Below are 71076 nucleotides of genomic sequence, written 5' to 3' on the forward strand. Positions count from 1 at the left end.
TCTCTCTCTCTCTCCTAATTTTGCGATTTTTAATAAATTCTAACCAATAAGAAAGAGTTTATTTAGATGAATGTATTAGAAAGTGTGTTGCTAGCACTCTCTACATATCAAATATAAACACTACAATTTTAAATATTTTCACAGTTCTGTAGACAAATGCATAATTTGTAAAATCAAAGCATATTGCATATGAATTTTGGAAAAATAAAGAGACTATGACAGCAAATCACGTTTCAGAGTACATGTTTGTAAAACAAAACAACACTGAATTGTATGGATATATTAAGTTCAATTTTTCTCTACTTCAACTAATTGATTGTTGCCATCCAACCCCCTCTCTGAATCTTTAAAAGCAAAGCACTGTATTGTAGCCACAAGAGTTTTGCCTATAATGAATTTTCAAAAGCAAAAGATCTAATATGTGGCATCACAACTGATGTTTGTCCTCCAAATATCCAGTTTTTAAATTTAAATATCTACTATATTCAGAACCAAGGAGTAAAAGTAACTTCATGTCCCCATTAACCTTGTATTTGACAACCAGCTCAAAAAGTCATTTCTGACGTTGTGTTTGTGCCATGTCTTACAATTTTTTGGATCTGATGTGTCCGTGTCGTGTTATGTTGCTGGTCTGTGCTTTCATAGGTAATATTGAAATAAAAAGGGCATAATATTGAAATAAAAAGAAGCCTTGAAAATATTACCTCATTGATAATCAAAGCCTTCCCATCTCTAACAATGTATTGCACGTCTCGGCGATAGAATTCTTTAGCTTTTAAAGCATTCATCACAAATCTGCAGTAACACAACTCTTTACACATGTAACTGATTGGACAGGAACAATCCAACTATAACAAGTTAGCCAGAAACTTCCCATAAAGCAGCCAATATTCAATAAGTGTAACCATAATGATTATGATAAACTAGTACTTTACCTTGTGCAAATAAACATGATAAATGTTTATTTGATATAACTAAATTTTATAACAAATAAATATTTATGAATATATACATTATATTATAATTAAATTTTTAATAAATAAATATTTTTGAACAAATAAATTATATTTCAGATTTATGTTAAACAAATTATATTGTGGTACAAGGTTGCTTTTAACTACTGATAATTTATTAAAATGAAATTTAATTTAAAAATAAAGGTTAAAATGATAGATTGAAAAATATAATAGATTAAGAAAAATTCATAAAACCAATATTCATTAACACACCAATATTCATAAAACCAATATCCAGGATTCGAATCTTGACCTTGGGTATGGAGTAGATTATAATGGGGGAATACTCATCTTTTATGAGTTCACGGTTCTCAACAAAGATTAATCAATGCTTCCAACGGTGAATATTTTGTACTAATACCATGTTATCCAAAAAAAATCCTTAAAAATACTTTCGTTTAAAAAACACCATAAAAACACTCTTGTTGAATAATACCCTTAAAAATGTTTTCGTTCAAGAAAATTATTCTAATTTATATATAAAAGACTGGTATAAATCTGTAGCAAAGTATGCACCCAAACAAATCATAATTACAAAATATAAGTTGTAAAATAGAGAAAAATGTAAAGCACTTGATCTTTTTACATGGGTGTCATTTACGGATATGTTGAGGGATCAGGTGGCCTTACTGTATTAATGTCTGATGTTTCTTGTTTTGTTTTCATTTTCTATTCTCTTTTTGAAAAGAAGATTTCTTATCCTCCTTTCCCTTTGTAATATTATTATCTTTGACTTAATAAATTTATTCTTTTATCATTGAAAAGGAAAAGGAAAAATGTAAACTGTACTTTACTGTTTAGCGGGCCATTGCAATATTAAGGTTATACCATTCATCAAAAAGAGAGAGCACCATTAAAAAAATTAATAAAGATTTGCTGATTTTAATGTCGGCCTACTTTTCACCAAGCAACCATTGGTATTACAAAACAAGTAAACACCAACCAAAGTGAAATGCCCAGGGATAAGAATATTCAGCCTATTTAAATCAACAAATTATCAAAGTATAAGAATAATCACCTGGCCCAGGGATCATTTTCATCCCAAAGATCATTAGTTTCAAGAGCCATTTCAGCAAGAGCAATTCCTTCCTCAGTCAACTCCACAGAATTATCTTTAAGCTCTGCTTTGTAATGCTGATAATAAAATAAAATCAGTGTATCAAACTGTGTTCTTTAATTATCTGCACAAACTAAAGTTCTTGGAATGGATAAAGGGAGAAAAACAGAGTAAATTACATAATAAAGTCAAGAGAATGACACTCACAATGCCCTGTATAAGAAGTTCAGCTACTTTTGCAGCAACAGGGAATCGTGCAGCATCTTTACTAGCCTGTGATAAAGAAGGAGAAGCGTGAATCATATATCATTGAACTTGATCAGTTGAAATGATTTTTTTTTAAATACTGCCAACCTGGATATGGAAAAAGAGAAAGAGGATGAGGATGAGGATGAAGATGATGAGGACCTAAAGAAGCAACTAAAAAAATGAATGTTAAGCTTACCTCACCACTGATTAACAAAGGATTTCTTCCTTCGTCTATCAGGACAGAATCCACTTCATCAACTATTGCAAAATGAAAGGGTTTTGGCCTGCTTTCATGTAAAATAGTCACAAGGAAACCAAACATATTCCAAACCAAAAGAAAAACCACTTAGTTCTATCCAAGTAATACACGCTACCATCTCATTACAAGCTGTTCTCTAGTTCCAGCAAGATTATCCCGCAAGTAATCAAAGCCAAGCTCCTAAGGTAAGAAAGGGACAAATCACAAAAAGGAACAAAAGAAAATAATTAAAGTAAATAAAAAATAAAAAAAGTATACAACTAGAAAGAAACAATACAAGAAACTGAAAAATGTAATTACCGAATTATTGGTATATGTTATATCGCATCTGTAGTTGAATCTCCGTTCTTCGGAATTCATTCCTCTCTGCATATAAACATCAGATAATAAAGCTCACAGATTAATAAAGAACATCAATATCAGCCCCACCCTATTTGTACATAATATCATTAAAATCCGTGCTCTAATCTATCCGACCACCAACCGCTTGGCAGATGAAAACAGATTTTACTAACAGCAGATGAAAATAACCTGAATAAGACCAACGGAGAGACCTAAAAAACGATGAACACGCCCCATCCATTCAGCATCACGTTGAGCCAAATAATCATTGACAGTTACCACTGCAATGAAATCAAGGATCAGTCTCGTATAGCCAAGTGCTGCCACCTGAAGAAATTCCCTAAACTATCCAAACTTTCATTGTGTTGGCAACAAGACATACCATGAACACCCTCAGAGGTCAGCGCATTAAGATAAGCCGCTAGCGTAGAAACCAAGGTTTTACCCTCCCCCGTTTTCATCTCAGCAATGGAACCATCATGCAGCACCGCTCCACCAATAATCTAACACCACCAATTTTTCATCAGCGACAAGTCAGTGACCTAGCAAGGGAGTCTAAACTAAACACGCAAAAAACAGAATACGATACATATACACATGCAAGACAATGATAGAATGAGAGACCTGAACATCGAAATGGCGCATTCCGAGTTTCCTCCATGCAGCTTCACGAACAACAGCGAAAGCCTCTGAAACATTAATTACATCACAAACACAGTTTAGAGACCAATCGAGCAATGACGCAAAAGCGTAAAAGAGTAACGAACCAGCTTGGATATCGGCAAGCGTAGCCCCTCGCTCGAGGCGGCGGCGAAACTCGGGGGTTTTGGCGGCCAGGTGTTCATCGGAGAGCGCCTGAATCTGCGGCTCGAAGGCGTTGACGGAGCTGACAAGACGGTAGTAGTCGCGAACAACCCAGTAGTTCAAGCTCGTGAAGTCGGTGAAACGCTTTTGAACGCCACCGAGATTTTCCTACAAGGAAGAAAGTGAGGTAGCGTGTAATTAGGACATTTCGTCGAACAGGTTAGGGGCGCAGGGCGCAAACGCACCTTAACGGAGGCGGAGGTAACGAAGCGCGGCGTGCAACGACGTCGTGGCAAGCGAGGCCAGGGAGGAACGGAAGGACGCGGGCGAATGAAGAAGGCGTTGTTGGTTTTGGCGTCGGTGGAAGTGATTCTCTGAAGAGCGAAGAAAGGTTGATATGAAAGCGCGGCCATAAGAGAAACGGTGTGTTGAACTAATGCTTCCAACTTCAAGGAGTTAGCTTAGCGCATATGCTTCCAATACCATCATTTTGAGTGGAGTTGATTACTGCCCGAGACTCTTCCCAGCGTAGGAGAAACTCATTATAAGATGAAATTACCAAAATTTTCGTATTAAGATTTTCTTTGGTTAAAAAGTAAGATGACAAAATCTATTGTGACTACCAAATCAAGTGGTTCATGGGTTATCACCAAAATATGTAATGAGTGTGGTAAATTATCTGAGTTATTAAAATAATATATTAACTAAAAATTATATTGAAATTTGAAAATTAACTTTTATCCTTATGGTAATTAAAAAGCCTTGTTTCCGAGTGATGTTGACGGCGCATTGAACGGAGCTGCAACTGTAGGAGGGGCTCAATTGCATGGGAATGTTGAAACCGTGGATGAGGAAGATCGTAGAAGTCGAGATTGTTACGTGAATTCCACCAGCCATTTTGTTGCACGTGAACATACTGTTGCAGTCACTGGTTAGACATGTACTGTTGAAGGTGCATCCTCTTTCAGTGTCATACGCCACGTTGAGGCTCCATGATTCGTTAGGGTTCAGTCTTGTGGCACTTTTGGGCATGAGGGCCACCCACACCGTGTAGTTGCATCTGTTCGTGATATTCAAGTTTGCCGCCTAGGCTGTAGTGATGATCACCATGGACACCGGCCACGCTCCACAATCATATCATATCGTCGGCTTTTTGACCCCACTAAATTAAAAAAAAATCAAAAATACATAAAAATAAATTTTAAAAAAACTATTTACTGAAATAGGTGATTTTGGACACATAGAAGTACACGTGGCATGAAAAACGCATGGGGGTGGGCATTTTTTATAAAAAACCTTCCCCCAGGCGCCTTTAGTTGCTGATGTGGCAGCTGCTACACTTTGAGAAGAAGGAGCAGGAGCAGGGGGCAGGCGTTTTTTAGAAAGAGTCTTCCCCCTAAGCGCCTTCTATTTATAGCAAGTTTGAAAAGAAAGAGCATGGGAAGTAGGCGCCATTTGTTGCAATGCGCCTCCCCCCGGTCCCCGGAACTAAATTTTAAACAATTTAAAAGTATGTAATAATTAAATAAAAAAAATTATTAATATTTTAAAAAATTAAGTTAATTTTTAATTTAATAAATAAAAATGTAATAAGTTATAATGTTAATAAATAAAAATTTTAATAAGTTATATTTATAATAAATTAGAAACGTAATAAATAATAATTATAATAAGTTATATTTATATGTGTGTGTTTAAAAATATTAATAATATATACAATTAAAATATCTTTATAATTACTAAATTTAATAAATTAGTATGTATTAAATATATTAATTATATTTACAATGGAATAACTTTTATCTATTTTTGTATTTTTATTCTTATTTTTTTAACAACAATTCATAATCATTTATATTTAATAATATTAAACTTATTATGATTAATAATTTAATTAACAAATTTTCTATCTTATTAATTTTAAAAATTATTAAACTTAATTTAAACTTATATATTTTTCTCTTCTAATATTTAAGTTATACATACAAATAATATTTATTCAAATTAGTTAATAAAAATATATTTAATTCGTAAATATTATTAATATTTTTAAACATATTTATTTATAATACATACTAACTTATTAAATATATAAATTTTTAATTAATAATTAATTAAATTTCTAGGAGGGAGGCGCATTGCAATAGATGGCGCCTATCCCCATGCTCTTTCTTTTCAAACTTGCCATAAATAGAAGGCGCCCAAGGGGAGGCTCTTTTTAAAAAACGTCTGCCCCTGCTCCTTCTTCTCAAAGTGTAGCGGCTGCCACATCAACAACTAAAGGCATATGGGGGGAAGCTTTTTATAAAAGACGCCCACCCCCCATGCGTTTTCCATGCCACGTGTACTCCTACGTGTCCAAGATCACCTATTTCAGTAAATAGTTTTTTTTTTTAATTTATTTCATGTATTTTTAATTTTTTTTAATTTAGTGGGGTCAAAAAGCCCATATTATCATCCGACACAAGTGAACGGTAATTATTTTCATTTTTAATTTTTATTTATATTATTTAAAATTATTAAGCAATGTATTGAATTAAGATTTTAAAAAAAATAGTTAAAAAAAGTCCTAAGGATTTTAAAAGGTTTTACAAATTTTTTATGATTTTTAAGATTTTGCAAGACTTTAAATCGAGATTTTAATAGATTCTGCAAGATTTTTAAGTTAAAATTTTAATAGATTATACGGAACTTTGTGGACTTTACAACATTTTGTAGATTTTTGACATATAATAAGAGTTCGAGATTTTTTTCACACATTCAAATTTAAAAAAAGTCAAAGACAAAAATAATTAAAAAAATAATAATGTATGAATAAATAATAATAATAATTTTTCGTAATATCATGTCCTCTTAAATAGCATTTACTCACATATTCATATCTATACTAGTCTTTCAAGCATTAGCATTTTCTCGCTCTTTCTTCTAGATTTGAATAATAAGTTCAAAATTATTATTTTCATTAATCGATAATGTGAAAAATGAAGATTCGTTCACCGGTTCGATTGAAAATTCATTAGAACAGCATTTCTTTACCAAGCAAGTTACGTAATGTTGCACATGCTAATACAAGTTATACTTGTGTTTTAAATAAAAATGGAGATGTTGACTTAAAAATTGTGAACCTTGATTTAAAAATACCAAATATTCTCTCGATCACATTCCTTAAAGACGCATGACGAAGATTGAACAACTCTTTCTCATTTTTAGGATCATTACCCTAATCTGCAAAATCTTGTAAATCATATCTTACACCTTGAAATGCAACTAAAAATTGGCGTCCATTAAGAAATCCACAATCCACCAAGAAATATTTACCTAATTACATATGCAATATATATAATATTAGTATAATAATAATAATTATTATTATTATTATTGTTGTTGTTGTTGTTGTTATTATCATTATTTAAAGGATAAGCATTTACCTTGAGTCACTTTAAGTTCATTCCTCCTTGTTATAGCATCATTTAGTAGTTTATAATCATGAGCCAAACTCTCCCACCCATTAAGAACGTACATGAACTCCAAATTAAAATTATAAGTAGCTAATACATTTTGTGATATCTTTCCATGACTATGATGATAACTGCTTACATCTCGCCCCTCACCATTGTTGGAATATGTGTCTCGTTAATAGCTCTAATATAATCCTAAAATTTAGCATATATAATACTTCATCATATGAAAAATATAAATATAGTAGTGCCAAATTTAATTCTAATTTTTATTATAAGATAATTAGTACATACCTTGAAGAAAGGGAAGAACCGTGTGTTTTCTCTAATTTTAGCTGGCATAGTTGATCTTGGTTTAGCTATCAAAGTAGGTGTTATCGTGCATCCTTTAGAGGTGTTTTTTCTTTAAGAATTGTACATAACTTTTGAAACACATCTATATACATCCTATAACATTATTGAAATATTACAAGATCATTGCTTAATGCTTAATGTATATAGTCATTTCCCATGTTAGAAATTCGTTGTCGATTTAATGGACACTCATTTTGTTCATTACGTATCATAACTGGAAACTGAATCAACACATGCATTAATGCATGAATTGCCATTACACACGCGTACATGGCTTCATAAAATTCTTCGTCACTCATTTCTTCTTCATCTATGTCACTACCTTCCTACATGATCGAACGTGACATTGTTGTTAATGAAAAAGGGCATAAATTTGGGAGCAAAACAAACTCTCTATATTCTCATTCATGTTGCAAATGAAATTACACTTATTTGTAGCTGACAAAAAACAACGTTTACATATTTTAAATGTCTCTCATAATTCACACCATTAATATTATTAAAACAAAATAAAACTCCTAATTTAAGTTTCATAACAAATCTCCCCCTTAAACTTAAATGCTTTTCCCATCTCTCATTCCAATCAGTTTTTTTGCAATTTTCAAGCAGTGTAGTCGGCAGTGGCTTGGTAAATATATCTGCTGCTTGAACTCGGCTTCCGACATGCTCCAACTCGACTTTTCCTTGTCCGATCTACTCCCGGATGAAATGAAATCGGACGTCAATGTGCTTGCTCCTTCCATGATTGACCGGGTTCTTTGCCAACTCGATTGCCGACTTGTTATCAACTCGGATCACAATCGCTTCATCTCGGATCACTCCCATATGCCTCAGTAAATTTGAAAGCCACACTGCATGACATACACTCCAAGATGCCGCCACGTACTCGGCCTCGCAAGTTGACAGAGTTACAATAGGCTGCTTCTTTGACAGCCAAGTAAAAGCCGTATTCCCGAGTAGAAATACATAACCCGAGGTACTCTTCCGATCATCAACATCTCCACACCAATCACTGTCCGAGTAACCCACTAATCGGTAGTCGTCCGATTTTGAATAGAAATGACCAAGTGATAGGCTTCCTCGAACATATCTCAGAATTCTCTTCAAGGCCTTCCAATGTGTGTAGCTCGGATCCTCCATAAATCTGCTCGTTATCCCAACACTCAACATTAAGTCGGGTCTCGTGCTTGTAAGGTACCTCAGACTTTCGACTAAGCTCCGATATCTCCCAGAATCAGCTCGATCTCCTCCATCAAACTTTGAAAGTTTTGTGCCTGGTTCCATTGGAGTAGAAACCGGATTGCAATCCTCCATTTTAAACTTCTTTAGGATTTCAAGTGCATACCTTTCTTGGGATATAAAAATCCCTTCATCCGATTGCTTCACTTCTAGGCCAAGAAAATATTTCATCAAGCCTAAGTCAGTCATCTCGAACTCCTTCTTCATTATCTCCTTGAACTCCTTAATCAGTTTAGCATTACTTCCAGTGAATATGAGGTCGTCGACATAGAGAGCAACTACCATCATATCTTTTCCTGAGTTCTTTATGTATAAGGCATGCTCGTACGGACATTGCTCATACCCGTTCTTCTTGAAATACCCATCAATCCTTTCATTCCAAGCATGAGGAGCTTGCTTCAACCCGTAGAGGGCTTTTCTCAATCTCAGCACCTTCTTTTCTTCTCCTCTCTTCATGTACCCGAGTGGTTGCTCAACATACACCTCCTCCTTCAGCACTCCATTTAGAAAGGCTGACTTCACATCCATCTGTAGAATTTTCCATTGTCTCTGAGCAGCTAACGAGATCAGTAGTCGGATTGACTCCATTCTCGTGACAGGAGCAAAAACCTCATCATAGTCTACTCCTTCCTTTTATTTATAGCCCTTCACAACAAGCCGAGCTTTATATTGCTCAACTTCTCCCTCAGCATTCATCTTCTTTTTGTACACCAATTTTACTCCAATGGGCCGAGCTCCTTCAGGAAGGTTGGTCAATTCCCAAGTTTTATTACGCTCAATCGCTTCAAACTCCTCATCCATAGCTATTCTCCACTTCTCATCTTGGACAGCTTTCTCAAAACTCAAGTCTTCAGAGTCAGCAAGAAGACATACAACATGGACTTCACTTGTAGTGTCGTAAATTTCCCTCAGGCTTCTCATCCTTGGCTGTTGTAGCTCGGATTCTTCATCTGAGAGCTCGGTCGTAGTTATCGTTGAAGGTACACCAATGTCCGAGCTATCCGAGCTAGTTTCTACTTCGGCCGAGTTACTCCAACACCATTGCTTTGTTTCCTCCACGTGAACATCTCGGCTCACCACCACCTTTTTGTTATCAGGATCAAATAACTTGTATGCTTTGGATTTTTCAGCATATCCAATAAATATATACTTCTTGCTTCGATCTTCTAACTTTGTCCTCTGCTGTCTTGGTACTTGCCCATAGGCCAAGCTACCGAACACCCTAAGATGAGAAACACTTGGCTTCATGCCACTCCAAATCTCCTGAGGCGTCTTCTCTCCTAGCTTTGCATGTGGGCATCTATTTTGCACATAGACTGCACACTGCACTGCCTCTGCCCAAAACTTCTTCGGCATATTCTTCCCTTTCAACATAGATCGAACCATATCAAGAATAGTTCGGTTCTTCCGTTCCGCTACACCATTTTGCTGCGGAGAATATGGGGCAGTCAAGAAACGCTTAATCCCATGTTCCTCGCAGTATTTGTTGAACTCAAAGGAAGTGAACTCGCCACCTCGGTCAGATCGGACTACTTTGACAAATTTACTTGTCTCTTTTTCCACCATCACTTTGAATTTCTTGAAGGTTTCAAACACTTCTAGCTTCTCCTTCAAAAAATAAACCCACGTCTTTCTTGAGAAATCATCAATGAAAGAGAGGAAATACTTCTTACCACTGAATGATTCTGGAGTTATTGGGCCACACAGGTCGGTATGGATCAGTCCGAGTTGCTCCTTTGCTCGGTACTCAGAACTCCTTGGGAAAGAAGTCCTCGCGTGCTTCCCGATCACACATTCTTCACAGAACTTCTTTTCAAACTCCATTTTAGGCAGTCCAATCACCATCTCCTTTTTCACCAGCTCGGTCAAACCCCTAAAGTGAAGATGACCGAACCTCCGATGCCACTTCATGGCCTCATCCTCCAAATCAAGTTGCATGCATTCATCTCGAACTATTTTCAGTTCAAGTTTGTACATGCGATTTTTCTTCATTTCTACTTGGGCAACTAGTCTCCCGAGTTTATCCTTCAGTTGTAGTTCTCGGTCTTTCATCAGAACCGAGTACCCTTTCTCCATTAACTGTCCCATGCTCAATATGTTGCTTTTGAGATCGGGTACGTAGTATACATCTCTGATCTCTCCGATTTTCCCATTTCTCTGTTGATATCGGATCGTTCCTCGGCCTTTAACAGTTACTTTTGAAGCATCTCCGAAAGAAACAGATCCGACCTCCTCCTTTGAAAGCATTTTGAACAAGTGCTCGTCACCACACATGTGATTGCTTGCGCCGGTGTCCAAGTACCAAACAGAGTTATCAGTACAACTCGGTTTGATCTCGGTTTCTGGAATAGTTGTCACCAGCAACAATCCTTCATCTTCTTCCTCGGCAAGGAAGTTGGTTGGTTCCTCCTTTTTCTTCTCGGACCTACAATCTTTGGAAATATGACCCAGATTTCCACAATTGTGCATTTTATCGAGTAACACTCCTTGGCCACATGTCCATACTTCCCACAGTTATAACATTCAATAATGTTATTTGTGTTTGATCGGCCACCCCAGGTCTGACCTCGGCCTCCCCGCGCTTGACCTCGGCCACCCTGAGTTTGACCTCGGCCACGCCAGTTCTGTTGGCCGACATACTCATTACCTCGTCCTCCTCTTCCTCGACCACCTAGGCCTCTACCTCTTCCTCGTCCTCTATTATTCTGAGCATAGAGCACCTTCTCCTCCTTTATTGTCGCCTTTGCCTGGAGAGCTTGTTCAAGGGACTCCCCCTTCTCCTTCTTATTCTTTTTCCTCTGCTCATACGCCTCCAGGGACCCAGTAAGCTCTTTGACAGTGAGCGTTGACAGATCCTTGGACTCTTCAATTGCACACACTATATTCTCAAAGTCATCTGTCAATGACCTTAAGATCTTCTCCACAACTCGGCTTGAGGGAAGATTCTCTCCATTCCTGTTTAGTTTGTTCGCCACAGTCTCCACCCGAGTAATGAACTCGGATACACCTTCTGACTCCTTCATCCTCATGTTTTCCAGTTCGCCCCTAAGGGTTTGAAGCCGAACTTGCTTCACGCGTTCATCTCCCTTTTTTGCTTTCTCGAGTATGTCCCATGCTTCTTTTGAAGATTTAGCATTAGCTATCTTCTCAAAGCCCGACTCGTCAACAGCTCGGTACAGCAAATACAGTGTTGCCTTGTCCTTTGCCCGAGCAACCTTCAATGCATTCAGTTGGGCATTTGTATACCCCTCAGTGGTCACCGGTTCCTCGTACCCATTCTCAACCACATCCCAGTTGTCTTGGGAGCCGAGAAGGGCCTTCATCTGCAGCTTCCAGTTATCGTAATTGACATCTTTAGTCAATTTGGGTAATGGAATGCCATTAGTTAAACATGCCATCTCTCTTGAGTGTATACGCTCCACTCACACACCTCACAAGAATTTTTTTTCTCTTCTCTCGGGCTGGGTACACCAGGTCGGCTCAGGTCGGCTCAGGTCGGATCAGGTCGGCTTACTCTCACCTCACGCACACAAGCTCTGATGCCAATTTGTTAATGAAAAAGGGCATAAATTTGGGAGCAAAACAAACTCTCTATATTCTCATTCATGTTGCAAATGAAATTACACTTATTTGTAGCTGACAAAAAACAACGTTTACATATTTTAAATGCCTCTCATAATTCACACCATTAATATTATTAAAACAAAATAAAACTCCTAATTTAAGTTTCATAACAATTGTACCTATATAAAATAATATAACTAAAAATAATAATTAATAAAAAAACATGTTAAAATATTTCAATTAAGTACAACCAAAATAACACCAAAACAATATAGTTTCACCATTCCAAAATGTGTTTATACACAACCAAAATATAAAGCAAACACTTCAATCAACAAAAAGTCTTTCTTTGCATTAGTATCAAGCAAATCAGTTGTCATGTAGCGAGTTCGATAATCCAAATTTGGGATCTTTTTTTATAACACTCCAAATATTTCCCTTTACCTCTTTGTATCTTTCTCTTTTCTCCATCAAGTTACACATTTTATCAAAATTGACGGCTATAGTCTCAATGTCAACAGATAGATTTTCTAGAACTTTGGCTTGACTATTGTTCCCAACTGAGTTATAACTCTCTCGATACTCAGACCTACTCTACTTACAATTAATTGATTTTTCAATGGGAACCCCTAAGCCTAATGGGGGTTGAGGTGGTGAAATGCTTGGGCGAGGCGATGGAGATTGGTAAGGTGGTTCATAGTGATCTGGAGCTATGAATATATCATTGTTAAGATCATATGAAAAAATTTTCATCCCAAAATCAACATTTTTTTTACCAAAAGTTATAGCATCAATATCATGAGGGTCTATTGACATGGAAGTGTGCCCACTAGAAACTCCACCCCCAATAACAATCTTCAAATCCTCATAATCAACCATACTTTTTTCCTCGCACCTACTCTAATCATGGTGGTGCAGATTCGCACTAGCCTTTACCCCTAGCTTCATGGAGTGTTCCAAGTCGAGGTCATCTAACAGATACGAGTCAAGATCTAAAAGCATATTTTTCACATGTACTCGCATCATGTGTAATGTCACAAGGTCATCACTTTGATCATGGTGGTGTAGATTTGCATCGACATTTACTAGTAGCTTCACATGATGCTCCGAGTTGAGGTCGACGACAAGGAGGAGTGTTGTGTGGTCGTCAGTGCCAATGCCTCAGTCATTGTTAGAGCTAGGGTTAATTGTCATTGATAGAGTCAACATCAGTGGGAAGAAGTGTTAGGGGTTTGGGGCCAAAGGTTCAGGATTCGAGTAGTCCACCATAGGAATATTGCCTTCATGTAGTATCGCGGCATGGAAAACCCATTACCATTATTCACGTCTGATTGTGTCAGCATCTTTGTGAACAATGTCAACTTCTTCGAACCCTCCAAGGTGTCTTCGTTGTTGTCGTCGTCAAGCTTTGAGCTCCAGAATGGTGTGCAGTATCACAACACAAAAGAACCACCATTATTCGAGATCAACTATGTTAGCATCTTTGTGAACAACGCTAACTTCTTCGAACCCTTTGAGGTGCCTTCACCCCTGTTGTCGTTGTCACCGTTAAGCTCTAAGCTTTGGAGCAAAACCAACTTGAGGTGCGAGAAGACCTTGCCAATGTTGAGATTTGTCAGAACCTCATTATCGTCACACAACACAACAGATTGAATAGAATAAGCGACCAATTAATTTTGGGAAGGGATAATCAAACAATTTTTTTTGGATAAAATGGTCATTTACCATCGGAAAATAAATTTAATACATTAATAAAATTGTTATTAACAAATAAATTTGAACCACTCAATTTAATTATTCATATGTTTAATGGTATCTTTTACTTCTCCACCAGTGAACCACATGAAATTACACTTTATTTTATTGGTCCATTCATAAATCATATGATGTATGGGTGTACAATAGACTTCATCATCACGACGAGTCATCAACGGATACTTTAAGTGGGTCATGATAAGTCAATGAAGAAAGTCGAATTTTAAAAGGAACTTACTAATATTTTCAAATAGTTTAAATGAAAAAAATAAAATAAAAACTCATGTGTAGTTTTCCATCCATGAACTATTTGTAGAAGTTCTCCACCATAGCGAGCACCATATGAAAAAAAAAATGAATTTTTCAAGGTACACTTATGCGGAACAAATAAAAGCCTATTTGAAAACATGTAAATTCTAAGGGGAAGTACCTAATTAAGTGGTACATCCATGAATTATTAGTTTTAGCCATTTGATATATTAATAAAAAAATCAACGTGCAAGATTGAAGAAAGGCAATCTATATAACCAGTAAAATATTTTTTTTTCTCAACTCATCCCTATCAAACCACCACACACACAATGTCGTCATCATGGTCGCATGCACAACGTCACCGTGGCCACACAAGCAGCATCGTCATCATGGCCACATGCACAACATTGTCACCGTGGTCGTATGTGCAGTGTCATCGTGGCTATACGTGTAGCATTACCATGGCCACACAAGCAACATCGTCATCATGGCCGCACGCGTAATATCACCGTGGCTGCACGCGAGCATAATCGTGGTCACACGCGTAACATCATCATGGCCGCACACGTAGTGTCATTATGGTCGCATGCGTAGCGTCAATGGCCAACCGCACGCACAATGTTGTCATTGTAGCCGACCACACACATAACATCGTTGTGACTCTTCAAATATTTTTATGATTTTTTTTTATATATTTTTTCAGTTAAAAACCTCTTATTTCCAGTTATTTTAGTGTCTCATCCATAAAACACCTATTTTAATACTTCATACTAGAAGCATTCTTGAAAACATCTTAAGCGAACCTCATATAAACATTTATACATAAGTTGCACATTTATACATAAGTTGCTTCTACGATTAAATCTTTTTTGGGTTAAACTATTTTTTATATAAACTAATAATTGATTTAACAACCTATCATGTAAAGGTTATTGAAATGAGCTATCATAAACTATTTTACAAACTCTCTTATTAAACACTAGCAAGAGTATTCATAGTATATAAATAAGTTTTTCAAAATTAACTTAACTCTAAATCCTACCATTAAATATAAGTTGTTAATCAATCGTTTATTTCTTCTTTTTTTTTTTCTCTATGAATATGATTTATACAATATTTTAAAAATAAAAAATAATAATTAATAATTAATCTACACTTGTGAGACATAATTTTTACTAGTCAAATATTATCATTAATTTGTTTGACATAATATTTCAATTTCAATGCTTATTATACGTATTTGGAAGGAAAGAGGGTAGTGTAAATCTTGAAGGCGTGAACCTGTACCAGCCAAGAATGAAAATAGTATATCCTCCCAAAATAGTCTAAAACTCTAAAAAAAAAAATAAACTAAAAGTATCTCTTTAGATATAGGATAAATTTGGCACCACAAGACATATTCACATATATAATCTAACTATGATTGGGTTTATATAGACTTTATAAATACATATACGAAAAAATAGAAGAAAAACAAAAGTAAAATAAATTTCTTTGATAGATTAAAAATAGTTTATGCATAAATTAAAATCTTTTTAAAGAAACATTTCTGAAAAGCGCTTAAAAAATTTATCCAAACAGTCAAAGAAAAAAACGTACATTACACGAGGTAGTAAACTACCGGATATATTACAAACCAACACAACCATTTGTAATAGAGCAAAAACTGAATAAGTGGATCTGACGGGAAAAATTTGCACTAAAACTCGACATGTGTCCTGAACCTGAACAAATTTACTATGTTATGTTATTATATAAAGTATACATGGCAATAGTTTCAGGTAATAATCCAACCCCAAGAATCAAGCCCTAAAAATAATTAGTTTTGAATATGTACATAATTTTAAGTATCACTTGGATCATATTATCTACATCTGGGTGGAAAATGTGAATTAACGAGCACTCCAAAACCGAGTATCACAAGGATAATGCATAATTTGAGAAAAATCAAACTATTTGGCTGAAACTTGAGCGATCAAACCATGAGTTGAACAGATTCACCTTATAAACTCTTACTATTTACAGATAAACCTGGAGGAATCAATTCAATAATAGCTGTTGAGTGTTAAGGATTTCACGAGCATAATAAAAAGACAGAAAAGCAATGATAACAAAGTCATGCTAAAAACTTCAAATTCTAAACTATCTTACTTTCTATCGTCTCTCTGTCAAGGTATGTGTTATGTGTATTTAGAATTTGCTTGTGCACCTAAAGAATCTAGCAGCATATTTCAATAGAAGTTATGCATTTTCATTTGTGGTGGAATGGAACAATTTCTGTTGAATCCCCGAACATCCCAACACACTTTCAGAGATTTTTCTTCAAGTAGACATTTGCACTTGTGTTTTGGAATGGTGGAATGAAAATAAAAGCAAAAAATTAAATTTAAATTGAAGAGAAATTAAAATGAAAGAAAGGTTCAAATTTCTAAAAGTCAATTTTTTTCTCCTCAACCAAACAAAAAAATCATTATTATCTGTATTTTTTTTCTTTTTCTATTTTCTTATTCTTTTCCAAACGTACCATTAAAGAGGAAGCAGAAATTTATCATTTGATATATTTTCATCAATTTCTCTTTCAAGTAACATAAATGGAGGATTTCTTATACCAAATCAAAATTCAACCATTATATTAGTAGTTAGTGTCTTGCAATCAATAGATGTTTGTCACACACTGACTTTCCTTCTAGAACACAATAATAAGTTAGGTTGTCAAATAGGTCAGATGTGACAAAAACAATATTTCCTGGTCAATTATCCATATTGAATGAATCCAATTGGTCTGATTGAAAAAGCATTCTCTTCAGTTGAGTGGGGAGAAAAGAACAATCTCCGAATGGCTCTACGTTGATGTATCTTCCCTTTCCACTTATGGAGACACAAAAACAAGTGCAAGGGGGAAATGTTTTGTAAATGAACAAAATTTACATTAAGCATGTGAGTTGTGACTCCTTTTATATCAATATTCAATTTAACCATCGCTTAAACTATCACTTTAATGTTGAGAACAAAAATACATGTTGAACCCTGAATTTAAAGAGTAAAATGATTAGATGAAGTGAATACCTTGATAGACTTGTCAGCATATCCAACGTACAGTTTTCCTTGGTTGCATAATATGGCTGTTACAACAGAACTGCAAGGAATGGATCCATATGCTTTGACGTCCAGTTCAAACTCATCTCCAGATAATTCCTACAATTCAATAACCTTTTTAATGAATTTCTATGCTACAATCAACAATATTAAAAATATATATATCATAAGTTGAACAAATTGCCATGTATTTCCCAAAACAGAGGACAAGATTTTGCATTGTTACCTGTATATTAACATTTTTGTCCCGACCTCCTGTATATAGGCATTTTCCATGCATACTCATAGCAAAGATGGCCCCATTGTGCAATGTTTTGGAATTCATGAACACATCGTTTCTCCAGACCTAAACAAGTAAATGATAAAAAGGTTGTTACACAATAATGGCAGAAGTTGATTATGTGGATCGAGTCCATATTTCAAGTGGGCTACAAAATTCATTATTAATCTTCAAAAGGGGACAAATTCTAGAAAAGTAAGAAACCTTAATGCATCCATTCTCATATGCCGCAACAAGCAAATGCCTATCTACAGTAATAGCCAGGATAGGCTTCATCTCTGCAGGCGTATCTTCCCCCAGAACTGTCAATGGACTGTGGTCATTAAGACTCCACAACCGAATTGTACCATCCCAACTACCACTGTAAAGAACCTCATCACATACAGCAAGTGTGGAAACTACAGATCTATGTCCAGTCATTGTGCATATCAAAGTTTCATCCTGGGAAAAGGTATAGAAACCCAAAGAGTGCATTGCCCAATGAAGCTTTTATTTAGGCAGCAAATAAGTAAACAAAGAAAATGACAAAGTCACCTTATATGACCATGCTTTTATTGTTCTATCTCCACTTCCAGTGTAGAGAGAATGATTTCTGGAAACTGCCAAGGAATGGATACCACTAAAACGCCAATCCTTCTTCTCATACCATTTTCTCAAGGGATCTTGCCTAAGAGGGGCAGCCATTCCCCAGATAAACATGCCCCCTCCACTGTCACCACTTATGCACAATGGTTCTTCTTCATCTACATAAACTAGAGCCATGACTTTATTCTCATGACCTCTAAATGTGTGTAAATGAGAAAAGTCCTACATAAAATTTACACGGATGAAACTCATCAATAGATAGCTGAGAGCCTGGGAAAGAGCTTGTACAATCACAACCACACTAACCAATAGTAAAAGACCATAGCCCTTCCAACTTTGTCATTATCATAAGTCATGCTTTGATGTTGCATAATAATCTAGCATTCTAGATGGTATTTTCCATTAATCCATGTAAAACAAAGAATGCAATATTTCTACATAGCACAAGATAGAATTAGTAAATGAGCATCTGAAGGAAATATGTCTGATGTAATTTGTCTTAGAAATTAGAATTCTAATTTGGGAAAATCAACAGCAATTCAACAACTTTAGAGCATATATACTTAATTAGACTTCTTTAAAGTAAGTCTTAGTTTTTAAAGGAAAAAGGGAAGCCAGCAAATCACAAATGGAATTAAAATATGAAAATATCCCAACTATATTTCTCTATCTTTTTTTTTTTATTTGGTTATTGTCATTAAATATTTATCAGAAGGTATTCACTTACTGCTGAAAAAATACCTGAAGAAATATTTATTGGAAAATATCAAATAATTTTTTCTAATTCTGCTGCATTACTGAAACAATAATGATGGCATATTCATGCCAAGGTTATGAATGAGATTATGCAATTTGGAATGCAGGGCTAGAATATTGTCATGTTCTTATGCTTTAAAAGTGTTACCTGCAATGACCATACATGAACAGTTTTATCAAATGAGGAGCTAAGTAGGTACCCTCCTGCAAAACTAAACAACTACTTGTTAGAATGAAATATAATTCTGCATTGCATAATCACCATATCTCCCAACAGATCAGAACTGCACAAGCGAAACTGTTACACATGTATGGATAAAGCAGCTTAAATGCAGATACTGAATAAGATCCTAGCTTATAAAGTTTCATTAAACCATGCAGTTTCAAACTATTTTAATTCAATGCACAGAAGGCGTGAAAAACAGTGACCAAATCAATTCAAAAGAATCAAATTGACCTGGCATTCAGACACATGACAAGTGTCAATTACTGGATAACTTATTATTTGTTTGAAGGCATTAAGCACACTTTGAATAGCAAAATGGAAATATAATTAACTATATACCCCAAAATTACAGTCCTAGGTATCTTTTCACTTAAACGTTCAATAACTGGTATCATGAAATAGGATTGGTAGAAAAAGCAATGTTTGAATATAAAAATAGAATTCACACCCCCAACAGCCAATCCACTGATACAATCAAGATGGCCTCGCAGATCTTTGAGTTCAGTCATTCCCTTAGATAAGCCAGCAGCAAAGTCTTCATCAGATTTGTCTTTGACATCTTGAACAAAATTTGGTTGGCTGCCAATTTCTTTCTCCTTCAACTCATGTTCACTCAGTTCATTAGACCTTTCCTTAGGCAACAAACACAACTCCCCTAAAACCAAGCAGTGACCTGAGCTGTTCCCACTTATCGTGACCTCCAAGTTGCCCAAAATATCAAATTGAGGTTTCACTAACATTTCCTGAATGCACTTCCTCACATCCACCACATCTGGACGGTTTCCTGGATTGACGTCCAGACATTTGCAAAGAGTCTGCCTCAGTGACAGATACTCAGAGCCTAGTTTGTCTTCCAAAACAGAACTAACTTTCTCCACCCAGCACATGTAACTAGCTGAGATATCACTGCCATTCTCTCCATTCATTTCCAAGGTATTCCGAGGCAGTGCATTTCCAATAAGAAGCCGCAGCAGTACACAAGCCAATGACCATACATCCGAGCCATACCCAATTGGAACTCTTGAATGCCCACTATCCAAAGTAGCAACCCTCTTGTGCAACAACTCATACAAAACCTCCGGACTTACGAAAAACTCATTCTCCAAGCAATCCTCCCACACTGCTTCTTCTTCATGTATGCGGGAAACAGCATTCACAAACTTCTTTCTCATCACCAAAGCCTCATTCAAATCAACACAAATGCCACCAAGCTCATCAAAAGAGAAACAAGAAAGCCCCAAACAGCCAGCAACCAAACCTTCCAAGTGCAAAGCAAGCAAAGCTTCACATAGACCCTTCCCAATCATTAAAAAACTGAAAACCCCACCAGCATCCAACTTCAAACCACCCTCATTCCCACCAACAAACCCATTTCCCAATTCCCCAAACTTGTCCAAAAGATTACCACATTGCCTCTCACACACCATATACAGAGGCCCCTCCACCCCCTCACTCCACAACCCATAAACCCTACACATCCTCCCCTGCCTCACGGAAGCTTCGAGAATCAACGCCAACTCCTCCCTCGCCACCTCGTTCATCCCCTCCAAACACTTAATCACCCGCGCAACGTAACTAAACCTAAACTTGGAATGATCCCCTGGAGGGAAACAAACAATAGGAACAAGACTCACGCTGCGGTTAACTCCAAAGCAAACCCTACCCTTGGGCGAAGAACCGAACAGACCAAAACCCTTATCATCGACTGAAACGGCGTCGTGCGGGAGAATCCAATCCTTCCATGCAGCATAGAACTCAGGGGACCAGAACGGAGCGTGATCGTAACAAGCGTTGATCGTGGACCGTTGATTCGGTTTCTGAGAAGAAGGGGAGTGTTGGAGGCAGAGCCGGAGGAGGTCGATGTTTTTGGGAAGAGATGAAGGACCTTGTTGTGAAGGGTACTTCACGAGTTGTGTGCACGCGGGGCACCGAATAGTGTTCGGGTACCGCTGTGGAAACTCCGCAAGGCAAGCTTCGCAAACGGAGTGTCCACACGGTAGAACACGAGGAACTGCGTCGCGATCGTCGAAGGATTGAAGGCACACTGGGCACTCCGGCAACTCCATCGCCGGCGGTGATAAGCAGAGTAAGTAACTCCGAACGCAAAACGCAAAACCTGAAACAAACTGTTTCTGAAACGGTGTCGTTTCTCACACGGCTTCTATTAGACGCATTTGCCCTCGGGTTTATTTTAAAATTCCGGAATTACCCTCAGGTAATTGTTTTGTCTCGTGCGTTTATTAGAAGTAAAACGTCGATCGCGTGCTGCTGGAGATCTGAACTGAAACCGCTGCTTCCGATCTGAGGTATGCTCCTTCTTTATCTCTCTATCTCTCTCTTCATTTCTCTAATTCTTTGTTTGTTTTCTGAGATAATGCGAGTGAGAGGGAATTAAATTAATTGGGTCGTGAAACTTGAACTGCGTGCTGCTTCTGTTCTGCTTGTTTGAACGGTGAATTGTTTGGATTTGATGAAACACGGTTTACGTAGCTTGGAGTTAGGGTTTTTGGTCAGTTATTTTACAGTTGAGATTGGTGTGCCTTGAATACATTATTGGATCGGTTGAGCTTTAGTTCTTTGTTGACTTTTGGTCTTCGCGGAATTTGTAGCTTTTGCTGCTTGTGAGCGAAACCTTGCGTTCATGGTTTTGTGTTAGCGGGGTTAATTAGTAGCATCCATTTTATTATTAATATATTTTCTGAATGGGGTGGCTTCTTTGTTCCCTGCTTTTCGTGAAGAGAAGCTTGCTGTATAGTACAGAAAAGATTTTAGCCTTGAAAAAAGGTGAATATCATGTCACCATTTAGTCCGTTTTCAACTTAAGTCGATTTTTTTTTTAATAAAAGAATGTTTCAGTGGATTATACTTGTATCCGCTAGAGAACATGTGGCTTCTTGGGTTCGTGATAAGTGTATGTTGTAATTTTGGTTGTGTTATATATACATTTGTGCTGTGTCTGTTTGCAACTCTGTGACTGGTGGTAGTATTTTATTTTTTTTCCTGCTATTCTAACTATTGTTTGTGTTTTCATCGTTGCTGAACTTGCAATGAGAAGGCCATGGCGGGGTCTGGGAGTTCCATGCTGTATTCCTTCCTTCTCTTCACTGTCATTCTCTCACTTCAAGTAGTGTACCGAGGGAAACTAGCATCAACAGAATTATACACTATACTTGGAGGCTTCGTCAGCTCTCTCCTATTTCTTGTGCTCCTAACTGTGAGTTGTGAATCCATTTCTTGACTTCTTTTTCTTCAATCACAACCACATACATGAGCATTTTCTCAGTTTTGAAGTTTTATATACTGATAATATTGTGTTATTTTCTGAGTAATATGATCATATGCTAGAAGGAAGGAAAAAATATTTATTATGACCTCCGACACCGAAGAATGTCTATCATTTATTCCTTTTTCATTACAGCCCTTTTCATACTAGTGTTTGGGTATTTTGACATATATTATAAATTATAATTTATAATTTATAAGAATATTTGTACAAAGGTTTGTCTCTAGATGGCATCAAATCGTGCACTGCATGATTTTTCTTAATTCTTATGGGGGGTGCCAGTTTTTAAAATGAAGACAGGAGATTTTTGGAAGACTGAAAAGAACCCTGTTTTTTTATCACTTAGTAATTTGTTGGTTGACATTCGATGAATAGATATAGCATGTTTGGCTGTAAATCCGCCTTGACTTTCCACATCCCCTTTAAAACTAATATATGTAGCTTCCGTGATTTGGGACAAACTGATGTGGGTTTTCATTTCCTCAGAGTTTCCAAACATGCGGATATATTGGTTCCCCAGTCACTTATTGATATAATTCTTCTATTCTGAGAAAAGCAAAGAATCTTTTGTTCATACTATTGCTAGGTGGACTATGGTGGCCTTTTAACAAGATATATGTGGATTCTTATTTCTTTTAGATATACATGTGTGTGTGTAGTCTTCTTTTAAATATCTTCTATTCATAATTCTTCCAAGAATTCCATCAAATCTTTCTAGGTAATTTAAGGTATTTACATGTCTTTGCAGTTCATTGGAAATTTTCAGGAAACAATTGGTGCAAGAACTGGTTGGGGTGCTGGTAAGTGCATGTTGATTTTGAATGTTGATGATGACAAATTATATCATTTTATATTACGAGAATTTAAAACAAGTATAACAGAATGAGTATTGTTTGTAACTTCCTGATTTTGTGGCATTGAACTTTGAAACATACTGCTTAAGGTTAAGGGCTAAGGCACTTATTTGTTAGGAAGTTAGTATCACAAGGTTCCACCAGGTTTTTTATGCTCGTCTACCAGCCTTGGGCCTGTATTTTTAGGCAGTTAAGATTCTTAAGAATATGCTTTCCAGTGTCTAATTGTCATAACAAGTTTACTCTCTGATGGTAAAACAAAGTCCAGGCTTGTTATTTTGTGGAGAGCTTTCTGCATGATAGTTTTACATAAGAAGGCTATATTATTCTGCAATATAATAGAACGCAAACAATATTATGCAGAGCATTGTTTTTATTTCTCCATGTCTGTTTAGAGAGGCAAAATGTGAGGTATTAATTTTTCATAAAGAAGAAAAAAAGAAGAGAGTTTTGTCAAAAGAGGAGTACCATATTATAAATTATGATATATCCTTTCTCTAAACCTCTGCAATATATATATCTTATTAGTCACATATTTTAGTATAATATAGTAAGTTTGACTGTTTACAAAAGATTATTTGCATGAGAACATACATAACAGAATAAACTGTATGATTAACTGATGCTGAACCCCCACCCCCTTATTATTTAATTTTGTATCTCCCTTGTAGTATTAATTTTGTAATCCCCTTCATGTTATTATCTCTATCAATGTATCTATATTTGGTATGTTAATGGAAAATTGTTTTTTTCATTCATATTATGGCTTTATCAATCGGTAATAACAATTCCAGTTGCACATGGTGATGAAGAGCTGCAAATTTTTGTTGTCTAGGAACCTAGGTCACTCACTATTTATAAAGAGTTGTGACACTGGAAGAACATCTAGTATTGTGTTTTATGTTAATGAAAATTGAATGTAATATTTTATTTTGCAGTCATAGTTGCAGAAGCAGTTGCTCTTATTGCTGCAAGCACCGTCCATCGAGTTTGCATCACTACATGGTATGCTCCTTTAATCCTCTCTTTTCCTTATGAATGAATAAGAAGTAATTCATGAGAAGTTTAATATCTGAAGTATATATTAGAGAAGAGCGGGAGAGGGGATGAGAAGAAAAAACACACCTCAAAAGGCAATCACACCGGTTGAATGGTTCAAACTGATAATAATTAAGTGGGATATTCCTGTCAAGCCTCCTTGAAAACCTAGCTAAGTTCATAAGTGAACATTTCAAAAAGGGTTAAATTTCTTCAAATCATTTGAGCCCTAGTAAAATGTTACATTCATGTGGGCTTCAAGTGAGAACTATTGGTTATTGTGATAAATAAAAACTATAAATCGAAGTTATATAACCATATATGGATGGTTAAAATTAAAAGTTAGTTTGAAGTCGTAAGTGTATTTATCTTTTAATCTTAACTATTCAAATATGATTTAATAATTCTCACTTGATAAGCCTCTTTTATATATGTTTTGTGTCTCCGTCCTATATTTTTCATGCTAGCCGAGTCGGAGAGTTTATGTTTGTGCCATGTCGATATTGGAGTTTGCTTCATAGGTTTTAGCAGCTTAATATGCTTGCAACTTGCAGAAAATCAGAATGATGTTTCCATTTCGGAGGGTACAGTTATTTTAATGAAATAAAAAAGATCCTTATGAAGAATATTAAGCAAAGATGACCTAGTGTAGTATTGACGTTATCGTGATCTGGCTTACAAAGATGAAATCATAATATCATATCCCGGCATAGGGACACGGTGGCTAGCTGTGGATCCTTCAATATTTAAAAACCATAAAAATGTATCAATTTCATATTTTCGTATGAACTTGTTATTGGTGTTCTAATATTTGTTGCATAAATGCAGTTTCCTGTTCTCAGCTGGATTGCTGTACGAGGTTAACAAGATCTCTGGGTCGGCGCTATCAACAAGTGACTCAAGGACTAAAAAGCAAAGCGGAAGAGCTTAAGTCTATGTATGCTTACTATAAAGCCATCTTTAGAAAATTTTCCCAGGAGCATTAGTTTTATAACCCTATTATAATAACTTATAAGTGTTTTGAGTTTGACTTGACTTTTCATTGTACAATTAAAAATATGATTTGAAAGATGGGCGTCTGACTAAAAGCGGATCAGTCATTTTTTACTTAAATATCTTTTTATTTTAAAATATCATACTTTTGGTCCTTATCACTATCAGTGACTCAAAAGCTCACAAAATAGGGACCAAAAGTAGACTATTTCTACGTTAAGAGATCAAAAGTGTGATATTTTTAAATAAAAAGATTAAAAAATCACTTTAAATTTTGAAAATCCAAAAGCAAATTTGATTCAAATTTAAAGGACTAAAAATATTTAAGCCATCAATATTTTTGTTACCACAAGTAGTCTCATATATTTCATCGAGTAGCGCAATGTCAAGATGACTTACTGGATCTAAACATCTAATGGATCCGACATATACATATCAGGGAGAAAAGAGCTTCATCTCTATATATTTATTTTAAAAGATAGAGATGATAGAAATTAATAGTTGTTTATAATCAGAGTGTGGAAGTGGTTTCGGATAATTACAGAAGTAAAATTGTTTTGTTTAGGATAGCTATAGAAGTAAAACAGTCCAAACAATTGTGTACATTAAAAAAAAATTATTATATGTATAGATATTGAAATTCAAAGCATAAATTATTAAGGTCTCATAAAAAAAAGTAAAAAAAAAAAGGTTAAGTAGTTCTCTCTGAATTGTTCAGAAATTTTTAAATAGCTTCCTAAACTAATTTATTTTAATTGAGATCATGTAAAATTTTTACGGTTTCAAGTTTTTAATTACTGTTTTAAAGGATCTAATTAAAAGAATTAAGTTAAGAAACATTTTCTAAATAATTTAGGGATTTACTTTGGAATTAAGCCATTGACACTATTGTGCCACGTCAGTACCGGTGATTAATTGCAGGAAGGATCTCGGAACTCTTAACTGCCATTTGTAATATACATAAACATGGCTACATTAACCATCTGAGATTACCTTCGGCCAGACCGGTCCCTTCGTTCGTGTAATATTTTTTTAGCATGACCACTCACGAGCAAAAAAGAACAACCCACCTCGTTTGACGTGGCATAACCTGGGATTACATGCAACTGCTGTGATATGCACCCCCTAAGATTAGTGTTTATATGAGACATTTCAGGGATTAAAGGAATTTAAAACGTAAGAAAATTGTATTTTAAATCCGTCCATAAATTTCTTGTTTGGATATTTAATATTTATTATTAGAATTGGAAGTTTCAATACAAAAGTTTGCAAAACATAACAAGAATTTTTTTTTCATCCGGAGCATAATGTAAAATTAAATGAATAATTGGAATTGAATGAAATAAACTATAAACTAAAAAAATCTACATAAAATTAATCATAACAATCATTTCTTCTATAATCCAAAGTACAAAATCCAATATCAAATACTATGAAATTGGAATTGTGGTTTTTACACGGATTCAATCCTACTAGAATACTTAATCCCAAGCATGTAGTTCAGCGATAGGGGTTGATTCACGCTTAAGTAAGGTCAGATGTTCGAATTCTACCTTGTGTATGCAGTCACGTTAAATCTTGAGACCAGCTATCCCACCTTTTGAAGTGCCTCCAACGTAGCGAGGAGATTAGTCACTGCTATTGATGGTGAATACTCCAAGAACGAACCAAAAAAAAAATCCTACCAGAATACCTCTTAACAAGAACAAAAATCAAGTTTTGGCCCCAAAATGTGTAGAAGAAACTACATAAGCACAATAGTCAATAGGTTGACAGAATTTAAACTCAATAATATCCACAAAATAGCAATTATAAGGATCATTTGCACTCCCGAAGTTCTTACAGTAAGATTTGTCTATGACTATTTCTAATGAGTAAGTGAATAATAACCTTGTGGACCTCTTGTTTACCAACCTCTCCTATGTCCCTATCATGTGTACCCAAGACACAAATTGGCCTCATGATTTGTCACGGCTTTTAAGATAGCACAGGCCTGTTTTTCAAAATGCGTAATGACTAAGGTTTAAGCCAGTAGCTGATGCACGTTGCATAGTGGTTAACTACAGCAAGTCATACGGAAGTAGCCATTAGGAGTTCCCTTCCTGTAAAAGTAAGGAAAAAGAATGAGTAACAAAAATCAAAAAGTAACTCCAGCAAAAGTAAACAAGTTATTTTGGTTCAATCCACATTTCAATGATTCTGACGATCCCTACTTTTATCTTAACTGTTAACCAGGGAGGGACTTTCCCACATCTCATAACAAAGCCCCTTCTCAAGATCCCAAGTGTCTATGAGTATTTTCTTTTCAGTCAACCTTTATCTTAATTATGGCTTAAAATCTCACTCAATATACTATAATCAATTTAATAGTTCAAACAATAGCGTCTAGTTTGATTCTGATTTTGCAGCAAATTAATAAATTATTATCATGTACAACATTATTAAATTATGTATAACATAAGCTAGAGACATTAAAAAATACAAACTCTTCAAATGGCATTTCAACAGCTGAAAATTTGGGCAAAAGAAATAACATAATGGAAATCTAAGCATATAATTCTAAGACTTCAATCAATAAAGTAAGTTAAAGGGAATTTTACCATGGGGAAGCATAACAAGTGACATCACCAATATTTTCAGAGGTTGATAAGCAGGTCCTGGTTAACAGACACAGACAGTGCTGGTAGATCTTTCTACGCTCCAAGATAATCAGGATATTTTCCATACCCCAAGGACAAAATCCAAAACAATTCCTTTTACCCCACTCACTTCAATAGAACTTCATTAATCATGACACATCAAATCTTAACTCACTGAAATTCGAGGATGAATACACCCTTATTTACTCATTTTAGTGATATTCCCACTTTAGAAGAATTTTTTCCTGCAACATGTGCAAGAGATATATACATTAGGCATAATCTTAAATATAGTGGATAATGGTCTCATGATCCCAACTGCAATAACCAGCAATATAGTGCTCGATAGTTGGTGCATTTTATTGTTAGGATGGATATTACAGTAGCAGCCTATCTGCTTATGGCACTTCAAAGGGTTATAATATATAACAAAAAAAAAAACTTGCAAGCTTTAAAAAAGAGGAAAATGTTAAAATAAATAAACACTTAAAAATGCAACAGAAGTCAGGGTGAAAAGGAATGGAGTTTACCACTTAAATGCTCTGATTTTTGTATTACATAATATGCAGATCCCAAATATGTATAACTGTGGCTGCAAAACTGAAACTGTTTTGACAGCGAAATCAGTTTCCAAATCTACATATACCATGTTGGATGTTTATAGTTGCCAAATGTATTCCATGCTTTTTAATCATATAAAGGCTCCTTCACAAGAAGATTCATTTTCTCATGAAGAAATTTGAGCACATCCTCTCTCCCTTCCTTTAAAAGCAGCTGTCTTAACCTCCCAAATGTAACACGTGATGGTCGAATTCCCTTCTCCATCATCTCTTCCAGCACAACACAAGCCTTTGCGGCATCGCCCTTTTCACACAACCCCTTGATAAGGGCAGAAAACGTGTGCATGCTTGGGACAAATTGTTTCTTCTTCATATACTTCCATATTTTCAGAGCCATCTCAAGTTCATTCTTCTCACAAAACATTTTTATCATCATTGTGTAAGTGTCAGCATCCGGTTCACATATCTTGATCATCCGGCAGAAGACCCTGAAAGCTCTATCAGTCTGTCCCTGGCCAATCATACTGCTTATGATAACATTGCAGGTCCTCGAATTAGGAGCAACACCATTGCCTTCCATCTCCTGCAAGACCCTATGCACATTTTTAAATTTATTCACCTTACAAAAGGCACCAATCAAGGCATTATACACCACAACATCAGCCTTGATTCCCTGCTTTGCCATCTCCAGGAACGTATCAATAGCATCTTCAATCCGGTGCTCCACTCCATAGGTATGAACCAGGACACTATAAATGAAAGACGTTGGCCGGCAATTGCTGGCATCCATTTCCTTCACAACCTCAACAGCCTCATCAACCCTTCCAGCTTTGCAAAGAACATCAACCATTATACCATAAGTAACAACATCAGGATCACACCCCGCACTAACCATCTCTCTAAAAACCTCTCTTGCCCGGGGAAGATTGGGAGCCTTCCCCCACCCCTCAAGCAAAATGCTGTAGGTCTTGGGGTCCGGCACAAACCGGCCCTTCATGCCATCAAAAATCTCCTGAGCCTTCCTCACATTGTTGGACTTGCACAAGGCACTTAGCAAGCCATTAAATGCAGCTAGATTTGGAACCACACCATACTTATCCATAACATTAAAGGTGTAAACAGCCTCATCAACCTTGTTAGCCCTAGCATATTTTCGCATCATGATGCAAAAAGTTTCAACATTTAGCATACCCTTTTTCCTCATGACATTAACAAGGTCCCACATAATCTGGTACTGCCTAATCCTGGCCAAAGACTCAATCATCAAGTGGTATGCTCTTATGCTGTGTGAGTATCCTTTCTGATTCTCTGCCCATTCGAAAAACCTAAATGCTGACATGCCAGCATTCTCGAACCTCTTGAGAACGTTTTCCACAATTTCAGGGGACACTCTAACTCCGGTTTGGTCAAGAGCAGTGTCAAGTGCCAGAGTGGGACACGTCATCATGACCTTGCACACTCTTTCGCTTACTTCTCCAACCTCCTGAACCGACTCACTTGTGATGTGCATTTTCGCAAACAACACCCATTTGTATAAATGTTTATTTCTATGGGAACAAAGCTTAATCATTGCCGGGACAAAGAAAGATTCGCAAATTATTCACCTGGAGCAAGCTCGAAAATTGTGAGTCTGCAAACCCTACCGTGATGAGGGCGATGGCACAAGACTGAAAAAATTGGTATTTTTATAGTATTTCTGCGAATTGAGGTTCGGAACGCGGTGGTTTGATGGTGGCCGTGTAGGGTGACGCCGTGGTTGGGTTCAGAATCGCTCGAATTGGGGTTTTAGGTTCTGTTTGTCTCATTAAAAAAAATATATATCATTTTTAAAAATGTATTTTTGAAATAAAGGATAAGTTTGTGGAAAAAAAAAATCAACATAAAACAACAATAGCAAGGAGCAATATAACAACATAATTGATAACAAATATCTCACAACACAACTTATAATTATCATCGATACTAAACATACAACTTGTTACACAACACAACTTATCAACTTCAACTCAATCAAGATGCTTAACATAAACAACAATAAACATTAAATATGTAATTATGCAAATCAACAATAGAGATTTTTTACATTAGAAGTGAGTAGTTTAAGTGATTATACCTTATCGAACCAAAATGCCTAACATATCACAACCAAGTCAAATATAGACAGTATTAGGCTTCACAAAGTGCTAGGTACACAACTTACATTGATTTCTCCGATTTCACTACTTAAACTAAAAAGTCTAATATTCTTATCATGATAAAAACAACTTGGATATGAGTCTATCACGACATGAACTTGCAACATCAAGCACCTTATGATATTAGTCCACCAACTATCTTCTAAGTACTACATTTTTCAATATAACGTTAAAAATTTAATGAAAAAATTATTTTTACAACTTTCATTAAAACACTAAGTCAATAATGGTCTTGACCATATTTCAAAACCATGCAAAGGATGCACATCTCAAATTTACAATTCTATTTTGGAGTATTTTAATTGCAATAAATTTGAGCCCATTTTAAGAAATTAAGTTTAAATAGATGTTTGAGAATTTTTTTTGGGTTGACTTTAGCCACGAAAAATTAGGGAAAGAAATGATTAAATATTTTTATTTTAAAATTAAAGGATTAAAATTATGGATCGATCAAAATAAAGGAATTAAAGGTGTAATTTAATCTTTTACTTTTTATCCTTTATTTTATTTTGATCATTCTCTTCCTAATAATTTCTCTCATTTATTTTATTTGTCACGATAAATTGGTTGTCATCTATAAATTTTGTAGATTTTATATTTTATTACTTAACGAGAACTGTATACTTATGGTTAGGGATGACAAATAAATCTGTATTAGTATGTAATACCTAAACTCGTTCCGATTTTGATGGAGAATATCTAGTTTGATCAGGTACGAAGTAAAGGTAAAACCCAAAATATTAAATCGGGGACGGATAAGTATACCCGTCCCATCCTCAGTTTAATACCTGTCCCAGATTTGATTTTTTTAAAGAATTTTAATATTTAATTATGTATGATTGTTTATTATGATGTAAAACATTTGTGGTTGTCTAATTATTAAGAATTTTCTTGATCAAAATATAAGATAGACAAATAACTCAATTATAATTATAATATAATAGAAAGATAAGCTAAAAATAATTAATTTTTTATGGGTACGAATATAGGTATACCTAATATTCGACAAAAACGAGGATGAAACAAAAATTATATACCCGACGGGTACAAGAATAAAGACGGGGACATGGATGGGTTTAAACCATAGGAATGAGGACGAATATCATGAAACATGAACTCGACTCACCCCGTTACCATGCCTACCTACGATTATCCTCCATCAGTTACATTATTATCCATTACATTTAAGTTATTTAGAAAATTCATATTAATGTTTTTGTGAAATATGAGTGCAATCCTTGGCTAATTAACTAACTTATGTTGATTATTGTAGTTTTTCCCGCTAAACTATAGTCCCATTGTTAGATTTACATCCAAAGGATAGTCAACAAGTTCCACTAGTTTAGTCTTAAGAGTTGAAGATGAAGATAGTAAAAGATCCATTTGTTTAATTTTTTTAAAATATGTGTTTTAATAAAATAAATAGATTTTCATTTTTTTTTTCTTGTCTAAAGTATTTTTTTATTTAAAAAAAAGACAACTTTTTCTATATTTTTATTTTAAATAAATTAATTCCATTGCTGAGCAGCCTAAACTATTTGCGGTTATGACATGTTAATAATTAATAATATCACACAAAGTCATATATATATATACCTGTACTTCAACTAATCATACAGTCTTCCACGTCACTAAAGTAAAAAATAAGTAAAATTAAGAAATAAAATTATATATATATATATATATATATATATATATATATATATATATACCTGTACTTCAACTAATCCTACATTCTTCCACGTCACTAAAGTAAAAATAAGTAAAATTAAGAAATAAAATAAATTGAAGTAGCGAATAAAGAAATAGGCAAGAAATATAATATATATAAAAATTAAAAAAGAGAAAAATAGATAAATGATAAGTACAAAATTAAATAAAATTTTAATTGTTTATTTTTAAAAATAAAATAAAAGTAAAATAAAAAGTAGAATAGAAGTAAAATAAAATAATATTATGACCGATCACTTCTACCTAACATCTTAAAATATGAAGTAATGACAGCAAACCTACCCTAGTTGAAACCACTATTTTAAAAAATATTTATATCAAATATATGATCATTGAAAAAGGACACACAAATAAATAATTAAAAAATCTCATAGAATGAAATTCTTAGAATCGCTTTAGCGATAGAGAGTTAAAATAATATATACAAAATTTTATTAAATATTATTATTATAATTCTGATACTAAAAAATAAATAAAATCCCAAAAGAGTTAATTAAAATGGGAGACATAATTCATTCTATTTTCCCTTTTTTTTTAATAAAGTATGTTATGAACATCGCATAATAAAATAAAACATAAAAGCACGGCATTATTATTTATCTTAACACATTTGTCATTGGAGAAGCTAGGACACCTTCATCAAAATTATTTCTATCGATTCATAACAAATACTATTTATTTCTAGTTATATTTAACACTTTGTACGAATATTAAATAAGGAATAAATATATTCAATATTTTTTTTTTGTAAAAACTGCATGTAATAAATTAGAATTTTTTTAAAAAATTCAATATTATTTCTATGTAAAATAAGTAAGAAAATCAATAAAAATTATTGTAGAAAGTTTTAATTAGATGTATATTTTACTCGCGTAATTGCAAGTTAAACGTGTTGTATATTTGACTCGTGTAATTGCAAGTTAAACGTGTTGTAATACTGACAATTTTAGTTTCAATAATTTTCTCTTTATTATTGAAATCTCTATATAAACTAAATTACATGAATTGGATAAAAAAAACTATAGGAATTTTATATTTCCATTTAATAGTAATATCTATATTATTTCCTATTTTAAATTTTGATACTATATAGGCTATAACTTATACATGAAGGAAAATTAAAAGACAAAATAACCGGTTATTTTATTTATTTATTTTAATTCTTATAGTTTTATTATATACAAAACTCAATTACTTTTATATTCTTTTTATCTTTTAATTAATACTCATATCTTTTAACAAATTAAATTGCACATTTTTAAAGAGTTTAAAATTAATTTATTTTATTAAATTAAGATAGGACACTTAAATTAGGAGTATTTTAATCTAAAAACAATTATTATATAACACAATATGAGTTGAATCTTATATAAATGAATAAATAATTGTTATGAGTAAAGTTTTATATATAGGAACAAAGGTAGTACTTTATTTTACATTTTAATCTTTATAATTTAAAATAAATAATTTTAATCTCTATACTTATCTTTTTCAATAAATTTTAGTTCATATAGTTTAATAGATTTTTTTGTCCTTATACTTTTAGTTTTTTTAATCCTTTTATTCTCTATCATTATTTTTTTTTTGTAACTTTGTCTATTTTGTGTCAATGTGACAAAGGTCTTTAATTTGTGAAGGTAAAAAATGGACCATGCGCATTGTAAGTGAAGATATAAAAGAGACACAAAACGTCGAAAGATCTAATTTAAAATAACTTCAATAATGTTTCAGTCTTGAAAACATTTTAAGGATAATTTAGCTGCTTTACCAAAGTCAAAACATTCAAAAATTTATTTTGTCTATCTTTGTCTTAGGGTTAGAGTTTTATACTTGATCGTTATAGCTTTACGAGTCTCAAGAATTTTGGAATTTTAGAGGATCTTTACCTATTATTGGATGTCCTATTTTGATGTGTGATCATAGTTATTAAAGATAAGGTTTTATGCTAGATTTTGATGTTGGGATTTTTCTATTTGATTTTGAAAATATGGCTTATTAGATTATGTAAACTTGATCAGATCCATCTCAATGTAACCCTAACAAAAAATATCTACTTGCTACTTGACATGACCCTCTCGAAAAATATCCAAGTGGGTACACCAAGATTTACATAATCTAAGAAGTTGAATTTCCAAGACCAGTTGAAATACTCTTGACATCAAATATTTGACATAAAATATTATCTTTAATAGTTACAATCACATATCAAAATATGATACTCAATAATGAGTAAAGATCCTATAAAATTCCAAAATTATCGGAACTCATAAAACCATAACGATAAAGTATAAAATCCTAACCCTACGACAAAGATAGGCAAAATATAGTTTTTAAATGCTCTACCTTTGGTTAAGCAACTAAATTATCCTTAGAATGTTTTCTAGACTACAATATTTTGAGCTCACCTTCCAATGTTAATGTTTTGATTGTAAGTTCCCCGATATCATTATAACCAGCATGTTCGAGGTATTATTAACTTTTGCGCTTGTTGGACCATCATAATTTTCATGACATTAGTACAAAACAGGCACAAAGTGTTAAAAGATTTAATTTAGAGTAACTATAACAAAATAAATTTGACATCAAACAATAAAAATGGTGTCTTAACCATGCGCGTTGCAAGTGAGAGTACAAAAGAGACATGTAACGTTAAAAAATATAATTTAGAGTAACTCCAACAAAATAAATTTGACATCGAACACAAAAAATAATTAATACCTCTCTCACATATACACAAAATAAATATTGCAAAAAAAAATATTAAAGATAGGAAAGAAAAAAATTAAAAAACTATAAGTATAAGGAAAAAAATCTATTTTAAATTATCAGAACTAAAAAGAGTTGAAAAAGAAAATATAGAAACTAAAAAGTCTATTTTTAAAATATAAAAACTAAAAAGTAAAGCAGGTGAATCTATATATATTAAAAAATATTTAGTTAAAATACTTTAGTTTTTATAATTTTATTTATTTTAATTTTTAATTTTCTATATTTTAAAATAGTTTTTATAATCCTTATACTTATTTTTTTTTCTAGTCCCTTAAAATATATCTTTTATTTCTATATTTATAATTTTTTAATCCTTGTTATTATTATTATTTTTAACAATGTCTTTTTCATGTTGAGGTAAGAGGTATCAAATTTGTTTTGTTATAATTATTCTAAATTAGATTTTTTTGATGTTTTTTTAATATAGTTATTTGTGATGTTCATTATTAAAATACTATTTTTTTACACTAATGAAATTAAGGACCTCATATCTTAAAATTAAAGACCTCATATCTTAAAATCCTAAACTAATCAAACACAAAACAAATAATATTAAAAAAATTTAAAAATAAAAACTAAAAGATTTAAAAACTATAAGTATAAAAGTTAAGAAAAAGAAATCTTAAAACTATATAGATTAAAAATAATTAAAAAAAGTAAATATAGAAATTTAAAAAATATTTTAAACTATAAAAATTAAAAAATAAAATAAGAAAAATTAAAAAATAGAAATTTTTTTTAACGAAAATATTTTATGCTAATAATAACTATTATCAAACTGTCTGGTTCACTTACTCCCAAGCATATACATTTGTCGATAAGATCTTATTTTAACTCAATTAAAGCTTTAGTATTTAAATTTTATGTAAAAAAATTAAGAAAAATAATCTCGTTATGCTGTAAATATATTTGACAGAGAAAAATATTAATATCAACATATTTTATAATCTACTTTTTTTATTTATTTTTAATTTGAACATATTTTCTAATCTTCTGGCTTCTCAAATCCGTTATATTCCTATAAAAAAAATGTTTCGAATAAAAATATTAAATTAACTACATAAAAAAAAAGAAATTACATAAAGTGGATCCATGATTGGCAACAATTAAAAGAACATGAAAAAAAGAAAAAAGAAAAAGAAGAAGCGCGTGGAATTGTGCTGGCTGGGTCGTCACTGTTGTCTGTTGAAGTCTCTCTTTGTTTCTCACACACGCAGAAATACAAGGAGCCAACCGACATCCTCAACCTTACATCTCATTCCCCTACGTTTCTTCCCTCTCTTTCTCTTCCTCTCTTCATTTTCTTCTCACAACCTTTCCCCCTTTTTTTCTTCCTTCAGAGAGAAAAATAAAAAAACAAAAGCAACCATAGCGATTAACCACTCCCCTTTCCCCTCTTCTTAGCTCACCCCAAGTTCAACCCCATTACCGCATTCAACAATGGACGAGTTCGGCGTTTTGACCGAAAGGTTCGGTCTCAAACCGCAAGGAAAATCCGCTCCAATGGCCAGGGCCTCACCCAAACGACCCACCCCAAACGTCGCCGTTTCCCAAACACGCCCCAATTCCTACGGATCCGCATCTCACCACGATTCCACCTTCGATTTCGATTACGGAGTCTTCAGCACCACCGGCACCGGCAACCAAACGCAGCGTTTCGACGACATCTTCGCCGGAACCGCCAAATCCAACGGCAATTCCTTCGACTACGATTCCATATTCTCCGGATCGAGTAAACCGGTTTCCACGCCATCATCTTACGTGGATGACATATTCGGCGGAATGCATGAGAAGAGTGTCGGCGTTGATGATCTTCTCGGTAAGGTTGGTGGGTTGAATACAAACGCCAAAACTCCAAACGTGAAAGCGCCTGGTTTTGATGATTTGATCCCTGGTTTTGGTGTTTCGAATAACGGGTAACGATACTTTCATTACTTTGGTCTCAATTCCTTCTAAATTTATTATTGCATTAAGTAATTAATACCTCGCTTGCAATGTTACTGTCTTTTTATGTGTCGATTGTTATATTCCATTTGTAGTGTTGCGATGAATAAGCCTGGTGTTACTCCAAACAAACCTGCTGCGGGGTCTAGCAGTGATCCCTTTTTAATATTTGAAACCGCTTCAAGCTCAGCGTCTTCAGAATCATTCCTGGACGCGTTGGAACAGATAACTAAGTCGAGTAGTTCTACAGTAGGGACAAAAGGTAGCACCCCATCACTGAAGTCTCCACCCAGGCCAGCGAGTAAAGGTTATTTCTAAATGCTTGAGCTTCAACACATTGATAGCAATATGCAATAGCCTCGTTTTTCTTATATGCAATTGGTTGAATGAGGTGGTTTTTGCTTTTTGCTGCAGTTACAGTTAGTAAGCCGAATGTATCATCAATAGATGAGCTTGAGGACTTTGCCATGGGTGGTGCGCGGACTAATGCTAGTGGTAGAAAGGCCAATGTTAATGCTGCTGAGACTAAACAAAACTCCGCGGCTAAGGTAAACAATGGTAGAAGAGTTCCAGCTGCGAAAATGAATCAATCGAATGATGTGGATGATCTTGAATCATTTTTCGGCATGGGCTTTCGATCAAGCAGTGTGCCGAAATCGAGGACTTCACCTATGGTAAATGTGGTTAATGGAATGAGCTCAAAGGATTTTGTGATGCTGCGTGACTATATTATTCAGTTCTTTTTTTGGCTGATGTGTTACTTAGGATCATATGTTCGATAACCAAATGAGCAACAAAGGGAAACCTGAGGTGTCACCAAAAGTACCATTTGGATCCCCAGCCAGCACGAAGAAATCTCCGGTGATGACATCTCTTGATGACTTGTCACTGATTTTTGGTGGTAAGTTTTTGTTAAATTTATTGGTTTCTATTATACTGAAGTGATTTTGTGGTCAATGTATAATTTGTCTTTTTGGTTGCAAAAGGTTCCCCGTCAGCTGAATTCCAGGAGATTGAAGGGGAAACTGAAGAAAGACGAAGAGCAAGATTAGGACGTCATCAGAGAACACAAGAGCGAGCGGTGTGTATTACTATCTTGTTTCTATTTCTGTTATTTAGGAAAGGATAGCTCTTCGATGCAAATTATAGGTCATATTTTTATAGCTTCTTAATATTTTTTTTTTGTGATATTGTAGTTTGTGAAATGGTTCCGTTGTCAGTATCTTTAGCTCGATGATCACTATAGTGACCCATTATATGAGATGTCTGCATATACTTATTTAAAAGCACATATCAAATCTTCCTAGTTCATTCTTGACATTAATTTTACAGGTTTTATTGAAATAAATTCTCATCGGATGGTTTTTTTACTTTTATGACTCATATTTTCAGTTAAAAGCAGTGGCTGATATGAATCAGCGTGACCTTCAAACTAAGATGGAGCAAGAAGAGAGGCAGGTAAGCATTTAAAATATATTTTTTAGATCATGATTTATTTCCCAGTATAATTGTTGTATAATCATCAGTAAGTCTTATGGTTTTATTTTATAAGTTTGTCAAATTTTCTTTGCATGACTTTTTATTTTAATTTTGCAGAAAATTGCTGATACTGTGGATGCTCAGATAAGGCGTTGGTCTGCTGGGAAGGAAGGCAATATGCGGGCATTGTTGTCAACATTACAATACGTATGCTCATTTATGATAATTACTATTAAATAATAATACTTCATTTCACTTTAGTGCTTTTCAGTGTTCCTCTTTGGCCCTGTAATCTGATTAGCATTCATAACAACTCTCTTTTAAGAGCTTGGTTATATTTAATAAAAACCAAGTGTGGCTTTGGGTGGCAAAACAGGTTTGGCTCTTTGAGCCAATCCGTTTAACACACTTTTTTAGGCAGGTCAGGACAATATTATTGACCCGCCAACCTGTTTTGGCCTGCCAAAATAGAGCTTTTTGCAGGGAGGGGCTGACCTGTCTATCCAATCGTTTATTCATTTATTTATTTAGGTAAAAAAAAAAGAAATTAGTGTAAGATTTCGAATTTCCTTCTATTTATTGTGTTTTGAACCCAATATTTGAAGGTAGGAGATAATTTTCTTTAATGGTTTTTTATAATTGTAGTTTCTTTTTTTTTTTAATTGTTTGGCGGGCCTGCCTTCCAATTCACCCCTCTTAACAGGGCCGATTACATTTTTTAGTCCATATTTTGAAAGTGGGTCAGCCCTCAGCCCACTTTTGGCAGGCTAGTGTCAGGGCTGGTCAAAACAGGTTGGGTTGGCTTATTTTGCCATCCCTAAGCTGGGAAACTTTAATACTCTTCTTTTCTTATCTTTTAAGAATGAATCTATTTGGCCATACTTGTTTGAACCTCCTCATAGTGTTCAAGGCTAATGAGTGGTTATGATTAAAGCTCACAAGATTGATTCCCTTTTGTATTATCCTCTTGACTCTAGCTATCTTTCTAGTGTCTTATAATCAAATCAACATGATGTGCAGCACATAGAGTCCAAAACAAATGTTGTCTCTTGGTTTTCAACAACTTATCTACAACCAAATTTCATCAACTTAAATGAGTAGCAACTTATAAGTAATGATTCAGAATCAAAATTGTTAAAATAAAACTACTTGGGAATAATATATTACTTCCTTTGTTAGTAACCATTTGCAGAACCTTGTGTTCTCCAACCTCATCAACTAGACTACCCAGCAGCTCAAATAACTTCTCCCCAGTCTTCACATAATCAGATGCATCAACACCCTTTACAAACATAGAATCATTAGACAATTCAAGGTTCTATTTTTCTTATTTGTTCACAAATCAGACATAATTAAACATTCAGAATATTCTCTTTCTATATCATGATTTTTAATAGTCCCTTTCTGTACTCCAGCTGCTTTATAAGGAGAAAAACTCTACACTTATGATAGCTAGGAACCTTTAGATGTGAGCCATAATTTCCAGTAGCATCATGCACTTGAAGTTTTTTGAGTGAACGACATTAAAAACAGTTTCATTCCTTCAAAAAGGAATCTCTCTGTCCTGAATTGTTCTTTTTCCTGCCTCCTTGTCACAAGCATCATTTCTGCTAGTTTAGCTCTTAGTCTTTTCTAATTTGGTAGTAGCTTTTATATTTTTGAACAATAATAAATCCATGGCTAGAGATTTTTGGCCTTTGGTAGTGGCAACAAGGTCACGTGATGTTGCAAGTCTTTTCTCACTTCAAATACGCTTCAACCTCTTCCTCCTCATCATTTTCTTTAGGCTCGATCAAATATGTCTCTTTTTTGGCTTTCTTCTTCAAGTAGGCTTCTTTGAGTGATATTTTCATTTCAGAAGGAGTCTTCTTAGGACCAACTATGTCTCACCTCATTCTCATTTTATGTCTCTTAGCTCAGGTAATAAATACCACCAATGGTGATTTTGCCACAAAAGTCACAAGTAAAAAACTAAAGACCTCTCTATTGTTGACCTTGTTATTGATGTCTTTTAAACTATTCCATTGCCAAGCTATATATCAAAGTTATTTTTGATGGGCTTTACCATTGCACCAAAACGAAAGTGATGCAAAGGCAGAGGCCATGCTAACTGGTGTTTAATGTGGCTGAGTGGATGAAGCCATTGCTGTTACAGCCTTTTTAGACTGAACAGAGAAGAAAGAAATAGAACAAGGTCAAAATGGTAGTGAGTAGGCCAGAACTGTGATAAAATCACTGGAAATTGGCCTGGAAAGAGATGGGTCTTCATTTGAGATGAAGACCACAGCAAGAAACTAGCAAAATCAGAGATAGGATGCCTGAATTGGGCAAAAAAGAGATTGGTCTTAATTAGAGATGAGGACTGCCACTAAAAACCAGCTAGATCAGAGACGGGACACAGAAAAGTGGTGGTAAACATCTGTGTGATGTAGTGCACCTCAGGAAAGGATGCTGGGGGAGTGGTTCTTTGCATGGCAGAGGCTAGGGTTCCACAATGGGGGCACACAAATGTGAGGGGAAAGGAGTCATGTTAAATGACCTTTCAGATTTTCTATTTTGTCCACTCCTCCCAAAAAAAGCTTTAAATGGCGTCTTTCAGGGGCCAAAGGGGGTTTATGCCCAACAACTAAGACAGCAGTTGCGAACTGCATGATATTTGCATGAAAGTGGCTGTGAATTGTGTCGCACCTGATGCAACAGCAAGGGGTGACAAGATGGGATTTCTGGGGAGCGGTGTCAGCGTATGACATGCTGTAATGGCACTATAGTGCCACTATTGTGCGCAATTGACTATTATGGGAAACACAAAGAAAATTGTATACCATATATAGATGAAATCATTTAGTTTTTTTTTTCTTCTTTCTTTTAAATCATTGCATAAAGCAACTCTTGTCGTATTAAATGTTTTGTTTATTTCTGTATGTGTTTAAATTGTTTGTAATTTTGTGTCAACCAACATGGGAACATGGTGGTCCAAATGGAATGACTGAAAGCTATGAAAAGTCCATACAGTCAAAATTTTGCCTATAAAGTAGCAGTTGGCATGCAGATATAACAGAACTGAACAAACTAATTTTGTTCATTTCTCCTTGATGGAACAAAATTGTACTTCTTGTGTAACTTCATGTTCAATTCTTTTGTATTTTTAAAATTAACCAACAAAAAACAGAACCTGTGTTCTGTCTCGTTGTAACCTACACTTCCTAAGTTTCTTTTGGTAAGAAGGACAGAAACTTAGGCTATTTGAAACTAAACACACAAGATATATAAAAACAAAACTTACATACAGTTCTATAGGTGTTATTTGTGTTGTTCTCCTATCAAAATTATCTTGGTGAAACTTCAATTCTGATTGGACAATAGCACAAACAACAACACCCTATTCACTGCGGTATTCAAGATCTATTTTAACAGGAAGATGATGGACTTTTCTTGTGTCTCTTTCGTTTTCTTTCAGTGTTAAAACAATATAATATAAAGTTAATAAATTAAACTTCTACTATTTTTCCCATCTTTCAACATTTTTTTGATTGCATGACTTTGTCTTACCATTGAGTTTATATGTAGGTTCTTTGGCCAGAATGTGGTTGGACGCCAGTGTCTCTGACGGATATGATTACTTCCACTGCAGTTAAAAAAGTGTACAGAAAAGCAAATTTATGTATTCACCCAGATAAAGTTCAACAGAAAGGTGCTTCTCTTGAACAGAAATACACAGCAGAGAAGGTTTTCGACATTCTTAAGGTACCTTGTTAAATAGTTATGAAGAAATAATATTCTTTACCTACAAGGCTATACCCTTTTATATCCATTCTCCTAATTGTGGATTGTGTCACAGCTATATTTTAATTTAGAAATACTTTTGAGATCTTCTCTATTGAATAAACTCTTTATTTAATAGAGAAGTTTTCAAAAATGTTTCTAACTCGTATCAAACAGACTCATATGTTCGTTTTTACTGCTCTAGAGAATTCAAGGCTTGATAATAGATATTTGTTTTGGTAAATTCTCATCCCTAACAAGAAATCCTGAAAACCAGACTTTTTTAAGAATTTAATTAGAATGTATTGATATTGTTATGTAATCATAGATGTTCATTTATTTACTTTTATAATAATTACTTTGAAGTCATATTTATGGTGATTTCTAATTGGCTGATAATATAAATAATAACCGTGTTACTTTATTCTTGTGATCTCAAAAACAGGAAGCTTGGAATAAGTTCAATGCGGAAGAGCTTTCTTAGATCCCTCTGCTTATGTCTTTGCAAAGTCAATGGATCTATTAGCACTTGCACGGTTTCGGTATCGGCCTGTTCGCTTGGCTAGCTGGTGCCTGATACATTTGTTTTTGTGCCGTTGAAGATAACTGCATAAATATTAGGTGGCATCATTTGGCTGCAGATTCTTTTCCCCAACGACGTTGAACGCTCTAATGTGAGTTATAACATATCTTTGTAAGTAATAATGTTGATTGATTCAGGTCAATGTACAAATTTTAAATGCTCATGCTTCCCTAAAATTCAGTCAAACCGCCCAAATTGCGATGACTAAGGTTTCATTAGATACCCTTGCAATTGCACGCATAATGTATTTTGTGGGAATGAGTGATAATTCAATTATATACTTGTAATTGTAACAGGCTTTTGTACGAATAGAGATGTTTCGATTGATTTTTTCATATGAATCAAGGATATTGTTTGATTTTGATTTCTTCCATATTTATATTTCATTTTCTGGCAACTGGCAAGTTGTCAAACAAGTGATTGAGGTTATTCTTTTTATGACCAAGTTGAAACTCATTCTCACGAGAATATCGATTAATGCCATTTGAGAATGGTCAAGTCTGTTATGTCTGGTGAGTAAAATTTTACTCTTTCAATTTATTTTAGAAATCAGATATCTTAATTGATTAAAATATTGTGATGTCATATGCAAGAGATACAAAACCATTTCTAACAATATTTTATATTTAATTTTGAGGTGCGGAAAATGTTTTGTACGTGTGGGACTTGGCCGAACGCGAAATGTACCCTTATCACAATGCAAATTAATTAACGTAATGTCAAACTATTTGGAACATTGATAATGAAGAGTGAGCACGTCTTTATTTTATTTTTTACTTTATTCGTTTTTGCTATAGTTCTTTCGGAAAGCTCTGCTAATTAACCATCAAAATAGAATTCATACGTAGGCACAGTGAGGGTGCTAGTTATAGGAATATTCTATTTTCATCTAATTATGAACACAAGATTATACCACGTTTGGTGCTATAACACGTTTTCATTATGAATTTCCCATGTTTTCTTTTTGTAATTTAAAACACAGGATTGTGCTACATTTGGAGCTGTAATTGATTTTCTTATTAAGCTTACCACGTTTTACACTTAGATATTAGCAAACACAAAAATAGTGAACACATTCCTTTTTGTTCATTTCATTCTTTTTGGGTCAGGGAGAGAGGAAACGAAAAAGGGAGTGAAAATGAATATAAGATATATATCTTCCACTGCTGCAACGTTTTAAAATTTAAACCCATTTGTTTCAGTGGGCCACTGTGATATGCTTGCAGAGTTGCAGTTCATTTTACCGATACCGAAAAAATTAAGACATGCAATTTTTAAAAAATAATAAAGAAGACAGTGTTAATTAATTATCAGTGAACAAAACAAGTCTCCAACATGTTAGGGTACGGTACTATCATGGCCCACAAATATTCATTGCATTCAGAGTTCGGTATCCAAAACAGTGAAGTATGTGATCAGAGATAGTGTACAAAGCTAGACAACGATTTGTCATACCGATTACTTCTACAGTTCTACTGCATATGTATTTAACTTGTGTGTTTCTTGCCGTTTAATAAGTGACTGGGGGCATGCATGCATGTGTAGCCACTGATATATCGTCCTCACTCGTCACTCTTGGTAAATTGGCTTCAAGAGAAAGGATCAAAGGGGGGCCACTTTTCAATTCCTTTTTCCATTTCTTTTGTGTAATATTCCTTCCATTGTTGTAGACTATAAATTATTATTGTTCTTGCCTCATGTATTTGATTTTTTTTAGTAATAAAAAATTATAAAGATGGTAACAAAATTTGGACTAAGGACATTGAGCGTACTATCTTAAGTTTCCATTATACATTATTAGCAGTTTTATGCATTCTTCCTCCCAAATAAACAACAAAACTTATACGTTAATGATTCTTTCTAGCTGTGGAATTCTTCATATTCAAGCTCATGCATAGATATTAATTAATAATAACACGTTACACGTACGTCTTCATTTGGCGAAGGAATTAAAAACATTTGTTTGACTTGTTTGAAATATTGACGAGTCTTTCAACAACGTGGCCCCCATTATATTTTCTTGGAACTTCGGTGAATTTCTCTGTCTTCCTGTAACATTTCCCCCCCTCACTCTATATCAGTTTTCCTAAATTGCCCGGCAAAGCAATAATGTGACCAAGCAAGCATTGATGCAACATGCATCTTCCATTCTATTATTATTAATGAGATAAAAATCTGTTTTTACTTTTTACTTTCCCAGCTAAAAAAAAGAAGGACCAAGTTAAATATTTTTATCAGTACGAATTAAATGTTTCTCTTAAAAGGACTAGAGTACCCAAAAAATTTCTGTGAAGAATTATATACATGTTTGTGCAAAATTTTATATAGACAGCTTCACAGTGACAGGAATTCCAGTTAAGCAATTACACATTGATGAATGAATGGGGAAACTGAGAGTCACAGGTGGTGGGGCTACAGAGTTTAATGCTTATCATCAGTCCCTTTATATTTAAATCACTGTCCCATGCAAGTTGCAAAATTAAGATCACTCATCATCACTTCTGTCGTACCAACTTTTATATCACTCCAGTATTGATTAAAGATTCATCACTTTCAACTTCATAACACACTCAAAGTGGTTCAAACTCTATGCTTCATAATGTTTTATGGCGGACAATACCATATCTTTTTTGGTTGTTCCAAAGTTCCATTTGTATGCAACTTATGTATCGATGGATTCAGAAATTTATGTTGCGGAGATAATATTTATATAAGAAAATAGTTAGACACTTTAAATGTTTTTATACGATCATTTAATTACAATTATTATTATGTATATTAAATTTATTAATTTTTTTATAATAATTATTTTAGAAATTATACTAATATCAAATTTTATGGTTAACCGTGTAAAATTTAATTTTATGCTAAAAGTAGAAGCTCTCTATATGTATATATGAATTTGTAAGGATATTATTTTTATTATGTATTGACTTTTTATATTATATTGTAAATTATGAAAGTAATTTATAATCATACGTGTATGTTACATTATTTTTTAAAAATGATTTAATTGAAAGAGTGGAAATTTGAGTATATCATTAAGTAAATTATCAAAAATTATAATGTGTTAGAATATTAAAATTATTAGTTACAGTGTCACAAAATAATCTCTCCAAAGAAACAAAATATATATGTTTTTATTTATATATGTGATTTGTGGAGAAATTATTAAATTATTCACTTTAAATAAGGGTGAAAATATATAAGATATGCTAGTTTAGACTTTTGTAATAGAATCTCTAAATAGGACATAAATTTAACTTTCAATAAACTTATAAACTTCACTCTTTATATAAGTCAACATGTTTAATCTTTAAAAAAAAATAATCAATGTATGATTTTAATACATTATAAAAATTTAATATTATAATAAGAAAGACTTATTTATTTTCATTTAAATAAGTTGACTGTCACCTAATAGATTTTTAAGTGACGTAGATTTGAATATTTAACTAAATATATTTTAATTAAAATGTTAACCTATATTTATTTTTTAAAAAACTAACCCATATATAGGCTAGGTCATAGCATTTGCCAATAATTTGACCTATTTCATCCATACTAATAAGTAGATTGAAAAATGATAGAAACTTTGAATGTATGTGTCGAAAATCATTCTGAATGATTAAAATAATAATTTAAATTATAAAATATTAAATTAAATAATTATTTTATAATAAATTTATTAAAAAAAATATTAATATTTTAATATTTGAAATGTGATTTAGAATACGATTTTAAAACGTATATCATTGCTGAACTAGATATGATAACGAGTAGGCTATTATAATATTTATCTTTATACTTGTGATGAAAAATATACCTATGCATGATCTTGTACTCTTGCGAATAATAACTTTAATTTTTATTTTTGTAAATCAATATACCGTACTTATACCTACTACCCTCACATTTCTCAAGTAAGTCTCGATAATAAATCTAAAATTCTAGGTAAAATTTATGTTCAATATTTAATTTAAGACAATTTATCATATTTTAATTATTTTTTCACCAACTAAAAATTATTAATCAAAGTTTTATAATAAGTATTTTTAACATTTGACCATCAATATATCAAAAGATAAATTCATTCTATCTATAATTTGACACAGTTAATATCAAATAAAATTCGTATAATTTTAATTAAAAACTATATTCTACGATAATAATAATTACAAGTATTGATAGTATTATTAATTTTTCACAAAAGAAAATAAATTTAAAGGAGATCATATTTTAACCAACTGAAAAAGGAGAAACAGAATATCTTTCAAATTTAAATAGGTGCATGTGCTTTTAAAATTTGTGTGGACAAATCCATTTTACTTATATGCATTCACTTCACTTCTTCCATTTTGCAGTTAGAGTAATGAAAACATAACATAACATTAGAAAGAAGTGCAACGCAAAGGGCTGCTAGGCCATAAACAAATAAGATGACCATCCTTGGCTTCATATGAACATAACCAAGAAATGAAATTTTGTCTCTGATATTGCAACAATCATAGTACAGTCCCATCAATAGTTGGTCTTGAAAGGCTTGTAAGTTTGAAGGTCAATGACGATCCCAGCAATAGATCCAGCTGCAGCTCCTATAGTGATCAAAAGGCAAGATATGTTAAGTATTTGGAGGCATATCCACTTTGTGCTCCACTTTGGTATTTTCTTTTGAACAATGTACATTTCCACTGGGAAATAAACAGTGAGTGGCCAAAATCCAAGAGCTCCAAGAAGCCCCCCTATGTCATTGAAGAATGGGAGGAGCATTGATATCACAGTGCTCACCACCACAAATATTGTCCTCCAAACCAATCGGAAGAGGTTCAGCTTGTAGGGTTGGTAACCAGGGAGAGGTATTTCAATTTCTTTGTTCATAAAAACACTATTTGGGAATCTACGTGCCACGTGTTTTTCAACGAAAGCAAAGAGGGGTTGGCAGTAAACTTGGTATGAACCAACAAGGTGGATCACTATGGCAGCATTAGCTATGTCAAGGAGCCAGAAAGGGTTGTAGAAGCCAAATCCAGTGAGAAGGTTTCCAGGACTTGAATCTCCGAAAGAAGCATAACCAAAGCAGCCACAAAGCATGTAGAAAATGGAGGTCACTGAAACACTGATGAAAGTAGCCTTTCTCATTGTTTTTGACTCTGATGGAGGGGATTTCACTGTGTCCTGTTTCATCACATTATACATACCCTTGTTAGTTCAGACCTAAGTTTTAAAATAATAAAATAAATTTGTTATAGACTTATATAGTCCAAGTCTCATATACCTGAATTTCTATAAGGATTAAGGAGTATGAATAGGCAAAGGCTATGTCACCAAGAGCTTGCATGGTCCTCCAAACTTTATCAATTTGTGTCACAGTACCAACGGTTATACCTGTTAGGCTTCCCCCAACTCTTCTGTTTTCTGTGACATGGTCAAATTTAGATCAGATTTCTGGTCAGTGTTTAAAGATAAACATATCATCATCATACACATGCGAATAGAATCATACCTATAACTTTTCCAACACCCAGTCCTAGGCCAATAGTGGAATATGTGAAGGACATGACAGCAGCTACAATGGAGAGCCACCATAATTGATCGAAGCCTGGAATTTGAGAGAAAATAATTTGCACAATACCAAATGAAATCATGTAGACATTGCTGTTCATATGACATGGATCTTTCCCTCCACTCTTGTGGAAACAATTAGATCTTTCGATTGCCCTGTTTGATACACAAGCCAAAAACAGTCCAATTATACTATTTTATTTTCCTTGGATTTCTCGGATATATAGTAGTTAAGACATTTCGATATCACTAGAATCATCTCAAACTTACATCATGCTAATGGAAGCCGCTATAGTGTAACCAATGGCTACTCCGAAAAGGTTAATATACTGTACTAGCCCACACATTTTGACCTTAAAGGCATTGCCACCTGAACAAAAGCAAGATTAAAGTCTGAAAGAGAATTTAAATGAGTGAGTTAGGTGGGTTCGTTTTACCAAAGTTAGAATGAATAGCATCCATGTAAGTGTAGTTTCTCTTGCCAGTGAGAGGATCACCAGTACGATAACAATCAGAGAGAAGAATGGAGGTGTAGTAAGTTATGGCAGAGAAGAGAACCATAACAAGAGGACCAGCAATCCATCCGAGCTGAGCTATGGCCCAAGCCAGAGACAGCACCCCAGATCCTATCACTGCAGTTATTATGTGTGCACTTGCAGTCCACACCGTCCCTGTGCATGTCAAACACACACAATGTGTATGTATGAGACAAAGAAACACAACAAAAAGAGCCTCTCTGAATATAAACTTATAAAAAAAAAAATTCTGTAGAAAAACTCGCAAAAGATCTTCTAAACTTGTATTCAAACAGAATAAAATAAATATCAAGCAAGCTTTTGATACCGTTTCTTTTGGGGCGACCATCATCGTCGAAACACTTGGAGCCTCCTTGTTGATGCATCTCAATAGAGACGTTAAATGTTTGGTGATGATACTTGTTGGCAACACCATCCTTGGACTCAACCATCTCTGTTATGACAGAGAAGAACAAGCCAAGTTAGGCTTTGGAGTAAATGTTAAGGTTGAAATGATGTGTGAAATACCAAAGTTTGTGCACAGTCACACTGCAGAGTATAATCAAGACTCGAACAGTATATAGAATGAAAGACTTAAAAGTTGTGGGAAAGAAAGATGGGTCATGGGTGGTTGGTTATTTATGAGGTAGTGAGTAGTGACATGTAAGAAAGCTTAACTCCAAATCCAATACTACCACTTTGCCCCCACAATCTTAGTGAGTTTGACAAACCTCTCAAGAGTTAGGAGGTTCAGGCAAAAATGGTGATCTTGGGAGTCAAAGAGGGTGTGTGCTTATGCCACGGAAACTCCTCTATGCAACGAAGAAAGATGGCATGGAAGTATATAACTGATGGGAGAGTAAGGGTACTGGTGTTGAAATAAAAATTTACTTTGCTTTTTGGGTAATGGGGGCAGAAAAAATCCACGTGATGCATTAAGCTCTAAGTGGTAAGACCAACAATTTCAGAGCAATTAATTGATAATCGAGTTTTTTAAACATGTTAGAGAAGATTTTGTTAAAAGAGACAAAATTCGTAATTTTTATACTTTTTTTGAAAAGAATTAAATTATGAACTATCTTTATCCTATAATGTAAGGAGTTTATGACACTACTACGTCCTATGTTGAGTTTTTTTGTTTGTTAAAAAGAAAAAATAGAACTCAAATATATGTAACATATAAAAATTGAACAGGTTGTTGGAATTGGAAAGCATGGAATAATTTTTAGTGACAGAGAGAGTTTCAAAGAGTGACAAGATGAAAACAACAAGAGTCAAGAGCACGCAATGTGTCTGTGTTAGCCTGTTGGGAGATTCTGATTCTGCAGTTAAACACTGCTTTGACTAGAATCCATCACTGCACCCTCTTTTTAAACAGGTAGTTTACTTTCTCATACATATTCAAGTTTCCTTAGCATTTCAATTTTTTGGTTACTTATTCTCTTATTGTTTAACTATCATTCTCAGCTAGCTAACAATAAGTTTCAAACACATGCCTTGGTAATTTGGTAACTAGTGGAAGATTTTTTCAATTTTCTTGTTAGAAGGCCTTAAAGTCAATCTAAACCAGTGAATCATCAATTCTGCAAGTTGGGAGTTTCAACTTTGACAGTCATATAAATTACTCATCTGACTGAATTTTCAATTTACCGATTTCTAAAACTATGATGGAGAGTGAAATAATTTATAAAGACAAGGAATCTTTTTGTTACATAATAATTATTAATTTAAAAAATTAAGTTTATTGCTTTCTAAACTTCTTTTCTTTCTAAAACTCAGTAACTTATATTTTTGTTCTTAGGTCAAATATTTTCGAATTCACCGTTTAATATTGAATTACATACATTATTTTTAAAAGTAACATACTCTTTCAATTAATGGCACATGTTATTTTTATCCATCCCTATATAACCCAATAGAGTTCTTATTCATTAAAGTAAAACAATCTTTAGTTAGACTCTTTTTTTTAACACACAATTTTTTTTTATAAATGAATGATAAAAAAAAAACTCTCAAATTTACCATTATTTTACTCTTTCTTCCTACTTTTTATAAAACTTATCAAATTCTTCGGGAACATCAACTTATCAAATTATTGATAATATTTGAATTTTTTTAAAAGATTTTTTTAGCTCCTTACTTTTTAAATGTTTTTTTTTTCTTATGTTAAAATTTATTTGTTAATTTTCAATTTTAACTAGATTTAAATACTCTTTTTTCCCTATAATTTGATGAATTTTATCTTTTAATTCTTATAATTAAAAATGTTTCATTTTAAATTTTATGCATACTATTTTTATTTCTTTTTTACTTCTTAGTTTTATAAACCTTACCTTTTAGTCTTACTATCAATACACTTCATGGATAACAAATAACCAAATATAATATACATAAAGAATAAAGTAAAACATTTTTAATATAAAATAAAGTTCACAAGAACAACTATAAAATTTTAAAAATATTTAAACCTCTTAATTATTTTGTATAAGTGTATCTTTTTTCATTTGTCTCTCTCTATATTGTAGATGATCTTTTCATGTTAGAGAAATGTTATCAACATATTTTTTGTCACACATTTTTTAATACACTTCTGATTAGTTAAAATTTATTAAAAATCACAAAATTCTCTCTAATGATTTTATAATTGTTAATGAGTTTTAATTAATAAGATAGAGTGACGAGAGTAGTATGTTACTCCACTCCTCATGTTAAAATCAATGACGTTGTTAAAGAAGGTTTCTTCCACATGCCAAGAAGACAAATGGAACAGTAATTGCTAGCCAAGACTTAATTGGAAACAAATGAATTGAAGCTTCATTATTACCTTGGTGTCAGTGTCTTCTAGTTCTAGGCTTTCTTTCTTTCTTTCACTATGCCGTAGCAGCTCCACTAAAAATAAACAATGGGAAAAGAGCTATAATATGAAACAAGCTAGGGTTTTACTCAGTAGCTGTTTGCCTCGGTTGAATTAGTTCATGTGTGTCCACATTATATATAGCTGGCGGAACACACTTTCATTCCATGCACAATATATCATAATATATCTATCTCTTTAAAGGACCACCCTAGAACCAAAAATTATACCATTCTGTGTCTCTCATCCACCCATATTGAAACAGAATTAGGTTCTCTACTCAATAGCCAAAATGGCACACTAAGTATTTTGGTCTCTAATAAACTAATCCTAATAATTCTCCTCAATCACAAATGAATGAATACCCAAATCCTTTAAATGGGCAACAGGCAAGTTGCATCTCGATTATTCTTAGATTTTGTTGTCCCTCATAACATGGAAAAAGATAAAAGCTCATTCGCCGCATTCTCTTCAAAGGAATTGGATCCACTAAAGGTAAAAATTTCATGAATTTGGTAAGTATAAATTACTCATTAATTGTTAATTTTAAGCATTGCATGTTCATTAAAAAAAATTGCAAGAATTATTTATTTTTGTTTTCAATGTTTTACCATAAAAGAAATTATAATTTAGGGAAAATAGGTGATACATTTATGATGTAAAGTAAAAAAGTTATATCAACAATATGATACTTAGTTATATCAACAATGATACTTAGTTAATTGGCAAGTGTGTGAAGCATCAAACTCTTATATTTAAGGTAACTTTTGAACCTTTTAATTAAATTTTAGGGTTGATCTAATTGAATATTGAAAATAATATAAGATTATATACAAATTAAATAATTAAATAAAGATTTGTCGTTACTAACACTTCTTTTGGGAATAGGTAATTACGTGGAGAGAAGAGTTGAGTTATTGAGAAGCAATATGAATATCTTAGTTTTGACAATCCTTTTGGAATTAATGAAAATGAAAGAACAGTGTTAAATATATTATTTAGTCTCACGTTTTTGTTTACCTTTTTATATGAGGAGAGTTGAAAAAAACTTCATATTTTTATAATTATATCGTTCCCTTACTCTCTATCACATGACCACATAACAAATTGAAAATGACATTTTTGTAAGTTAATTTATGATACCATTTTAATTTTTATTTAATCTAATATTAACATATACAAAATTAATTTTCCCATTAATTCTCCTCTACTTTCCTCTTATTAAACAACTTTAATTTCTATTTTATTTCTTATTTGTCTTTTGTTCTTACCTTTTCTCTTCAATTTCATCCTCACTACCAAACATACCTTAAGGGTTTGTTTTACAAGAGAGAGAAAAAAATGATAAAAAATATAATGAACAAAAAATGAAAATGTGAATGAAAATAAATGAATAATAAAAATATTTAATTTAAAAATAAATAAATAAAAATAGTATGAAAATAATCAATAAACTCCACACTTTTTTTTCTATCTCTTTTTTTCATTTTTCTTTAATTAACCAAATACAACCATTTTTATATTTCTTATTTATTTTCTCTCTAATTCTATTTATTCTCTAGCCTTGTTTGTTTGTCGATCGATGTAGAAGTAGAATCATTCCGTAAGAAGTTATGCGTGGAATTAGCTAAACAAAGTCAATTTTGATTTTGATTGCAGTTACTAGTATGTATGGAGTAGGCACTAGCTATCTAAGTGCTAAGCCTAAGAAGTCAGTTTCGTATTCCCATTCCAAACTTTTCTCCACCCAAACAAAAACTCAACATCATAAAATTTCTATATATATTTTAAGGAGATTCCAACTTCCAGGAAAGCATTTTATAGTGAAATCTCTGCTCAGTGTTTAAGGAAGAACATCTGTTTAAATACTTATATATAGAACTAATAACTATTAATAAAAAGACACTATTATATGGTTTACTATTTTTATTTTTCAAGAACAAAAATTGCACTTGTATTAGTGTTTTTACTTTGGAGTAGTGTGGTATTTAGACATCTAAAGAGTGATAGGTTTGACTCAATGAAAGTGTGTATTAAAATATTTTTAAAATTTTTTTGATTCGATTCTGTAAAGGGAATTTCATTGAACTGGATCATTCTAATTTTTGAGACTCTGAAGTTCTCTCTATATAATTTAAAAAAAAAATTGAGAGAGACAATATTGCTCTCTTCACTGTGGTAAAAGGTGGGGCAATTTTCAAGTTTAAAAATGATGACTTTAAGATTTTTAAATTCAATCTCATTCTTGTCACAATTTATTGAGTTGGAAAAAACTTGTAGAAAAACTACCCTTATTATATATATATATATATATAAATGTACTTTTTGTAACGTAGTTTAAAAAAAAATGGTGGCTGATTTAGTAGCCCGGAACGGGCCGTTCCCAATCTAGAACAGGCTATTAAATTAAACTGAAATTTGTGGTTGGGAACGGGCCGTTCCGGAGGGAGAACGGGCCGTTCCAAATTCCAGAACGGGCCGTTCTGGTTGGAGAACGGGCCGTTCCGGAAGGAGAATGGGCCGTTCCGGAGGGAGCACGGGCCGTTCCGGATGAGTCCCGGAACGGGCCGTTCTGTTTTCAGAACGGGCCGTTCTGGGCGTGGATTTTGTGTGTGAAATGGGAGTTCGGTACGGGCCATTCTGGCCTCTCCGGATTGCCTATAAATAGGGGTGAGGGGGGGCTGTGAAGAGTTTTGATTCTAGAGAGAAGTTTTAGAGAGAAGGTCTCTGGGTCAGTGAGCTCCTTTCTCTCCCAAATTTCTCTGTTTAACTCCTTTTCTCCTCTAGATCAATAACTCCTTTTGTCTTTTCTTGAAATTCAGATTAGAAAGCTTGTTTTGGGAGGACTGAAGTTCCGAGTTAAGCCTCGAGGGGAAATTCTACTTTTGTTCAGTCTTTGGCTATCTGAGCCAATCTTCAGGTAAGGGAAGCTAGATTGTTTGCATGTGGCTGAATTTGTTAGTTTGGATGAGAGTTTTGAACTCTCTGAATAGTTTTAGGCCGGGCGCAGGTTGAGCGTGTCAGGCGTGGAAGAGCTTAGAGCTCTTGGGTTGGTGTTAGGCCAGGCGCGAGTTGACGGCACTGTGCTTGAATATATTTATGAATGAATTGATGCTTATGCATGTTTAAAGTTGAAGTTTTAGATCATGTATGTATGATATATGATGTATGGTGAGGTGTGATTCATATGTATGCTTTGTGATGATATATATGAATGTTTGAATATGATATGTTCATATGGTATGTATTGATCATAATGGTAGGTAGACCATTTATGATGTATGATGCATTAATGCATGTGATGTCTTATGACATGTGTATGGTTGTTGATCATGATGGTGGGCAGACCATTATGATGTATGATGCATGATTGCATGTGATGCCTATGGCATGAGTCTAGCCTAGGACTTGAGGAGAGGAAAAATATTTTCGAACTGGAAGAGCTCACATAGAGTCTCTTGAGAGTGGTGCTTGGATAGGCCACTGATATATGAGAGTGGTGCTCTGGGAGGCCACTGGATTTGGGAGAATGGTGCTCAAATAGGCCACTGGGTTGGGTGAGTCTCCTCTAAGTCCTTAGCTAGTGTTGGAGCGGGGTATGAGGTCGAGGGTTATTCCCTTAACCAAGTACTCGGGAAGGTGCGTGGATCCTTGCGGATAGTCGGTGGGCGAACTCCACAATTGACTTGGTTAATGCATGCCAAGGTCGTGGTAAGCCCGTACCCAGCTGTGCTATACCTGACAGTGGATCTGGACTTCCAACTGTGTAAGTGACATCATCCGAGTAAACCCGAGGGAGGATTATATCCTGTTTAGCTGTAACCGAGCGGGCGCTTTGGGCGTGAAAACGGTTGGGGTGGTTTCGGTAGGATGGAATGTCACTTATACAACTCTATTGTTATGGAGATCTCCTAGGTGTATGCGTGACGACGCATTTGATGATTGATATGCATTGATATCTGTTATGAGATGCATTTACTGCATGATTATTGAAATGATTAAGTGGGGTGTTTGACTTCATGTTTGATGAATGAATGATTGATTGAGATGAAAGGTTCCTTAAGAACAGGATTTGGGATGCATGTGTAGTATAGATTTTTATTCTGTACTTGTATTATTGATTTTTGAATTCTAGCTTACCCTTTTGTTTTCCATGTGGTGGAACTGCGATGATCATACTTGGTATGGGAGCAGGTCAGGGATAGCTTGAGAGTAGAGGTGATCGTTGCAAGACGAGGAGCTGAGTCTCGTGTTTTGAGTTACCATTTTGGGTAACATTCTTTTTGTCAGTGCTTGACCGGCACTAAGGAATATTTTGGGATGACTGTACATATATGGTGCTATATTTTATATACAGAAACTTAATTATTTTGATCTTTATATTTATGCCTGTATGTATGTGTTATCCAGTTTAATATTCTCTTAGTTAACTAATTGTAGTGCGATTCCACTAAGTGTAGAGACCGTGGCGGGTCGTTACACTTTTTGATTTCTTTATACTATTATTTATGTGATTTTGACCTCCTAATTTCAATAGAATAATTTTAATTTTTTAAATATCGATCCTTATTATACTAGTGACTTAACTACTAAACTAATAATTTTTAAAAATGTAATTATTATTATTATTATTATTATTATTATATTACATATATTTACTAGTAATAAATAATAAAATTATATATATATATATATATATATTAGATTGTCACAATAAATAATATTATTGATAAATTAATATTAATGATATCATTAGTATATTAATACTTATTATTAATATATTATGATATATTCATACATAATATTTTAAAATTATATAATAGTTAACCTATTTAAGTTATATATATTAAATTCTTATTATGTATCAAATAATATATGTTAATCTCTACTAAATAAATAAATAAATAAATAAATAAAATTAATATTAACAATATTATTAATAAATTAATTTTAGTAACAATATTATAATATGAATTAGTTTATAATAATATACTTTGTTGTAATATAAATATATTAGATAAGATATGAATATATTAGAAGAAGATTAATTAGAAATAAATGATATAAATATAAATTATAATGACATGACAAAAATATTTAAATTAGATGCGTAATACTTATATTATATATTCATACTTATTAAATTATTCATTTATCTATTAATATATTTGTACGGTCCGGGACGAAATCCGACTAGGGGCCTCCACGAGGGACATGTCGGTCATGGCTAAGCCGACCCCCTGTCTAGCAAAGCCCTTCCGCCTTATAGGCTCAGCGCTGGAGGGATAGTGTACGGTCCAGGTCGAATTTCGACCTGCCTACTACGTATGTCAGGCCGACTGTAGCTCTCGCCGATATGCCAGGCCGACTGTATATTTTCGATTCCTTCCGCTTACAAGAACCAACTCGGCCAATACCCGATTGTACCCTCAGTACAGGTATGGTCGGTCGGGGGCCGACACAACTCTCGCATACAGGGACTACCCAATAGCAAGGGCAAGGTCCCACTATCCCTCACCAAATATTAGCCAGATCAAAACGGTTAAGGAAATCCCTACATTCTCGGGGCCCATAAAGCTCGTAAACAAGAAACTATAAAAGAAAAAACCCTAGAGTTGAGAAGGAAGATTACACTTTTGAATGCTCTGGCTCTAAGGCACGATCTAGGAAAAAACCCTAGTCCACCCTTTGGCCGGAACATTTTGGCGCCCACCGTGGGGCTACGGTGAAACTTTTCCTACGCCCCAAGTAACACAGGAGAACCCGCACTTTACCATGGCGAGAGGCGGCACATCCAACAACGACTCACAACACCCTACCATGGAGGAGATGATGGCATTGATCAACAGATTGAGGGAGGGGAATGCGCGATCCAGGGAGAGAGAAGAGGCTATTCAACGAGAAAACGAGGAGATTAGGAGGCGGGCGGACGAGATGCAAGCTATGATAACGGCCAACGCCAGGACGGTGGAGGAAGATGTCATGATGGAAGTCCCTAGGTATTTTCGACCTTTTTCGGAGGCCATAGAGGCCGAGACCATCCCGAGGGATAATCGGATTCCCCAAGTCGAACCTTTTGATGGAACTCAGGATCCCAGTCAGCACTTGACGAATTTCTGCGCTCAAATGTTGATTTGTGGAGGAAGTATGGAAGTCCGCTGCAAACTATTCATGGGTACACTCAAAAAAGCAGCACTGGATTGGTTTAGTGGTCTCCCTGACCGATTAATCACCGACTTTGATGTCTTTAGTCGGCTCTTCATGACACAGTTCGCCGCTAACAAGAAGAAACCACCGATCACGTCGGACTTGTTCGATCTCAAACAGCAGCGGGAGGAGTCGTTGAAGGACTTTCTACAAAGGTTCAATGAGGTCGCTTGAGGATAGCGTCCTTGGATGAAAGGATGGCAGTCATCGCGTTCCAGAAGGGCTTAAGGTCTGGAGCTTTCGACATCGCACTAGAGAAAGAGAGTTGTTAAAAGATGTCGGAGGTGAGAGCTTTCGCCTTGAGTCACATCAAGACGGAGGAGGGACAAATCAACAAAAGGTCAGCTGAAAGCCGAGAAGCTGGGGTCGTCCCAAGAGATTTTTATTCCATATAAAAATGTGAAAAGGTTTTTTGCTGAGAAGGTTTTTAATGAGGCACCACAAACCAATAATTCCTGAATCCTTATAAACATCATCCCTTATTTATCTTATATGATTTCTAACATGTGTTATTTTGAAGGCACCACAAACTCGTGATTGATCAGTAAAAATCCGAATGGGTGAGTATAAATAACTCGAAGACCAAACTCGTGATTGATCGGTAAAAATCCGACTGGGCGAGTATAAATAACTCGAAGACCAAACTCGTGATTGATCGGTAAAATTCTGACTGGGCGAGTATAAATAACTCGAAGACAAACTCGTGATTGATCGGTAAAAATCCGACTGGGCGAGTATAAATAACTCGAAGACCAAACTCGTGATTGATCGGTAAAAATCCGACTGGGCGAGTATAAATAACTCGAAGACCAAACTCGTGATTGATCGGTAAAATTTTGACTAGGCGAGTATAAATAACTCGAAGACCAAACTCGTGATTGATCGGTAAAAATTCCGACTGGGCGAGTATAAATAACTCGAAGACAAACTCGTGATTGATCGGTAAAAATCCGACTGGGCGAGTATAAATAACTCGAAGACCAAACTCGTGATTGATCGGTAAAATTCCGACTGGGTGAGTATAAATAACTCGAAGACCAAACTCGTGATTGATCGTTAAAATCCGACTGGGCGAGTATAAATAACTCGAAAAACAAACTCGTGATTGATCGGTAAAAATCCGACTGGGCGAGTATAAATAATCCGAAGACCAAACTCGTGATTGATCGGTAAAAATCCGACTGGATGAGTATAAATAACTCGAAAACCAAACTCGTGATCGATCGGTTAAATTCTGACTGGGCGAGTATAAAATAACTCGAAGACACAAATTCATGATCGCTCGGTAAAAATCCGAACTAGGGGGAAGCAAAACTCTTCAGAGAACACCCAAAATACTAAATCATTATAGGGAGATCGACATTTGTCTGACCCGTAGGCTTATCATGTCCCACACCTCGGCCAAAAACGCCACATCTTAGCTAGAAGAACATCTTTTTATTTCACTCTCGGAATGGTGAGCATGGGGGCTATTAGTTGGATTCATTTTAACTCGGAAAATTTTCCACTCATTTTGTGAGTTGGTATTTCGCCGATCGGATTGTCAAATTTCATTGTAACAAAAAAAAAATTTCTCATCATTTATAGTCGGAAATTAGGCGACTTGATTTTGGTGAATTTCGACTCTGTATTTCGGTGACCCAAGGTAACTGAGTCGGATAGTTAACCGACTACTCCATTTGAAGCTTTTTAACTGGGTGAATTTTCTCACATCCCCTACCAGAGCCCGAGGAGCCACGAATTGAGATAACGAGTCTGTGAATCTTCTTGGTCTGTCCCTTGCCTTAGCCATAAAGTGTGCTCAACAAGAATCTGACTGTATGTATCGGCTGAGGATAAGCCTTCTCGCCTTGCATGCTCAAGGCTGGAGGGCTAATGTACGGTCCAGGACGAAATCCGACTAGGGGCCTCCACGAGGGACATGTCGGCCATGGCTAAGCCGACCCCCTGTCTAGCAAAGCCCTTCCGCCTTATAGGCTCAGCGCTGGAGGGCTAGTGTACGGTCCAGGTCGGATTTCGACCTGCCTATTACGTATGTCAGGCCGACTGTAGCTCTCGCCGATATGCCAGGCCGACTGTAGCTCTCGCCGATATGCCAGGCCGACTGTAGCTCTCGCCGATATGCCAAGCCGACTGTATATTTCTGATTCCTTCCGCTTACAAGAACCAACTCGGCCAATACCCGATTGTACCCTTAGTACAGGTATGGTCGGTCGGGGGCCGACACAACTCTCGCATACAGGGACTACCCGATAGCAAGGGCAAGGTCCCACTGTCCCTCACCAAATATTAGCCAGATCAAAACGGTTAAGGAAATCCCTACATTCTCGGGACCCATAAAGCCCGTAAACAAGAAACTATAAAAGAAAAAACCCTAGAGTTGAGAAGGCATATTACACTTTTGAATGCTCTGGCTCTAAGGCACGATCTAGGAAAAAATCTTAGTCCACCCTTTGGCCGGAACAATATTAATAATATATGTAATTCTTTTACTTAATAATAAAAAATATATGTGAAAAAAATTGATTTGCTAACAATCCTCAATGACACGTTGAAAAGAATAAAAGGATTATTTTAACACATCTTCACAAATGATTTGAAACAATTCCTGTCCTTAAAATAATATTGACCATCCCACTCCCCGATTCTTGTCCAACAATTATCAGATGGGACTTATACTCTCTCCCAATTGGCATTCAATATATTTCACAGTTCCAATGATGACAAAGGAAATGAGTGGTAAAAATTGTTCTCATTGATCACTCATCATACTCCAGATGGAGTATAATTTATTTGAACATGCACTGGAAATAATATAGAATTAGTTTGACTCGGTGTTATTGGGTAAATTTTTCAAGTGAGTCAATGATTCTAATCAACTTAAACTACTATAGATTCTTTCTTTTTTCCAATTTCAATTATTTTTGCACTTCGGTCGGAGGCCATCGTCCTTTGGTAAGGCACCATGACTATGCGATACACCTTGCACTTTTGTCATCTAAATCCAACAAAATCAAGTTAGATATTCCATAGGAACAATACAGTCAATGATGGTGTATAAGAAATTAAGAACAATTACAATGTATTCCACGTGTGTGGTCTGTGGCCTTTAGCTTCATGTATAGGATGTAATTTTTCACATTTCAAATGATATTTTCAAAACTAAAAGTTATGACATTTTACATATTTCTTTTTTAAGTTTCCAAACACTTCTTCATAATCTGAGTTTTCAGACAAGCTATTAACCTCATTTCAGCCAACACTATGTTACTATGGTGAATTACTACAGAGGATGCATGTTGATTTACTCCAAATAACATGCAGCTTGATTTTTGTTAGATTTGGGATATATCGGATATGATGCTTTTTCTATTTTGCTGGGAATTGATCATATCATATCTTGTCCTTCCTCTCTATTATAGTGGGACACGGTACTTCTTTTCTTTTATAATTTGGATATTTTCTTATCACTAACTTGAACATGTATGCCTCATATCAAGTTTGATAAAAATAATATTTTTTTTGTCTAATTAAAAACTTACTTGCTTGCTGACCACTAGGATTAACTTACTAGATAAAGAAAAGGGATTAGAATAGATAAGAGAATCTAAGTTGACTTTTCATCTCTTTGTAATCTTTTCTGCGAATATGAATATGAATATAAATATAAATAAATAAATATATATATATATGAAAAAATTCCCTAAAGAGAAAAAAAGTAACTTTTACTCAAATTTTTTAAAGCCTATCTTGGGGCAGTTTGTTTTAAAAAATATAATATAAAAATGTAATTTTTAATTAGATAGGAATTTCTTCTTAATCAAAACAGGAAATTATTATTTTTTCCTTATTAAAAATTAATTTGGATAGATACATAAAAAAAACTTATTTTTTATTTATAAAAACACTTTTTTCAAGGAAATGTAAACAGCAACAGTCAGGTCCTTTATAATAAAGATAATTATATTCAATACTTTTTTAAGTGACTAAAATCTCATTCCGTATAAATGTTCTATTACCTGTGTTCCTACTTATTAAGCGTACTTCATAGTAGTATTGTGCTTAGAATTGAGCCTCGATCTGTTTGAATTAATTGTTGACTCAATCTAGTTGAAAGATTTGATCATTTTCTTTATTTTAGTACTAGTGACAACTAAAAGCTTTCAACAGAACAATTTTTCAAAAATTATTTGTAAACAGTGCTCATAGCTTCACTTCGCAACCGTGAATGGGAATCATGTGCATCTGTCATATGTCATTCCTCAAAATTAAGAAAGAATGTTGTTGACAGATTGGCCGTGTCTTGCTTTATGGTCCAACTGCATTCTATGGAGAGAGAGAGAGAGAGAGAGGCTAATTGATGTTGAAACTCCAGCAAAAACTATGAAATTTCTAGGATAAATCTTGTGTATAATACTGTAAATGGTTAATGGAACCATCAGCCATCCAAGTTACTAACCAGGCTGTCTCCCAATTTAGACAACAAAACCAACTACCAATACTTTTCATTTCAAGTTGTCCTCTAGTTTTTGGAAGCAAACTCATGCAAGGAAAAAGAAAACAAGTATTTCCAACTGTAACAAAATGGAGGGATATTGGTAGGCAAGATATCAAGCTTAGTGACCTAAAACATGCTAAAGGCCGTATTGGGAAGCCACCAGACGCTGCCTCCTGCTTTTGCCTCGTCAGAAACAGGACTTAAAAGCACGAACAAGATAAAGTATTTCAGTTTTCACACTTTTCCTTGACCGTAACTTACACTAGATATTACCAAATAATGTTTTAAAGAAACTTAGACACCCATACGAATATTACTTGGCAAATGGCATGCATCGTTACTCAACTAACAGTGATCCCTGCATAAATCACATGATATTTTTTTTTCAGTAGATTTATTTCATGCTCTGAACGAGGAAATGCGTATGAGAATCCAATCCCATAAAGAGTGGCCAAAACATGTGCATCATTTATGGAACAGCTGGAGGGAACTCTTCATGGAAATCACATCCCTAGTATACCGTTACCGTCTCATTGGTCAGACCATAGAAAAGAACACCAGTTCCTTCCCTGCATCTCATTGATATTTGTCGGGTCAAATGTTTGTTGGTCTATGATAACACGTGACATATCTTCCAGCTATGTTCTTAATAGGAAGCGGTCCCCTATTCATCGTCAGAAACAGTAAGGTTCAAGATTAACGAGACGTAAAAGATAGCAATACTGAGTTCAAATAAAGATATCCAAACAGAATAGAGTTTTTTATAAAAAAATTTAAAAAAACAAAAAATGATTCACATTGTCTATGTATGTTAGATTTATAAGATTTTCCTTTATTTAAATTTTGAATTTTGAATAAATTTTAGATAAGATATTTTTTATTGTTATAGTTTTATTTTTTATTTTTTATTTTCAGTTATTCAATATAATCTCAACAAGTAGAGTTATTAGTAGATGAGATTTGTTAGAAATTTTAAATTGATTGTAAGTCTATATATAGACATCATCTTCTATGAATTTTTAATGATAATTTTCCATATTCATTTTAATTTTAATTTGTCTGCAAGATCCAATTTTTCTATATTTTTTACAAAATATTTCAAACAGTGGTATCTAAAGCTTGCTTCCTACGGGCTATGAGAAAAAAAATTATTGAGCGCTAAACACGTTGAGGTTGAGTGTAAACACTAAATTGAGTGATTTATTGTTCAAACAAATTTTGGTGTAAGGATGTCTATTTCCACCAGTTCACCTTCAATTCCAATGTTTAATGATAAAAATTATCATATTTGGGCCGTCAAGATGAAATTTGTTTTAAGATTTCAAGGTTTATGGAATGTTGTAATTTCTGAAGCTGATCCACCACCATTGAGAGAAAATCCAACCATTGCACAAATAAAAGCTTATGAGGAGAAGCTGAAGAAAGATAAACACTTGCCTACATGCAGGACTTGCAGATCATATTTTTACTAAAATCACGGACTTTGAAACACTTAAACAGGTGTGGGACAAGATTCAAGATGAATTTGAAGGTAGTAGTAGAGTCAAATCTATTAAGCTTCTTACATTGAAGAGAGAATTTGAATTGATAAAGATGAAGGATAATGAATCTGTCAAAGATTATTCTGGCAGATTAATAGATGTTGTGAACCAAATGCGACTTCTTGGTAAAATATCATTTATAGATCAAAAGGTTGTCAAAAAGATCATGGTTTCGGTGCCTGAAAGATTTGAAGCCAAGATTTCTGCAATTGAAGAGTCTTGTGATTTGCAAACTCTCACAATTACTGAATTGACCAGCAAGCTTCACGCACAAGAGCAAAGAATTTCCATTAGAAGTGATGAAACTGTTGAAGGTGCCTTTCAAGCAAAGCACAATGGAAGGAATTTTGGAAAGTTACGAACTTTCAATAAGAACAAAGGAAAAGATGAAGGTTCTTCGAGAAAAGGAAATTTTTTGCCTTGTTTTCATTGCCAAAGAACCAACCATTCTAAAGAAGATTGTTGGTTTAAAAATAAATCACTTTTTCACTATAATTTTTACAATAAAAATGGTCATAGTGAAAAGTATTGCAAATTAAAGAAGAATTAGCTTGAACAACTAGAAAAACAGGCAAATGTGATTGAAGAAAAAAATAATAATAAAGATGAGAATTTATTTATGACATCTCAAGAATTTAATTCACATGAATTGAGTACTTGGCTCATTGATAGTGATTGCACTAGTCACATGACTAAATATTTATCATTTTTTACCTCCATTGACAAATCAATTGAGTCAAAAGTCAAGATGGGAAATGGTGAAATTGTACAAGCCAATGGAAAAGGAACAATTTCTATTGCAACCAAGAAAGGTATGATAATTGTTAAAGATGTTTTCTACATTCCAAAATTGGATCAAAATGTTCTTAGTGTTCCACAAATACTAAGGAATGGTTATGGAGTCTCTTTTAAAGAGAATTGTTTTATCATGGATGAACATGGTTTAGAGATTGTGAAGATTAAGATGACCAAAAATAGTTTTTATTTGAAATTTGATTTGGTTGAAGATCATGGTTTTATTGCTAAAATTGATGAGTAATGTTTGGCATGGAAGATTTGGTCACACTTTTATGCAAAATGCATTTGATATGGCAAATTCTAGCAAATAGTATTCAAAGACACGAGGAAGAGGTAGATTGAATGACTATGAAAATAATGGTTTGGGTCAAGAAATTGATGTGCAACGATTTGATGAAATGGCATTTCAAAACCCAATTTTTGGAGTTTATGAAACTAAAATTTGTGATGTTCATGACAAATCTCAAGGAGAAATGTTAGATTTATGAAATTTTCCTTTATTTAAATTTTGAATAAATTTTAGATAAAATATTTGTTATTGTTACAATTTTATTTTTTATATTTTATTTTCAGTTATTCAATATAATCTCAACTAGTAGAATTGTTAGTAGATGAAATTTGTTAGGAATTTTAAATTGATTGCAAGTTTATACATAGACATCCTCTTCTATGAATATTTTAATGATAATTTTCCATCTTTATTTTAATTTTAATTTGTCTGCAAGATTCAATTTTTCTATATTTTTCACAAAATATTTCCAATAATGTACAAGTGATTCTATAAAAGTATAAAACCATATTTTGTTATTTCACTAAAAAAAATAACTCATAAAACTAAAAGGAGACTGTTGTAAAAATTCATCTAGAAAACAGGTCAATCATATTATACATCAAAACATTCAGAAAATTACACCTATCCTAGAAGGTTAAATAAAATTAATGGAAAAGGAAAAAACGAGAGTCAATAACATGTGTACAGCAGTAGTTACTTACCACACATGGGAATCATAACTATTGTTACGATTATCCCCCAACACGTAAACATGGCCATTGGGCACATACTGCAAGGACACATACAAACAAGTTATACGAGGACACGAAAAATATGAATCAACATAAACAAATAAGTATAGAATTACGTTAAGTCACTGGCATTCACAGTACAAACAAACATAAAAGGGATGGACAAAACAAGTTATTCTTGGATATGTTTTTTTTATCTATCAAATTACAATGGTGGCACTAAGATTCAAACCTAAAATCCTATTCATACTACTTGTACTGCCCATACCAAATACCGAGTTCCACATCGGCCCTAAGTATGCCACGACACCGACCACGTGCGCAAGCCCATAGTCAATTGGACTCGCGACTAATGTTGGGCTGACTTCAACCCCGCTCTCGCCTAAAGGGAAAAAACCCTAAAATCATCAAGTACGTCTGTTACAAATACGAGACATCTACACTATTAAGAACAAATTTTAGCATCGGAGTCTCTTTTGCAGGTACCACCCCCATCTCGGCACAACCGACGTACCCAGGAGAAGAGGTTCACCAAGCTCATCGGAGAGATCATCCTCAGGCCGATCTCAGGTGAGAACACTACTCAAACCCCTTACCGCTAGGCCAACACATTGGTTCCCATTCTTGGATATAAACAAAGTCATTTATCCCGGCAACTAGGACTGTAAACAAAACAAGGTGAGCCAAGCACTCGAAGCAGGTTTGACTCATAAAAGAAAGAAGTTGCTCAAGATTGATTCCTTTGTTAAAATGAACCAAATTTAAAGCTTGGCCTTGTTTAAAATTATGAAGCTTGGGCATGACTCGTGTATGGATTAATTTTTTTTTTATCAAATTATTTTTGAATTTTTTATTAATTTAGTGTTTAACAAATACCTTCATACTAGAAAGTGAAGTAAAATAGTTACAAAATATAATTTTATATTCATAAATTCATCTTAAGATTGAAAGTGAAATTTTAGATAGAGAAAACAAAAGATTTTTAAGAAAGTTTATAATAAGCTCTTTAAAATATGACTCTCTTGAAAGTAAAATTAGGTGAATGTGTAAATACATGAAAATAATTATTAAAAAAAAAAAAAAAGGTCAAGCCTATCAAGATTGAGCGTGATTCATTTAAATAACAGAGCATAACCTTAAACATGAGTTTAATTAGTTGAGCTTGACTAATTCACAAATAACTTAACCCATTCGCATCCCTATGGTCAACTTCTACCCCATCATGTTCATTAATGTGATAACTGATCAGTGATCACATCATAAGTATTGAATGAAAAGTAAAATGAAAAAGGACCATAACAACTAACAAGGATCTCACAGTTAATTGCGTTGTGTATGTTGGTGACCCTGCTATGAAATCTTCCTGCTGAGCAATACCATTGATGTAGAGTGCCCCATGATGAACCTGCAAGGTGTTGGAAGATTCAATTCAGAAAAACCAGATGAGAGAGCTATTTCCCTGTGCTCGCCAAACAAATTATTACTAATTGCCAGGAAATAAATCACTAAAACGAAAGAATAAGAAACAAAATATAGTTCAGTTTCAAAGATAGTATATTTAGGAATTAAATTTACATGCCCATGAATCACCTGGACATATTTGCGTAGCAATTTTGGATTTATCAATTTCACAATGATACATAACATCAGTATAATGCAAAAAGAAAGGAAGTTTCTAGAAACATTTATACCTCAACAGTGTCTCCTGCTTTTGCAACAATTCTCTTAATAAAAACAGCATCTGTGTTTTCTCCAGAGTGCTACATAGAAAACCTATCATGCAACTGAACTGTAGATCTGCAAGTAGGGTACAGATTCTATAGCATCGGAACATACCTGTGTTGGATCCTTAAACGTTACAATATCATGTATAGCAGGACTCCTGATGTAATATAAAGCCTGGGAAAAATGGAAAATAAAATTGAAATATTAAAAATGAGGAAAGAAGTAGAAAAATAGAGATGAGACCAGAAATATCCATTGATCTTATTTCTAAAAGTTTAATGACTAAAATCATTCAGAAAGAAGTAGAAAAATAGAGATGAGACCAGAAATATCCATTGATCTTATTTCTAAAAGTTTAATGACTAAAATCATTCAAAGGAAAACCTACAGAATAAAATATTTTACGAGAAAAGTTTGTTGCTCAAAACAGCTTTATTTGATTAAACGTGATTCTCAGTCAAATTCAAGCTCTTTTCCTTTAGTCTTGTGCACTAAAGCTCAAGAATGAGGTGAGAAAGGAAAATAACTAAGAAGGCTTGCTAAGATAGGGTCGATCATTTTATCCAGACCTCTGTGCAAACTAGAAATATTAAATAAATGGATAATGAAGAGATCAACTCACAGGGACACTTAATGTAAAATATCTTGAAGGCTTTACTTTTCAATATGATAGTATTAACTGCCAAAATAACATTGAAACCTCAATAATATTACAGGTGCTAGTCATTTTGAACATCAAATGAAGGAAAAATAATTCATTTAACTGTTTTAAGATATTAGACCATAGTTGGGACACTTAAAAATATACAAGCTTAAATGGTGCGCATTTCTGGCTCTGCTAGTTCTCGCATCACTTGATTGGGTGCAATTTACTATATTCAAGTCAGAAAGAGAACATATCCTTATTTCAACATCTCCCAAAGTTAATTTTGATGTAAAGAAGTAGACATCCCAAATCTGGAATATCCACAGATGCTAATATATGCAAAGATAAAGCACGACTACCAAAGGGAAACTGGCCATTCAAATAATTTGTTCAATCAGAAAATATGATTCTAAGGATCCATGAGAACCACCATTATCTTATCATCTCGTGAACTTGAACTCAAGTCCATTAATAAACGTGTTAGGGTTATCCTCAATGTCATAAATAAGGCAACACATTACGCTGTTTCTTAATAGCATTCAAGAATCAAGAATTTACCTAGTTTTCCCTAGTAAAGGAATTTAAAAGGCTCAAATACTTGATGTATGCAGAAAGCAGTACCATCTCAAGCTCACGACAATAGCAATGACGTTAACTGTTTAACTCATAACTCATTCAAAAATCCTCCTTCGGCTGCCACTTGCAAGAAGCAATAAGTGTTTAACTGTTTATTAACATAAGGGAAGAGCAACTGATTGAACATCTAATTCTTATAAAAAATTTCAGCCCACCTGAAGTATGCAGTATGCATTCCTTCCCTTTAATTTACGACAAATGGCATGCATGTTCAGTTTTTCATAATTTATTTCTTAAAATGAAAGAAAAATGTATGATTAAGGGTGATAAATGACTACCAAGAAAGGAACAAAGAAGATGTGTTGTAATTTTTGGGTTTATCTGATTTGCTTGTAAAACAAGTTGGCATTATATACTGAAACGTTCCATGGAAGGGAAACAATGTTCGTATTGACTACAGAAATATAGCGACATTAACATAAAGGAAAGAGGATGCGAAGAGAATCAAATGACAAAACTAGAAATTAAGGCATTTCACTTAGAGAAAAAAGGGAAAGGCTTCCATATTGCATCTCCCATTAGATAGGAGTCTGTATGCAAATTCAAGTTGCGATGAAAATGTTCTAGTTGTACGATGGAGTCTGAGATCGCGAGCTGGGGAAAGAAACAGATAAGGAACGAGGTGAAAAGCAGAATATTGTGCACCTTTTCCACAATAATCCGATCGCCGACACGAAGGGTGGGGTACATGGAAGATGAGGGTATGTAGCGAAGCTCAGAGAACGTGGACCAGAGAAGCGCAACCACGAAAAGCCTGAAGAAACCGTCGAGACCCGGCCATCGGAGGAAACCCCAACTCTGACATGGCATCCATCGCAGTGCAGGGTAACTGATCAGAAAGTTGTACAATGCAGAAGGCCTCAAGAAGCTCATGATGCAAACTGCATGGACATAACAGAAAAACCAGAAAAATGAATGAAGAATTCAAGCCATGCTTCAATTAAAGTAAGGTCAAAAGTTGGATCAGGACGAAGAACCAGGAGTTCAAAGAGCTGCAGAGCGTGAAATGAATTTTCACTCTTGACTGAAACTAGCGAAATCAGACGATTACTAAATTGAGTTGAAGCGATGTGAGATTATAAGTGAGTTATGTTATGATCTCCGTGAAAGAACCCCCAGTTTGGGTCTAGTGAGAGAGAGATATGTAATAGTGGAGTTCTTGATACTTACTGACTAAGTTTCCACGACAAGCCATCTTACGCGCTTTCTTGCGATACTAATGTTTTTTCTTTTATTTTAGTCTTTTAGCTTTGAGATGTAACCAAAGTCACACATCGTTCAAACAATAAAATAAATATAAGTTTATATACACATAATTATCTTTATTAGTTAAAAAGTTTTTTAAGTGTTATTCAAAAGTAAAATCATTAGAACTAGACCCAAAATAGATAATATCTTACTAATATAAAGACATGTACATATATATATATATATATATATATATATATATGTAATAACCTCGGTACTCACATTTAGCAATGTCAGTCAAACGTTAAACCTCAGAACAATTGCTGTTCCAACGCAAAGATGGATTATATGATACCAAACCAATAAATAAATAACAGAATAATCTTGTAAGACTGAAATTCCTAACGTAATTATGTGTGCGTGTGTATCCTTGCTTTGTAATAATAAGGGTACATTGTTAGTTTGCTACTGTCATTCTAACGATCCGGTAAAATCAGTTACTGTTATTAATGTAATAAAAATACAGAATTTTTCTTTGCATGTAGTTGTATGTTTTTAGAGGATGTAGTTGCATTGGGGTTTTTGGTCAGTAATCTAGGTGCATTTGACTTTGCAGTTCTTATTATTGTTGGGCCAACCAAAAGCTTACGGCCCAGGTCGCTTACTAGACCAGCCCAACCAGTTAACAAGGTCCAGCAAACCTTCAAGACCAAAACTAGCATGAGATGAAGCCGAAAATGTTTGGACCCAAATATGTGGTC

General features: G+C 34.1%; 7 protein-coding genes across 12 annotated transcripts in view; 2 read left to right on the forward strand and 5 right to left on the reverse strand.

Annotated features, from left to right (window-relative positions):
* The window catches only part of SECA2 (Preprotein translocase SecA family protein), an 18202-nt gene extending 13383 nt beyond the window's left edge, over positions 1 to 4819 (reverse strand). The window contains exons 1-11 of the mRNA XM_020355557.3: positions 3973 to 4819; positions 3691 to 3895; positions 3548 to 3612; positions 3306 to 3426; positions 3113 to 3204; positions 2882 to 2947; positions 2697 to 2761; positions 2519 to 2606; positions 2281 to 2346; positions 2035 to 2150; positions 705 to 795 (exon numbers count right to left, since the gene is read on the reverse strand). Coding sequence (XP_020211146.1) covers positions 705 to 795; positions 2035 to 2150; positions 2281 to 2346; positions 2519 to 2606; positions 2697 to 2761; positions 2882 to 2947; positions 3113 to 3204; positions 3306 to 3426; positions 3548 to 3612; positions 3691 to 3895; positions 3973 to 4140 — 1143 coding nt within the window. The 5' untranslated portion in view covers positions 4141 to 4819. The remainder of the gene's footprint in view (positions 1 to 704; positions 796 to 2034; positions 2151 to 2280; positions 2347 to 2518; positions 2607 to 2696; positions 2762 to 2881; positions 2948 to 3112; positions 3205 to 3305; positions 3427 to 3547; positions 3613 to 3690; positions 3896 to 3972) is intronic.
* An 11244-nt stretch (positions 4820 to 16063) lies between these two features.
* LOC109795977 (zinc ion binding protein) lies at positions 16064 to 21452 on the reverse strand. The gene is made up of 7 exons (XM_020355558.3): positions 19741 to 21452; positions 19215 to 19270; positions 18260 to 18532; positions 17930 to 18166; positions 17672 to 17791; positions 17416 to 17544; positions 16064 to 16380 (listed from the first exon to the last, which is right to left on the reverse strand). The coding sequence occupies exons 1-7, from the start codon at positions 21356 to 21358 to the stop codon at positions 16369 to 16371; spliced, it is 2445 nt and encodes an 814-aa protein (XP_020211147.1). The 5' UTR covers positions 21359 to 21452; the 3' UTR covers positions 16064 to 16368.
* Positions 21453 to 21518: 66 nt separating this feature from the next.
* Positions 21519 to 25555, forward strand: LOC109795979 (keratinocyte-associated-like protein). Its single transcript, XM_020355559.3, has 5 exons — positions 21519 to 21598; positions 22348 to 22506; positions 23324 to 23375; positions 24368 to 24434; positions 25296 to 25555. Exons 2-5 carry the CDS (start codon positions 22351 to 22353, stop codon positions 25396 to 25398), a joined length of 378 nt encoding a protein of 125 aa, XP_020211148.1. The 5' UTR covers positions 21519 to 21598; positions 22348 to 22350; the 3' UTR covers positions 25399 to 25555.
* Positions 25556 to 26810: 1255 nt separating this feature from the next.
* APPR6 (Tetratricopeptide repeat (TPR)-like superfamily protein) lies at positions 26811 to 30471 on the reverse strand. Its single transcript, XM_020355220.3, has 3 exons — positions 28630 to 30471; positions 28061 to 28344; positions 26811 to 27562 (listed from the first exon to the last, which is right to left on the reverse strand). The coding sequence occupies exon 1, from the start codon at positions 30227 to 30229 to the stop codon at positions 28787 to 28789; it is 1443 nt and encodes a 480-aa protein (XP_020210809.1). The 5' UTR covers positions 30230 to 30471; the 3' UTR covers positions 26811 to 27562; positions 28061 to 28344; positions 28630 to 28786.
* A 6016-nt stretch (positions 30472 to 36487) lies between these two features.
* LOC109796055 (Chaperone DnaJ-domain superfamily protein) lies at positions 36488 to 43484 on the forward strand. 2 transcript variants are annotated; one of them, XM_020355668.3, is made up of 9 exons: positions 36488 to 37270; positions 37394 to 37605; positions 37719 to 37972; positions 38064 to 38199; positions 38285 to 38379; positions 38691 to 38756; positions 38895 to 38984; positions 42345 to 42521; positions 42985 to 43484. In XM_020355668.3, the coding sequence occupies exons 1-9, from the start codon at positions 36795 to 36797 to the stop codon at positions 43021 to 43023; spliced, it is 1545 nt and encodes a 514-aa protein (XP_020211257.1). In that variant the 5' UTR covers positions 36488 to 36794; the 3' UTR covers positions 43024 to 43484. The 2 variants fall into 2 exon arrangements, with proteins under 2 accessions (XP_020211257.1, XP_020211256.1); XM_020355667.3 differs by having other exon boundaries at positions 36490 to 37270; positions 37713 to 37972.
* A 3943-nt stretch (positions 43485 to 47427) lies between these two features.
* AAP3 (amino acid permease 3) lies at positions 47428 to 52180 on the reverse strand. 3 transcript variants are annotated; one of them, XM_020358113.3, is made up of 7 exons: positions 52024 to 52180; positions 49528 to 49653; positions 49122 to 49355; positions 48955 to 49054; positions 48626 to 48840; positions 48398 to 48537; positions 47428 to 48297 (listed from the first exon to the last, which is right to left on the reverse strand). In XM_020358113.3, the coding sequence occupies exons 2-7, from the start codon at positions 49649 to 49651 to the stop codon at positions 47644 to 47646; spliced, it is 1467 nt and encodes a 488-aa protein (XP_020213702.2). In that variant the 5' UTR covers positions 49652 to 49653; positions 52024 to 52180; the 3' UTR covers positions 47428 to 47643. The 3 variants fall into 3 exon arrangements, with proteins under 3 accessions (XP_020213702.2, XP_020213703.2, XP_020213701.2); XM_020358114.3 differs by lacking the exon at positions 52024 to 52180 and adding an exon at positions 49728 to 50071; XM_020358112.3 differs by lacking the exon at positions 52024 to 52180 and having other exon boundaries at positions 49528 to 50069.
* Positions 52181 to 62623: 10443 nt separating this feature from the next.
* LOC109796692 (chloroplast processing peptidase) lies at positions 62624 to 70318 on the reverse strand. 3 transcript variants are annotated; one of them, XM_083077035.1, is made up of 7 exons: positions 70105 to 70318; positions 69773 to 70008; positions 67957 to 68019; positions 67812 to 67880; positions 67428 to 67525; positions 66091 to 66158; positions 62624 to 63422 (listed from the first exon to the last, which is right to left on the reverse strand). In XM_083077035.1, exons 2-7 carry the CDS (start codon positions 69998 to 70000, stop codon positions 63397 to 63399), a joined length of 552 nt encoding a protein of 183 aa, XP_082933161.1. In that variant the 5' UTR covers positions 70001 to 70008; positions 70105 to 70318; the 3' UTR covers positions 62624 to 63396. The 3 variants fall into 3 exon arrangements, with proteins under 3 accessions (XP_082933161.1, XP_020212032.1, XP_020212031.1); XM_020356443.3 differs by having other exon boundaries at positions 67439 to 67525; positions 70098 to 70316; XM_020356442.3 differs by having other exon boundaries at positions 67439 to 67525; positions 70105 to 70314.
* Positions 70319 to 71076: the final 758 nt, after the last annotated feature.

Source organism: Cajanus cajan, chromosome 6 (genome assembly GCF_000230855.2).
Source record: "Cajanus cajan strain Asha chromosome 6, NIPB_CcT2T_4, whole genome shotgun sequence".
Classification (NCBI taxonomy): Eukaryota; Viridiplantae; Streptophyta; class Magnoliopsida; order Fabales; family Fabaceae; genus Cajanus; species Cajanus cajan.

Excerpts from the sequence above, each read along its gene's own strand:
- LOC109795977 (XM_020355558.3), bottom strand. The coding sequence starts at position 21,358 with ATGGAGTTGCCGGAGTGCCCAGTGTGCCTTCAATCCTTCGACGATCGC. Across the intron at positions 18,533-19,214 it reads TTCATGTATGGTCATTGCAG|GACTTTTCTCATTTACACAC; the intron begins GTAACACTTTTA and ends AATTTTATGTAG. Across the intron at positions 18,167-18,259 it reads TAAAAGCATGGTCATATAAG|GATGAAACTTTGATATGCAC; the intron begins GTGACTTTGTCA and ends ACCTTTTCCCAG.
- LOC109795979 (XM_020355559.3), top strand. The coding sequence starts at position 22,351 with ATGGCGGGGTCTGGGAGTTCCATGCTGTATTCCTTCCTTCTCTTCACT. Across the intron at positions 22,507-23,323 it reads TATTTCTTGTGCTCCTAACT|TTCATTGGAAATTTTCAGGA; the intron begins GTGAGTTGTGAA and ends ATGTCTTTGCAG. Across the intron at positions 23,376-24,367 it reads AAGAACTGGTTGGGGTGCTG|TCATAGTTGCAGAAGCAGTT; the intron begins GTAAGTGCATGT and ends TTTATTTTGCAG.
- APPR6 (XM_020355220.3), bottom strand. The coding sequence starts at position 30,229 with ATGATTAAGCTTTGTTCCCATAGAAATAAACATTTATACAAATGGGTG.
- LOC109796055 (XM_020355667.3), top strand. The coding sequence starts at position 36,795 with ATGGACGAGTTCGGCGTTTTGACCGAAAGGTTCGGTCTCAAACCGCAA. Across the intron at positions 37,606-37,712 it reads ACCCAGGCCAGCGAGTAAAG|TTACAGTTAGTAAGCCGAAT; the intron begins GTTATTTCTAAA and ends TTTTTGCTGCAG. Across the intron at positions 38,200-38,284 it reads CTTGTCACTGATTTTTGGTG|GTTCCCCGTCAGCTGAATTC; the intron begins GTAAGTTTTTGT and ends TGGTTGCAAAAG.
- AAP3 (XM_020358113.3), bottom strand. The coding sequence starts at position 49,651 with ATGGTTGAGTCCAAGGATGGTGTTGCCAACAAGTATCATCACCAAACA. Across the intron at positions 49,356-49,527 it reads TGGTCGCCCCAAAAGAAACG|GGACGGTGTGGACTGCAAGT; the intron begins GTATCAAAAGCT and ends TGACATGCACAG. Across the intron at positions 48,538-48,625 it reads GGGTGTTGGAAAAGTTATAG|AAAACAGAAGAGTTGGGGGA; the intron begins GTATGATTCTAT and ends ACCATGTCACAG.
- LOC109796692 (XM_020356443.3), bottom strand. The coding sequence starts at position 70,000 with ATGAGCTTCTTGAGGCCTTCTGCATTGTACAACTTTCTGATCAGTTAC. Across the intron at positions 67,526-67,811 it reads AAGCAGGAGACACTGTTGAG|GTTCATCATGGGGCACTCTA; the intron begins GTATAAATGTTT and ends AACACCTTGCAG. Across the intron at positions 66,159-67,438 it reads CATACACAACGCAATTAACT|TATGTGCCCAATGGCCATGT; the intron begins GTGAGATCCTTG and ends GTGTCCTTGCAG.